At 41.2% G+C, this 72,089-nt stretch overlaps 3 protein-coding genes across 4 annotated transcripts in view; all 3 read right to left on the reverse strand.

The window, feature by feature from the left end:
* Window positions 1–7,752: 7,752 nt before the first annotated feature.
* dipk1c (divergent protein kinase domain 1C) lies at window positions 7,753–29,627 on the reverse strand. The gene is made up of 4 exons (XM_046355110.1): window positions 29,170–29,627; window positions 12,412–13,095; window positions 9,687–9,851; window positions 7,753–8,323 (listed from the first exon to the last, which is right to left on the reverse strand). Exons 1-4 carry the CDS (start codon window positions 29,383–29,385, stop codon window positions 8,063–8,065), a joined length of 1,326 nt encoding a protein of 441 aa, XP_046211066.1. The 5' UTR covers window positions 29,386–29,627; the 3' UTR covers window positions 7,753–8,062.
* Window positions 29,628–54,850: 25,223 nt separating this feature from the next.
* tubb6 (tubulin, beta 6 class V) lies at window positions 54,851–64,844 on the reverse strand. The gene is made up of 5 exons (XM_046356273.1): window positions 64,696–64,844; window positions 63,990–64,098; window positions 59,289–59,399; window positions 57,786–58,845; window positions 54,851–55,298 (listed from the first exon to the last, which is right to left on the reverse strand). Exons 1-5 carry the CDS (start codon window positions 64,750–64,752, stop codon window positions 55,274–55,276), a joined length of 1,362 nt encoding a protein of 453 aa, XP_046212229.1. The 5' UTR covers window positions 64,753–64,844; the 3' UTR covers window positions 54,851–55,273.
* A 2,975-nt stretch (window positions 64,845–67,819) lies between these two features.
* Window positions 67,820–72,089, reverse strand: part of cidea (cell death inducing DFFA like effector a) — a 16,346-nt gene continuing 12,076 nt past the window's right edge. For both annotated transcript variants that reach the window (XM_046356275.1, XM_046356274.1), the window contains exons 4-5: window positions 70,102–70,274; window positions 67,820–68,850 (exon numbers count right to left, since the gene is read on the reverse strand). In XM_046356275.1, coding sequence (XP_046212231.1) covers window positions 68,748–68,850; window positions 70,102–70,274 — 276 coding nt within the window. In that variant the 3' untranslated portion in view covers window positions 67,820–68,747. The remainder of the gene's footprint in view (window positions 68,851–70,101; window positions 70,275–72,089) is intronic.

A 72,089-nucleotide genomic window follows, 5' to 3' on the forward strand; every position in this document is an offset into this window, starting at 1 on the left:
CCTCGAGTGCGCAAGGAGGCGCTCGGTGAGTGGGGGGGTACTGTCATGTTTTGTCTTATATTGTCTTGTCATTATGCTTTCCCTTCTGTTCGTTTCCCCCTGCTTGTCTTATTAGGTTCGTTCCCTTTTTCTATCCCTCTCTCTCCCCCTCCCTCTCTCTCCTCTCTCTATCGTTCCGTTCCTGCTCCCAGCTGTTCCTCATTCTCCTACTCACTCATTTAGTCTTTTCACACCTGTTCCCTATCTTGTCCTCTGATTAGAGTCCCTATTTCTCCCCTTGTTTTCCGTTTCTGTCCTGTCGGATCCTTGTATGATGTTCGCTGTGCTGTGTCTTTGTCTCGCCCTGTCGTGTCTTGTCTCCTTCAGATGCTGTGTGTGAGCAGGTGTCTGAGTCTGCTACGGTCGGTGCCTTCCCGAGGCAACCTACAGTTAATGGTCGAGTCTCCAGTCTGTCCTCGTCACTACGAGTGGATTTAAGTTTTTTTAATGTTTTGTTTTCTGCTCTGATTGTCCAGGAGTATTGCTTTTATCCTTTACTGGAATAAAGACTCTGTTTTCGCCAAGTCGCTTTTGGGTCCTCATTCACCTGCATAACAATATGATAGCAGTTGATCAAGTCCTTGCTACAAATTTCCTCTATGACTTCCAGATGGATGGTGCCATTCAAGATTCTCAACAAAACAGGATATGAGAACATGCCAGTTACTTATCTATGCAGATGTATCTAGTTAGTGGGACATTACACTCCAAAATCAAAGTTTCTCAAATATTTTCAAACCTCAAAAGCCCCCCCCCCCCACCGCTGCAAACCCATCTGAGTTGAAAAGATAAGCACCATATTATTTCCAGGTTTTTAATGCTTATCTTTTCCATTTATTTTGGGTTGTGCTATATAACTGGATGTACAAAACAAATGGCCTAGCACATGGATTTATTTAAACAGGAGATCATTAGTGAGGTCTGAAAATATAGGAAAAACTTGTATTGTCCCTTTCAATTGCAGTGAGGCAATTGCAATAGTGATAAGATTAATAACTGCACTGAGCTAGCTTTTCTGTGTTGCATTTCCGATCACTACTTTGTGACTACTGCTGTTTGGAAAACTGCTGTTGTTGCCACCCTCCCACATGAAATACTACAGTTTACAATAGAATACTACAGTACTTACGATATAATTCTATTGTAGACTGTAGTATACTATAGAATATTATACTACACACTGTAATATCCCTCGATCATGTGTAGTACTTACTATATAATGTTTTAGTATACTGTAAAATACTATAGTAAATACCACAGTGTTTTTTTGCGGATAATACTGTAGTAAAAACTATAATAATGTCTGCAAAAACACGACAGTCTGCATAAACACTACACTTTTTAAACTATAGTCAATGCTACCATATTTAATGTACATATACCATTCCCCTCCCCATACCGTAATTTGTGCCACCCATCAATGAGAAACCTTCATGCCAAATATACTTAATATATTGTGTTCTCTAAATGTTATATAAAACAGCAGAAGTGCTGATCTATCTGGTCAGGCCCCAGTTCTACCTACAGGTTATGGAAAATGTACTCTTTTATTATTTCTTCTGTACGTGAAACCTTCTATGTCAAAGATAATCAAACAAAGACAATGTAAATACAGTAGTCCGCAAAAAACACTATAGTATTTTCTTCATGTGGGTTGTAGCATAGCAGTCCAAAGTTTATTTTCCTCAGGTCTCCACAATCTATTATAACAGTTGACCTTTCTCAGCTTTTTTGCGAAATAGATAACGCCCAAAATATGTGACCAATTTCCGCACATCTGTGTGCAATTCGCCAGGCTTGTATCTCCAGTCTCGAAATCACAGGGGTGAAGAAACTTCAAAGTGTCACACGTGATAATATACATTGCAACAAAGCCTGGCCTAGCCATTCCACACCACAGAACCATGACAACAGCGGTTCTAAGCCCACCAATGACAAGGTGTGGAAGCTTGAAACTGCAAAGAGGAACCTAGTAGTAACTGGGTTTTTGTCTCAGTATGTTTGATTTCTTTCCATGGGTGTATATCTTACTGGAAAATACTGAGCTATGTGCATTTTGGATTTGGTGCGTATTTCATGATTCACATTTTCCCTATTTGTGCTGCTGTCTAAACAAAAGATTGGCTAACTTTGGCAAAGCAGCTTGTTAGTTTGGAACTCTGTGCGTTTTTGCTAAGAGTAATTTGTCACAGCTCACTGGTTTTATTGCGCTTCCACAGCAATTTACACTGTGTTAAAATTTTTCCAAATGACAGACTAGCCATACATTTTCCCATTCACACTTCTGTCTCTTCCCAATCCAATAGCATTAGGGTGGTTTGGGGTTAAACGTCCCCACGCCACCCCATGTAATTCTCCCAGAAACCACTTTATGTCTGCAACATTTTTTTCAACACTTTCTCAACACGATATCTGCCTCACCTCAACTTTTTAAATTACTCCAACAAAACGATATACACAAAATGTAATGCAACATGTGAAATGTTGGTCCCATGTTTCATGAGCTGAAAAAAAATATTTAACATACAGTGTATTTCTCTTGAATTTTGTGCACAAAGGTATTTAAATCACTGTTAGTGAGCATGTCTCCTTTGCCAAAATACTCCATTCACCTGAAATGTGTGGAATATCAATAACATTACACAGGTGCACCTTCTTCTGGGGATAACAAAAGGCCACTCTGAAATGTGCAGTTTTGTCACACAACACAATGGATGTCTCAAGTTTTGAGGGAGCGTGTAATTGGCATGCTGACTGCAGGAATGTCCACCAGAGCTGTTGCCAGAGAATTGAATGTTCATTTCTCTACCGTAAGCCGCCTTGCCTTCATTGTCGTTTTAGAGAATAATGCTCACCTTCGATGAACACTGGCATGCTGGAGAAGTGTGCTCTTCACGGACGAATCCAGTTTCAACTGTACCGAGCAGATGGCGAACGGTGTACATGGCGTTGTGTGGGTGAGTGGTTTGTTGATGGCAACGTTGTGAACAGAGTGCCCCATAGTGGCGGTGGGGTTATGGTATGGCCAGGCATAAGCTCCATGGCCTGCATACTCACCAGACATGTCACCCATTGAGCATGTTTGGACAGCATGTTCCAGTTCCCTCCAAAATCCAGCAACTTCGCACAGCCATTGAAGAGGAGTGGGACAACATTCCACAGGCCACGATCAACAGCCTGATTAACTCTATGCGAAGGTGATGTGTTGCGCTGCATGAGGCAAATGGTGGTCACACCAGATACTGACTGGTTTTCTGATCCACACCCCTACCTTTTTTGGGGGGGATATCTGTGACCAACAGATCTGTATTCCCAGTCATGTCAAATCTATAGATTAGGGCCTAATGAATTTATTTCAATTGACTGATTTCCTTATATGAACTGTAATTGTAAAATATTTGAAATTGTTGCATATTACGTTTAGATTTTTGTTCAGTCTATAATATGATATTCTGTTTTCTGTCAATTATAAAGCAGGTAGTTTGGCTCCTGGATGCTGATTGGCTGAAAGCCATGGTATAGCAGACCGTATACCACAGGTATGACAAAAAAACACGTTTCACTGTTTTAATTGCATTGGTAACCAGTTTATACTAGCAATAAGGCACCTCAGGGGTTTGTGGTATATGCCCAATATACCACCTCTTAAGGGCTGCATTGCGTAGTACCTAAGAACAGCCCTTAGCCATGGTATATTGACCATATATCACCCCCCCCTTATGCCTTATTGCTTACATAATGAAATAATAAGAGAGAATTTGGATTTTTTATATAGTAGTATAATTTGGGGCAAAATCCAGTGGGGGCAAAATGCCCCTAGGGCAATCGATGCAAGTCAATGGTACCTACAGTGCATTCAGGAAGTATTAAGATATACATGGCAGAGGCTCGATTAAGCTAGTTTTCTTGACTATTTTCTGTCATTCTTGTTGATAATGGACAGAATGTGTTCGGACCATCAAATATACGCTATTTACAGTGCATTCGGAAAGTATTCAGACCGCTTGACTTTTTCCACATTGCGTTACGTTACAGCCTTATTCTAAAATGTATTAAATATATTTTTGCCTTATCAATCTACACACAATAACTCACAATGATAAAGTGAAAACAGATTTGTTCAAATTTGTACAAATATATTAAACATAAAAAAATGGAAGTACTTTTGCTATGCGACTCGAAATTGAGCTCAGGTGCATCCTGTTTCCATCGGTCATCCCTGAGATGTTTCTATAACTTGAGTTATAGAGTTATAGTCCACTTGTGGTAAAATCAATTGATTGGACATGATTTGGAAAGGCACACACCTGCCTATATAAGGTGCAAAAACCAAGCCATGAGGTCAAAGGAATTGTCCGTAGAGGCACAGATCTGGGAAGGGTACAAAAACATTTCTGCAGCATTGAAGATCCCCAAGAACACAGTGGCCTCAATCATTCTTAAATGGAAGAAGTTTGGAACCGCCAAGACTCTTCCAATAGTTGGCAGCCTGGCCAAACTGAGCAATCGGGGGAAAAGGGCCTTGGTCAGGGAGGTGACCAAGAACCCGATGGTCACTCTAACAGAGCTCTAGAGTTCCTCTGCGGAGATGGGAGAACCTTCCGGAAGGACAACCATCTCTGCAGCACTCCACCAATCAGGCCTTTTTGGTGAAGTGGCCAGATGGAAGTCACGACTCAGTAAAAGGCACATGATAGCCCACTTGGAGTTTGCCAAAAGACACATAAAGGACTCTCAGACCATTAAAAACAAGATTCTCTGGTCTGATGAACCCAAGAATGAACTCTTTGGCCTGAAAACCAAGCATAACATCTGGAGGAAACCTAGCATCATCCCTACGGTAAAGCTTGGTGGTGGCAGCATCACGCAGTGGGGATGTTTTTCAGCGGCAGGGACTGGGAGACTAGTCAGGATCGAGGCAAAGATGAACGGAGCAATATACCGAGAAAAAACCCTGCTCCAGAGCACTCAGGGCCTCAGACTGGGGTGAAGGTTCACCTTCCAACAGGACAATGACCCTAAGCACACAGCCAAGACAACACAGGAGTGGCTTCGGGACAAGTCTCTGAATGTCCTTGAGTGGCCCAGCCAGAGCCCGGACTTGAACACCATCGAACATCTCTGGAGAGACCTGAAAATAGCTGTGCAGCGACGCTCCACATTCAACCTGACAGAGCTTGAAAGGATCTGCAGAGAAGAATGAGAGAAACCCAGATACATGTGCCCAGCTTGTAGCGTCATACTCAAGAAGACTCGAGGCTGTAATCGCTGCCTAATGTGCTTCAAAGTAATGAGTAAAGTGTCTGAATACTTAAGAATGTAATTTGATATTTGCGGTTTTTATGCACTGTATATTATCATTTTTCAAATCATCTATAAGTAACTTCTTTGAGTTTCACAGTCAATTTTGAGAAACTTTAGGATGATTGGACAGGAAGGGAACAAATATAAATTTGATAAAAAAATGTACCATTGACTTACATCAAAGCCTCAATATAGTGAAGATATTAATAGTGATATTATTTCATTAAAATAAGATACCTAGACTATAGCTTTTAGGAGTCAATTACAAAGAAAATACTAAATAAAATGGATTTAACACACTAATCTTCAGGGGGAATTTTGCCCAGATATTGGGGCAAAACACCCCTATCTAAAGTTTTTGTTTCTATTGAATAACAACAAAAATCTGCCCACTTATTCCCCTTAAAAATGTGTTTGCCTAAGGATAGACATTATGCACATATCTAAATCTTACCAAACCTTGCTTTTTAAAATAGAAACTTCACTTGGGGGGCATTATCTCTCAAGTCCCAAGTGTTTCTGATCATTAAATGTAGGTAATTATTCCAAGCTATAGTATCTCGTCAACTCATGAAATCTGCCTTGTCCAATATGAAACAGACAGTTATTGGGACATTGTGATCATCACATTACTGATAGGTTGATATTAAACATGATTTCAGGGAGAGACAACACAAAACTTCAGAACATCATTGGTCAGGCATATCAAGTGACACTTTCCCTTATGTTTGTATGAAGAGCTAGAGTATGAACAGGAAGCAACCGCTGATGACGCCGGTTTTATGATCCAATCTTATAAAACTCAATGTTTTACGAGGCCTGTGTCTGCACACACAAAAACAGAGGCCAGCAGATTTCCACTGCACACTTGAACCTAGGAATAAAAGCCCATGGCTTTTTCTTTCCCATGAAGATGAGGTAGTGGAATGTTGACAGTAGGGACTGGAAAGAGTCTCTTGCGCTCTCATTCCCTTTTTCCATCTCTCCCTTTTACAGTAACTCTATCTAAACTAATCTGTTTATCTCCGAACGTGACAGTGATCCAGCTGAAGACCTTCCTAGAACCTAGAGTCCACTCATCTCTCACTCTCCTTCATACTACAGTATATCCACCATCCCCTGGCTTAGTCCCTAGGAGTAGATCCAAACCAGACCCTCAGTATCACCTTGGAGACCCTGGGAGCTGCAGAGGTCTGTGTTTTGAGAGAAAGCTGAGACACTTAAACATAAATCAGTGGCTCTCACCGGTAGGTCCCCATAGGGCCGGAGTTCACTTGCAGGTAAGATGTTACCAGATTACCAGGTCCGTGTCACACTCTCGATGCCCCCTGTGGATGTGATGGGTTTTGCCCCTCATCCCACTCGCCCTTCCCGTCCAAAGCCTGGGTTTCGTCTCCTTCCTCCCCCTATCCTGTGGTGAACCAGCTGGAGAGCGCAGGGAACCTGATCTTCTTGGAAGCTAAAGTCCACTGTAGAGAGAAGGGGAGTACTTGCCCGACAGCATCGCCATTTCCCATTGGAACAAGCGACCGGGCCAGACGGTGGGAACCAACCGCTGTTTCTGATCTATACTTCTCCCCGTCCATTAGCCTGGAAGGTGTTGACATGTTACTTGAAACAAAAGGCAGATCTGACAACAGGCAGCTGTGAGTTTGGCTAGTTGATCACAAGCGGGTATCAAATAGATATTGGGAAACATTGCATGACTGTTACTGAAGTAACTTTTAATGAACTTCTTCGGGATCAGTGTCCATTCCACGGGATGTTTGAGCTTGAGCTAACGCTAATGCGTGGGTTGTAAGTAACAAGAACATTTCCCAGGACATAGACATATTTGATATAAAGCTTGAAGTCTTGTTAATCTCACTGCACTGTCCAATTAACAGTAGCTATTACAGTGAAATAATACCATGCTATTGTTTGAGGAGAGTGCACCATTTTGAACATGAAAAGTTATTAATAAACAAATGAGGCACATTTGGGCAGTCTTGATACAACATTTTAACCAGAAATGCAATGGTTCATTGGATCAGTCTAAAACATTGCACATACACTGCTGCCAGCTAGTGGCCAAAATCTAAATTGCACCTGGGCTGGAATAATACATTATGGCCTTTCTCTTGCATTTCAAAGATGATGGTACAAAAAAAATACAAAAGAACTGTAGATTTTTTCTTTGTATTATCTTTTACCAGATCTATTGTGTTATATTCTCCTACATTCATTTCACATTTCCACAAACTTCAAAGTGTTTACTTTCAAATGGCACCAAGAATATGCATATCCTTGCTTCAGGGCCTGAGCTACAGGCAGATTTGAGTATGTCATTTTTGGCGGAAATTAAAGAAAAGGGGCATATCCTTAGTGATCAACATGAGATCATAGTAATAGATCGACTGTACAAAAGGGTTCAAAGAAAGTATCTGCATTTATTTAATGTAATGATGACTCAAATAAGAACCACTTGCTTGATAGATCACCAATTATTGGCAGATGCTTCAGTTATACCTCAGAAACTGACATTGTCTGCTTACTGTAGGTACTAAAGACACATAGTCAGTACTACCACCATCAGTGCATCTTTTGTTATATCAACAACCAGTATCAGTCCGCAGGAATCACATCACAAAACATCTAGACACTTTAAATAACTCTCATGAAGCCAATATGATTGTTTTCTTCAGTGTATAGTTTTTGTGAGAGTGAACAGTGCAATGTCTCAGAAGTTAAGAGCTGTGTGGGAGTGAATGCCCTCTCCATCTGCGCCCCCACGCTGAGAGGAGGTCCCTTGGTGGAGAAGGCGCGTAAGGAGGTGCAGCAAGCGCTTCTGGACGGCTTGGGGATGCTCCTCGTCCTCTCCCCAGGGCGTCTCGGCGCACTCCTGCACCGCCCGCTGGAGGTCCACCTGGAGGGGGAGGCCCGCCTTGGCGCCCAGCAGTGTGGGTGAGAACCAGGGCCTGAAGATCTTCTGACAGATCACCTGTCCAGAGCAGAAGAGAGGGGGAGAGAAGAGGGGATGACAGTCCAGAGAGGAGCGAAAAAAGGAGGAGAGAAGAGGGGGTGAGTCAGACCCAAGAGGAACGGAGGAAGGGGGGTAACAGAGAGGGGAGAGAAGAGGAGGGGACAGTCAGAAACACAAGGAAAGTGGGGGAGGGGGGATGACAGAAGTGGACAGTCAGAGAGGAGAAGAAAGAGGGGTGGACAAGAGAAAAGGGAGGGGGTTGGTCATTGTGAGAGTAACCTACTGTTCCTTAGTTCTTATTTCATTATCACCGGGGCCATCATCAGTCATATTCTTATTACACGCCTGTTTGAAGGGGACGAGAGCCCCCGAGACACAAATCGTCTCCTTGACCCCCGCAATCGTTTAAAGACAAAGCCACCATTGTCTCCTAGATGGCAGGCAGTACAATGGAGAGGTAGGGGTCAGCGAGGGTCGCGATAAGTGATCAGGAGCGGAGGAAAGGTATCATTCGCAGCAGCCACCTGTGGCCTTGAGGTGGACCTGGTGTCATCACATATGTGACATTGTCTGGGAGCTCTCTGCTTCTCCAGGGCATCCGGCAGTATGAGTGACGACAGTATTTCAACTTATCAATTGGACGCATATTATGTCAAAGACTAGGTATTGACAAGGGTGACAACATGTCCCGGATTGTGTGGGACCGTGCCGCATTTTGGCCTTTTGTCCAGCATCCCTCAACCAAACAATCATGTCCCGCATTTTAACAACAAATTCAAACACCACTAATTTACCAAAAAGTTTCATTTGTCCACTATTTTCTCAGACATTCCAACCTGTCTCTTTTGCAGTCATGTTGCGCTTTTGTACTGCATTGCGTCTTAGGCCGGGTTTCAAACCGATCGCGGATTTGAACAATGTGCCATTGAAAGGTCAACATTGAAAGGTCAACTGTGGCTATAGTCTCCGCAAACGCGGAAACATAGCAATTAAAATGCTGACAAAAACCATGATCGTATTGAATCCCGGGCCGTAAAGGTTATTTCTGCTTAAGCTGACAACTGCTGTGTTTACAGCGGAAATGATTTATTCTGTGTTTACAGCGAAAGTGGGAAATAGTCTCTTGAGGTCTTATCTATCTTGGGTTGGTTCTTGTGTTATAATCATGCACTGAAATTCCATAGTGTTATCATAAGCAATTAACATTCCTTGAAGCGCTCAACTACACATTCATAATTAAAAATAATTAAAGGTTGAGTGCTCCTTTTTAGCTCTTCAAAGGAACCAACCCAAGAATTGAATAACTTACTTAATGGTGAGATGTAGAGTGAGTTGAAAATAATATGCAATCACGTTCATATTTCGATGCAATCACACTTACCTGCAGGTTGCTATTCCTCCGCTTTGAGCTGCACTTGTTCGTCTTCATGTTGCATTTCGAGATGCAGTCAAAGAAGTTGCAGTCGTCGTCATTAGTGCAGTTCTGCTCGAGGATGTCTCGCATTTTGGGCTCGAAGAAAGCCATGTCCACATCTATAGCCACCACCTGCACAACAGCACAGAGAGAGGTGGATAAAGTGCCCGAGTTTCATTGCTGCCAACTCCGGAGCTCACATTGACCCCAGAGCCAAGGGTTTAATAGCTGTACCAATCAATCAAATGCATTTTTATTTAGCCTCGTTTATTTTCAGTATCTTCACTTACTTTCACTACTTTCATCTACCTCCCTTTTCCTTCACCACTTGTGATTTTTTGAAGCAAAAGGAATACATCAAGAATAACCACATTGCAACTATTCCTGTGGGAGATATTTTGAATCTCATTGACATGGAATTATACAGTAAAAAAACAACAAAGTTTTCACACATGCTGTTGTTTAAGGGCGTTGGGATTCTGTTTCATCTGTATGGCTTGTTATAATCGTCCTCTTTGCTTAAGTGACGGCCCGTGAGGAATGACGCCACTGCAGCACTTCATGTCGGCTTCAGCTGATTTGTAGCAAACATGTCAGAACACCAACAAACAAACAAAAAAAAAAAAGTCACTGTCGAATTCTGAAAGGTGGAAAGAATCTTAAGGGCTCTATTCAATCCGTATCGCGGAAGGTGAAGCTTCATAGCGTGATTGACAACTAAAGGCAATGTTCTCGTGGTCAAGGAGACTGCATTCACGGTATGTCGCCTCAATCGGAAATGACCTTCACTTTTCTTGCGCGCACTCTGTGATGCTTCAGCGATACAGACTGAATAGAGCCCTTAGTGATCAGTGGACATAAGAGATGGTATTCTCGACATTGCTCTTCACTCATCCATCACGTCCAGCCAAATCAGCATAGCGCTTTAAGGAGCTGTAGATCTGAAAGATATTATAATAATTGGAGTCCTATGTATCACTTACCACTGCTAATGCAACAACGTAAGCCAACCAAATATATACTCCTAATATATTTTCAATATACAATATAGCCCCTATACTGTATACCCCCCCCCCCAACATTTAATATACTGTACACAATACACCCTTTCAATATACCCCCCAGTATATAACAGAGAATTCCTTTCCTCTGTTTATTATCTCGTGAGAAAACGAAATAAGGGATCACCTGGAGCTATATACATGTACTTTTGAGATAAAAAGAAAGGAGGGATTGAAAGGATAGTGTTTTTTGACGACGCAGCAGCCGAAACATAGACAATAACATGTGTCCTTTGGACTCCTCTCCTTTCTCCTGGTCTTTGTCCACACGATCAAATGAGCTCACGGTTGATGTAAACCATCATAGGGACGAGAATATTATATTTCATTTCAAACAGCGTCATCTCTTTACTTTCTACGCTGTCGATAAAGTGTAAAAGCTGCCATCTTTCTTTTTTTCTTGCATGTTTCATTTTTTCTTTTTTTCTTCTTTTTTTTTCACTTCGAAAGATAATTTGGGTTTTTGGCATGCTAACAGTTATGCAAACTAAATGATGTCCTTATAACAATAGTTATCTCATCGAGGGCCTCGTCAAACTAATGTTCTCCAGTTTCGGGTACCGCCGCCAACATGAGCAATTGGTGTACAGCAACTTAAGCCAAGTTGAATGAAAATATAAATAAATCTACTCACTCTAAAGATAATACATGTGTTTTTCAGACAGCTTATTCTTCACGGCCCTGGCAAATTTATCACATTTTTATGTTAATAAAATGAAAATGGTGCCTACCAGAGAGGACTGTTAATAAATTGTAATACCCTCTATGGTAACACTATGCTTTTGTGTTGATGATTTTCGCTTTTTATTCCTCTTGTCTCATCTAGGCTACTCAGAAAGAGTTCATTTCGATATCTGTCTATGCTTTGAATCCCCCATCAGCAGACATAAAACATGTTTTGTACTGATTATTGACACACCGATGGCACAATTGGGGTACAAAAATGCAACGTGAGGTGTATATGCACCTTGCTCTCAGTCCTTCAAAGGTCAGAGTCAGCCAAAGGTGTATAGGTTTCACACAGAGAAACTCAGGTGAAACTCAGACAAACTTATATCGTGGAATGCATAGGGGGTGTCCTCAACAAGCATATTTAAATACATTTTTAATCCTATTCCTCGGTGTGTTGCCTGGATCATGGGCTTCCTCCACGTTAAAAAGCAACGTAATATAATTGTGAAAAATGGCACAACCGGCTGTTTTTTTAACCTTGTGGGAAACAATTAAACAACTTGGAGCCTCATCATTCTTCAGATGTCGCGTTATTCTCATCAAACGGTTTGCACTCTGCGGATGAATGTGCTGCAGTATTATTGTGTGGATTAATTACTGTTTTACTATGAAAAAAGGGAGCTAAATCTGACCTTTTCTTGTTTACACAGAAAGAATCTGAACTCCCCCACTAAAAAGAAGCCGATCTCAGATCTGTGAGGGGGACCCAGCAGCCGCTCTGGGACAGTTTTAATGACAGGTTTATCTCCAAACGACACTTCCATGCTGTTTTAGTGTTCCTGTGTGAAAGAGTCAGCAACTTATTTCTTCGAAGCATGTGCGTGTGTGTCTATGAGTGTACTCTGTGTGTGAGTGTGTTCATATGTGTGTGTGTATGTGTGCGAATGTGGTCAGCTCACCGTAAGGTCCTTCCGGATGGCAAAGTTCTCTGGCTTGATGTCGCACAGGTGGAGGCGGTGCGAGAAGTCATTGTCGAAGCGCCACGCCATGTCCAGGAAGCTGAGGGCGATGCGGTGCACCATGTCCCTCGCCGTCCATGGGCCCGCCGATAACTCCTCCAGAGAGAATATGTTCTGGTCCCAGGCGTGGCCCGCCGACAAGTACTCAACAGCATAGAAGTGTCCGCAGGAACCCAGCACCTTGGCCACGTGGCGGCTGAGGTCCTGCAGCACCCTCAGGAAGACGTACTCCTCCTGCTGGAGCAGGGACCAAAGCGATGCCAGCTCTGCCCGCGAGTAGGGCCGCCCACGCTCCCTCAGCCTCTGGCCCCACAGCGGTGGCAGCGAGGCGTTGCCACCCATGTCCAGCCCCAGGGAGTTCCTGATCTCCAGGGTGGCATAGAAGACCACGTCCAGGGGAGCGAGCTCCTCGGCCGGGTCCTGGTACTCCAGGAGGCCCAGGCTTTCGTAGGAGGAGAAGTTCTCCAGCTTGGACTTGAGCACCACATGAGTGCCACGCCACCGAGCCTCGATCACCTTCTTGCCATTCTCGTAGTAGAGGCAGCGCTTGTACTCCACCTGGCCGCTCACGCACAGGTCCTCGCAGAGGTCACCAGTCAGGGCGCCCTCGCGGTACTCCTCACACTGGGACAGACAGAGAGACACACAGACAAAATCTAATTATTTTTGGTGTACATAGTAAGGTTGTCATGGCAGAGTCACAAAACATTGTTATTGTTTTTTTTGCAAATCTTTTTTTTCTTCTAAAATGATGAGGCACCAACAAATTTGGCAGGAAACAACGTTTATTTTTGAACAGCAGATTTGAAAAATGTGATTTGTAGTCTACGTCACATCCTAATAAGGGAATGGCACTGTATTACTGTGCTACTGAAATGAAAATGGACAATCCTGTACAAGGCAGTACATTTTCTGAAAATGTTCCAGTTCATGGTGAATTAAATTACATCCCACTACACTACAGCTTCGCCCTCTATTTAACCTGCTTTTTATGTCTCTGATTCGCGAGCTAATGTGATTGGTGTACATCTCAGTGCATAGATGTACATCCAGAGGTTGAAAATTATTAGTGTTCCTAGCGGGATTACATAGAAACTCCCTCTCTGCCTACATTCCAAAGTAAACAGCTGTCATCTTGATTCTCTCAAGATTTCAGTGAGATGCCTAATAGCCTTGACTGGGTGGCATGGCGTTAACACGTTAGCCATAGTTTTGTTTCTCTTATCACCAACCCTCACAGATGTTTATTGGTCCTTCCACGCCCTTTCCTCTCTAGGCTTGTAGGCTTGCATTGAAATTGCAAGCTTACAAGCATAGGTCATACTTCACATAGTGACACATTGAAGTTAATTAATTGGTAAAATAACATGAAATTGAACATTAACTTCACTGATAATAATTGAAAACTGTGGTTGTGGACTATTTATATTCATTACAATTTAGTGATTGTTTTATGTTCATTGCAGATGTGCTACAAAATCATTAACATAATAACAACTTGGTCCATGTGGCATAATCATATGTACACTACCAGTCAACTGTTTTAGAACACCTACTCATTCAATAGTTTTTCTTTATTTTTTAAACTATTTTCTACATTGTAGAAGAGGAACATACTATGCAGTAACACATATGGAATCATGTAGTAACCAAAAAAGTGTTAAACAAATCGAAATATATTTTATGTTTGAGATTCTTCAAATAGCAACCCTTTGCCTTGATGACAGCTTTGCACACTCTTGGCATTCTCTCAACCAGCTTCATGAGGAAGTCACCTGGTTAAAAGACCATGTTCATATTATGGCAACAACAGCTCAAATAAGCAAATAGAAACGACAGTCTATCATCACTTTAAGACATGAAGGTCAGTCAATACGGAACATTTCAAGAACTTTGAAAGTTTCTTCAAGTGCAGTCGCAAAAACCATCAATCGCTATGATGAAACTGGCTCTCATGAGGACCGCCACAGGAATGGAAGACCCAGAGTTGCCTCTGCTGCAGAGGATAAGTTCATTCGAGTTACCAGCCTCAGAAATTGCAGCCCAAACAAATGCTTCACAGAGTTCAAGTAACAGACACATCTCAACACCAACTGTTCTGAGGTGACTGCGTGAATCAGGCCTTCATGGTTGATTTTGCTGCAAAGAATTCAATACTAGAGGACACCATTAAGAAGAAGAGACTTGCTTGGGCCAAGAAACACAAGCAATGGACATTAGACTGGTGGAAATTTGTCCTTTGGTCTGGAGTCCAAATTGGATTTTTTGGTTCCAACCGCTGTGTCTTTGTGAGACGCGGTGTGGGTGAACAGATGATCTCCGCATGTGTATATTCCACCGTAAAGCATGGAGGAGGTGTGATGGTGTGGGGGTGTTTTGCTGGTGACACTGCTGACTTATTTATAATTCAAGGCACACTTAACCAGCATGGCTACCATATGATTCTGCAGCGATACGCCATCCCATCTGTTTGCGCTTAGTGGCGCTTAGTGGGACTATCATTTGTTTTTCAAAAAGACAATGACCCAACACACCTCCAGGCTGTGTAAGGGCTATTTTACCAAGAAGGAGAGTGATGGAGTGCTGCATCAGATGACCTGGCCTCCACAATCGCCCGACCTCAACCAGATTGAAATGGTTTGGGATGAGTCGGACCACAGAGTGAAGGAAAAGCAGCCAACAAGTGCTCAGCATGTGGGATCTCTTTCAAGACTGTTGGAAAAGTATTCCAGGTGAAGCTGGTTGAGAGACTGCCAAGCGTGTGCAAAGCTGTCATCAAGGCAAAGGGTGGCTATTTGAAGAATCTAAAATGTAAAATATATTTAGATTTGTTTAACACTTTTTTTGGTACCTACATGATTCCATATGTGTTATTTCATAGTTTAGATGTCTTCACTATTACAATGAGGAAATTGTAGAAATCAAGAAAAACCTTAGAATGAGTGTTCTAAAACTTTTGACCGGTAGTGTATATTTCACAAATTAAATGAAAAAGAGTTAGCAGTATTCTCATCCTTCTCGGCTTGGCTTGTGCCTGATATTGAGTCTCATACTATGGTTGCATTGGCAGACTTTCCTGCTCTCCAACTTTGCTATCTGTTAGGCTGGGTGACAACACAAATGAAAGTGGCCTGTCTTGAGCTGCATCACATAGTTTTGACGGTCATTGCAGCCATCTGAAAGGCCTAAGTGTCCTCCCCTTATCTCCAGAGGGCTGAACTCAGAGACCCCTGCAATTATTTTGAGGCCCCTAATGCACCCCTGCTATCTCTCGGCCTTGTGTAGGCTAACCGGTGCCGTGGCCATAATATCCCAGCCTAGGCATCTATTTTCTTTTCTTTTTCCCCTTCTCAGCAAGGCATCCAAGTTCCACACATCCATTTTTAATTCCCTGGATTTCCTGGGACTTGCATAATGTCAGACTGCAGCTGTTTTTAGCTTCTGTTTGTATGTACACTTTCCCACTGTGGTGTTTGGACTCTGTCATGATGTTTTGCTGGCATTTTGTATAAGCATTGGCGTTTACAATGTACATATAATTGCTTTGTGGAGAAACAGTGGCTTCAGCTACACATGTCACACTGTCAGATGTGGATATGTACAGAGAATCCAAAATACGGCAACAAGATTTAAAGTCGATAAATAGTCCTGCTGGCGCCCACAGCGTGTTTGTTTGGCATTTCAAACTCTAGCTAATGACGTGAATACGTGGGCTCAGGGAAACAACACACTCCAGACTTTGAAGTAGTCCAAGTCATTAATGAACCTTCGGTTGACCAGCCAAGTCACATCATCATGATTACAGGGTCGAAACAGCAGCAACAACAACAAAAGTCAGCAGGTGTTTTCTTTCTGTTCTTTTCCTCCTTTGACATTGTATGTCTCGAAATCCCCAAAAAGGCAATGACAACAAAGCAAACATTTATTGGCCATCAATCAGAATCAGGGAAATCGCTGCTGGCTGGGCAAAGCCCAAACTCCATCTCTGGGGCACGTTCCGTATACTAAAGTCAAAATACATAACCATTTTTTATTTTATTTTAGCTCATTGGCAAGGTTTACTAAAGCGTATGCACCACTGCAAAGATTGGTCCACTTTTCTATTATAAAATATTTACCTTTTAATTGTACCATTTATGTTTTATTCCTATTCTATGACTGGGATTCAATCAAACAGACAAAGTTCACAAACTGCTGCCTGTTTTACGCACACTTCTTATTCTGAAAACTGAAGCCATCTACCTATGAAGAGAATCAACCTGGAAGTGGCAGTATAGGTTTTACAGTGCTCACCATTCTGTAATCTTATTCGCTAATGGGTAAGGGAGCTAAATAACGCAATGTCCCTTCGCATTTATGTAATAACAAACGAATCCCTCAGAATTACATTAGGTCAATGCATGTGTCATAAATATGGTTAGTTTCCTGTTATTAAAAGCATACTTATTTTGTACAATTATTGTAAATGGCTGAACTGTAGTGGCTTCAGTTCACATGACAGTTCACAAGTTTCACACAAGAAAAGTGCAGTGGACCAGTGTGCTGCGGTCCGTTGAGCGGCCCAAGCACTGGTCAGAGTCGGCATGTCTGGAATGTCCTACAACAGTGGCCTTAGCTCTACTAAGATTTCTCTCACTGGAAAAATGTGTCCGGAAACAAAGATATGCTCAAATACGTCCAGAGAAGACCTTTTGTTCCCCATGACTCGACAGACAATCGTTTTAAATATATACATTGTAGCCTAGATTATATACATTTGGCTGGATTTGCTAAGCGGGAACAATGTGATAAGTATTTGGACTCACTCATCACAGCCAATGTAAGCCAGGACTGTAAATCATCAAGCCATAATTGCTCTTATTGTGTGGAGTGTGAATGTGGGGTGGATTTTATTGTGTTTATTCATTTTAAACGAAGAAGAACAATAAATACATTCATTTTGAGGGTGCTGAGAGGGTGGCCTGGTTTTTGTCGAGAAGTCCAGTTCACTGGAAGTACTAGTATCCCATAATTATGTATGCAGGCACTATGTACAACTTCATTGCTTCTTATATGGTGAACTAAACCCCTTTATTCAGTAGCCTAGTGTTGCATGATCTGATCGTTTAGCTGTGGGATTCAAGCCCTTGTCATATTGTTTTTAGTCTCAAACAGCTGGTTTACTAGCACATAATAAAAAACACATAAGTTACCACATACATTATATTATATTATCATGACCTGTTTCATCTCCATAGGAGAAAGTATTAATACCCCTTGACTTATTCCACATTTTGTTGTGGTACAGCCTAAATTCAAAATGGATTAAAATATTTTTTTTTTCTCTCACCCATCTACACAGAATAACCCATAATGACAAAGTAACATGATTTTTAAATATTGTTTTGCAAATGTATTGAAAATTTAATATAGAAATATCTCATTTACATAAGTATTCACACCCCTGAGTCAATACTTAGCAGAATCATATTTGGCAGCGATTAGCTGTGAGTCTTTCTGGGTAAGTCTCTAAGAGCTTTACACACCTGGATTGTGCAACATTTGCCCATTATTCTTTTAAGAATACTTAAAGTTCTGTCAAATTGGTTGTTGATCATTGCTAGACAACCATGTTCAGGTCTTGCCATAGTTTTAGAAGTAGATTTAATGTAATTCAGCCACTCAGGAACATTCACTGTCTTCTTGGTAAGCAACTCCAGTGTAGATTTGGTCTTACGTTTTAGGTTGTCTTGCTGAGAATTGAATTCAACACCCAGTGTGTAATGATGGGGCGGTGAGTCGGAAGCAGGTGCAGGTGAACCGTTCTAATAAAACAACAAAACCAAGAACATGATACTAACATAAGGCAGTACGCCGATACACAAGAACAATACCAACTGGTGAGTGAACCTGGGAGAGTGACATATGAAGGGGAGGAAATGATGAAGGTAATGGAGTACATGTGTGAATCATAATGATTATCATAATGATTCACAGGTGCGCGTAATGATGAGAGCCAGGTGTGTGTAATGATGAATCCCAGGACCGGTGGTTAGTACTCTGGCGACTTCATATGCCGGAGGGGAGAAACAGGAGCAGGCGTGACAGAGTGTCTGGTGTAAAGCAGACTGAACCAGGTTTTCCTCTAGGATTTTGCCTGTGCTTAGCTCAATTACATTTATTTTTAATCCTGAAAAACTCCCCAGTCCTTTACGATTACAAGCATACCCATGACATGATGCAACCACCACTATACTTGAAAATATTGAGTGGTACTCAGTAATGTGTTGTAGTGGATTTGCCTCAAACATAACACTTTGTATTCAGAACAAAAAGTTAATGACACATTTTTTGGCACACTTTTTGCAGTATTACTTTAGTGCCTTATTGCAAACATGATGCATGTTTTACAATATTTTATATCTGTACATGCTTTTTTCTTTTCACTCTGTCAATTAGGTTAGTACTGTGGAGTAACTGCAATGCTGTTGATCCATCCACAGTTTTGTCCTATAATAGCCATAACTCTCTGTAACTGTTTTAAAGTCACCAGTTTCCTTCCTCTCCGGCAACTGAGTTAGGAAGAACGCCTGTATAGTGACTGTATGTATTGATACACCATCCAAAGTGTAATGAATAACTTCACCATGCTCAAAGGGATGTTCAATGTCTGTTTGTTTTTTTACCCATCTACCAATAAGTACCCTTCTTTGAGAGGCATTGGAAAACCTCCCTGGACTTTGTGGTTGAATCTGTGTTTGAAATTCACTTACAGATAATTGTGCGGTACAGAGATGAAGTAGTCATTAAAAAATCATGTTAAACACTGTTATTGCACACAGAGTGAGTCCATGCAACTTATTATGTGACTTTTTCAGCACATTTTTACTCCTGAACTTATTTAGGCTTGCCATAACAAAGAGGTTGAATACTTATTGACATAAGACATTTCAGGTTTTAATTAGTAACATTTTCAATTGTGTGTAGGCCAGTGACAGAAAAATCACAAGATAATCCATTTTAAAATCAGACTGTAACACAACAAAATGTTGAATTGTCACAATATTATTAAGCAATGACCGGTTTGGTGGCTGTGTTGTCCCATGGTGTTTATACTTGCGTACTATTTTGACATTATGGGGTATTGTGTGTAGGCCAGTGACAGAAAAATCACAAGATAATCCATTTTAAAATCAGACTGTAACACAACAAAATGTGGAATTGTCACAATATTATAAAGCAATCATATTATTCACAATGGCATGGTATAAAAGGAACACAATATCATATTTACAGTTACTTTACAGATATAAAGTATAATATATATATTATGTATACTTTCTAAAACAGTAGCCTACTGTAATTATCCTATGAAACACAAGCATCATTAGAATTCACATTGAAATGGCCTTGGTACAACTCCCTATCTCCAGGCATTGCCATCTGTGCCTGGTTAAATGCATAAATAAAGAATAAAATAGCCAAGCTGTAGTGTAAGCCCTAGAGCAGAAAGCTATTAAGGTGTGCAGTAAAAATCTTAAGGGGTTTGTTCAACTGGCAAAGGCTGCCAAAAGACCTTCGAAAAGATGGCTCCACTGTTTAAAAAGAGGACTCACAACATATCATTTTGAATGGGATCCTTTAAGATTTAGTTTGAGTTCATTTTATATTTATTTAATTTTAGTTAATTTAGCATTCAGATAGATGTAGGATCTTCATTTGTGCCAGTTTGCTAGAGCAGTAAAATAACCCTGTAGCAACAGGAAATGTGAATTATTAGGTGGATTATAATGAATGGACATTTTTGTAGGGGTTGATACATTTTTCTAAAGGGAAAATCAAGTCAAAGTGGGAATTACAAGCTGCAGATGCCTTTTAAAACCTCAACTACACTACAAGTTCAAAATGTCCTACATTGCAGGAAAGTTGTCTTGAAACCTGGTGATCAAATTAAGATCCAACACCAGAACCTGTAAACTTTAATATTTCTAGTGCTATCTATTACATACAGTAGCACAACAAGAGGTGGGGTGGTGTTGTAGGTATTTGTGTGGTTATGTGGTTAGGTAAGGAAGTAAGCACGCATTCCAAAGTGTTTTTTTAGGTTATATTCAAATTGAAGTTCAACTCTGTCTACATTTTCTGTTGTTGTTTTGTTTCCCTTCGTTTGCTTTTGTCTGTTATCATTATGGATGAGAAAATAGATTTAATGGATATTGCAACTTGACAAACAAATATGACTCTACCTGAGGAAATCCTCAGAGGATGTTACCGTTCTTTGATGATTCTGACTGAACGCCTCACAGATAGACAATAGTCCTGAACACATACAGACACTTTCATGTCTGCTCCGGGCTTAGAGGCATTAGCTACATGATGCTATCTAAAGCACAAAGTCCCTATTGCCAGCTGAGAAGTGATGAAATTAGTGTATATGCCCCCTTACCAAAGTGAGAAGTTGTTCCAAGCTGTAGATATGCTTAACTTCCCATCAGGAAACCGTAGCAAACCATAGCAACACTGGGACAATGTATATACAGTCGAAGTTGGAAGTTTACATACACCTTAGCCAAATACATTTAAACTCAGTTTTTCACAATTCCTAACATTTAATCCTAGTAAAAATTGCCTGTCTTAGGTCAGTTAGGATCACCACTTTATTTTAAGAATGTGAAATGTCAGAATAATAGTAGAGAGAATGATTTATTTCGGCGTTTATTTCTTTCATCACATTTCCAGTGGGTCACAAGTTTACATACACTCAATTAGTATTTGGTAGCATTGCCTTTAAATTATTTAATGTGGGTCAAACGTTTAAGGTACTCTTCCACATGCTTCCCATAATAAGTTGGGTGAATTTCGGCCCATTCCTCTCCTCCTGACAAAGCTGGTGTAACTGAGACAGGTGAGTAAAGGCCTCCTTGCTCACACACGCTTTTTCAGTTCTGCCCACAAATTTTTTATAGCATTGAGGTCAGGGCTTTGTGATGGCCACTCCAATACCTTGACTTTGTTGTCCTTAAGCCATTTTGCCACAACTTCGGAAGTATGCTTGGGGTCATTGTCCATTTGGAAGACCAATTTGCGACCAAGCTTTAACTTCATGACTGATGTCTTGAGATGTTGCTTCAATATAGCCACAATTTCCCCTCATGATGCCATCTATTTGAGAAGTGCACCAGTCCCTCCTGCAGTAAAGCACCCCCACAACATGATGCTGCCACCCCCGTGCTTCACGGTTGGGATGGTGTTCTTCGGCTTGCAAGCCTCCCCCTTTTTCCTCCAAACATAACGGTGGACATTATGGCCAAACGGTTCTATTTTTGTTTCATCAGACCAGGAGACATTTCTCCAAAAAGTATGATCTTTGTCCCCATGTGCAGTTGCAAACCATAGTCTGGCTTTTTTATGGCGGTTCCTTGCTGATGGCGGTTCCTTGCTGAGCGGCCTTTCAGGTTATGTTGATATAGGACTCATTTTACTGTGGATATAGACACTTTTGTACTTGTTTCCTCCATCATCTTCACAAAGTCCTTTGCTGTTGTTCTGGGATTGATTTGCACTTTCCGCACAAAAGTAAGTTCATCTCTAGGAGACAGAACGTGTCTCCTTTCTGAGCGGTATGACGGCTGTGTGGTCCCATGGTGTTCATACTTGCGTACTATTGTTTGTACAGATGAACGTGGTACCTTCAGGCGTTTGGAAATTGCTCCCAAGGGTGAACCAGACTTGTGGAGGTCTACAACTTTTTTTCTGAGGTCTTGGCTGATTTCTTTTGATTTTCCCATGTCAAGAAAAGAGGCACTGAGTATGAAAGTAGGCTTTGAAATACATCCACAGGTACACCTGCAATTGACTCAAATGATGTCAATTAGCCTTATCAGAAGCTTCTAAAGCCATGACATCATTTTCTGGAATTTTCCAAGCTGTTTAAAGGCACAGTCAACTTAGTGTATGTAAACTTCTGACCCACTGGAATTGTGATACAGTGAATTATAAGTGAAATAATCTGTCTGTAAACAATTGTTGGAAAAATTACTTGTGTCATACACAAAGTAGATGTCCTAAGTGACTTGCCAGAACTATAGTTTGGTAACAAGAAATTTGTGGAGTGGTTGAAAAACAAGTTTTAATGACTTCAACCTAAGTGTATGTAAACTCCCGACTTCAACTGTATCATCAGGATATTGGTCATTTCCATCAAGGTCCGCTCTCAAAGATACCTGCTGCCTTCATTGTGTGTGGTTTTAGTAATAGGTTCACAAGGTATCAGTGTGATAGTTTTCATCTAGTAGCTTAGTTAAAAATACCCCTGTTACATTATATACAATTTAGCTACAATCCTCATATATAGCCTCCTCTGCAATGGAATGTAGATTGAAAGCTAAATAATCTATAGGCCATGATGTCCCTTAAAAATGTGAAAATCTACACACCTAGCCTTAACATGTTTTTATCTGTACATTTTACCAAAATGTACTCAGAGTAAATACTGAGTACTGTATGTGTGTACATATTATGAATAGTATGATAATAGTATGATTGTGTTGCACCTATTGCAAACAAATAATGATGAATATAAATCAGACAGAACAGGAACTTTGTCTGAATAGGAATATAGACTCAGACAGCAAATACAGAGTTGGGGTGTTTTTACTTGCGATCTACCTTGGCTGACATTGCTGACCAGTAAATCATTGGTCAGTTTGACTCTAAAGAGTGGAATACATTTTAAGGTTGGCCAACATAAGGCCATGCAACAAAGCCAAAACCGGAAACGACTGACTGATGACTTGTTGCAAAAGCAACCAATATTTGCCTATTTTGTGCTCATTTCTTGTCTCGCTACATGATCTATTAGAATGGCTGCATAATTTCAAAGCATGTTTGGTGTTATTTATGAAGTTGGCAGAGTAAATGTTGAAGGGAAACAATGGATTGCCTGCATTTAATCATAATACGAAATCTAGCTATTATTACCTTGTGTATTCTGTTTGTTCAGGCTTGCCTACCAAAATGATTTGCCCAATGTTCATTGGGATTTAAATATGTAGCAATGCAATAAGCAATTGGTACTTAAGTGTTTGCCCTTACCACATATTGTATTTTTTTGTAATTAAAGCAAATGTTTTTAAAAGAGAGCAGAAATATCTCATTTACATAAGTATTTCCACCCCGGAGCCAATAAATGTTAGAATCACCTATGGCAGCGATTACAGCTGAGAGTCATTCTGGGTAAATCTCTAAGAGATTTTCAAAAATATTTGCAATTTTTTTTTTACATTTAAATTCTTTAACCTCTGTCAATATGTTTGCTGATCATTGCTAGACAACCATTATCAAGTCTTGCCATATAATTTCAAGCCGCTTTAAGTCAAAACTATAACTAGGCCACTCAGGAACATTCAATGTCATCTCCGTAAACAACTCCAGTGTATATTTGGCCTTGTGTTTTAAGTTATTGTCCTGCTGAAAGGTGAATTCTTCTCCCAGTGTCTGTTGGAAAGCAGACTGAAGCAGGTTTTCCTCTAGGATTTTGCCTGTGCTTAACTCATTCCATTTATTTTTATCCTAAAAAACTCCCCAGTCCTTGCTGTTGACAAGCATACCCATAACATGATGCAGTCACCGCCATGCTTGAAAATATGAAGAGTGGTAATCAGTTATGTGTTGGATTTGTCCCAAAAAAAGGCTTTGTATTCGGGCAACACAATCTCACACTCAATCGTGCACATATGTACAAAAAAAGTATTTCAGCAGATTCCAAGCTTTTCTGTAGGGAAAAACACATTTTATGCGACTTCATTCATATGAATATCATATGAAAGTTATTGGAGCAATGCATTTTGGGCAATAGTGTTCGACACTGCATTTTTTTGTGTCCCACATTTTTTTATATATATAAAAGAATTGTTAACAACTCAGTATTGTTAATCAACCAGGTTGTCAACAAAATACTTATAATAAAATAGTAGCCTTATGTTTTTTGAATGTTTTATTCATGTCAATGCTCTTTTCGCATAATACTTTGGGATACTAGTGTGATGTCGGATTTGATGAGGGTTGCATTTATTGGGGAATTGGGATTCATTTTCATGATGGGAAATGAATTAATCAATTAATGTGGGGACACAGAAGACTTGCAAAAAAAACCAGTTTGGTTTCAATTCCCTTGGTGCAACTGCATGGTTTTTGCAACAATAACGAGTCTGGACTATGATCAACTAAGCCATATCAATGTAGCTAAACAGATTAATGTAAAATAATGAATTATGTTGGCTTACACTTATGCCACTTCCAAGGCTGTTTCATGATGATTATTGCGGTCATGTCGATTATGTTATATACTTAGGCTATTGTAACAAGGCATATGCCAGCATTGTAGGCATACTGCCTCTGCCCAGAGGCCTGCTAGGCTTTCATGTCAACGGCCGTTAGAGCTCACTTTGCGACGTATGAGCCCTGGTTAGAGTCCCTGTTGCAGCTTTCACTTTCTTCCTCTACACTGGTGGCAGCGTAGGGATCACGTCCAGCTCACGTCTAGTTATGTGGTATAAAAACATTGTGTTTTTCAACATTGCGTCGGGTGTAATTACATTGCTGCATCTAGTGAACAATGGAGAAGCATCAATGGGTGTGACAGATAGATGTCGTCACTACAGGTGTGATCCAGCCTTATACAAAAGTTGCCTGAAGCTGAATGGAAAGTGCAAAACCCTGACCAGTTATTCAGAAGAAAATCCTTTCTAACTGTCTAATTTACATAAGTAAACTTACCAGTGTGGACCCAAAACAGACACATTCTACACATTTACAAGCAGCCTGTTTCAAGTGTTATTGCAAGCACGATGTTCTAATAACCTGACAATGATCCACATCATCTGGGTAGACACATAATGTGTGTTACGCGGCAAAACACAACTATGCTTTTTAAGGATGGAAACCAGTGATATCAATCTCTGTTGATCCCTCTTGTTCTGATCTGGGACGGCAAAGTAGCCTAGTGGTTAGAGAGTTGGGCCAGTAACTGAAAGGTTGCTGCATCAAATCCCCGAGCTGACAAGGTAAAAATCTGTCGTTCTGCCCCTGAATGAGGCAGTTAACCCACTGTTCCCTGGTAGGCCATCATTGTAAATAAGAATGTGTTCTTAACTGACTTGCCTAGTTAAATAAAGGTTATACATCTAATGAGATGGATGTAGGATTTTCTACGGCCTAGAATTTAGGCCTTTCCCAGTCGTGAAGGATGAAGTTAGGCCGCTCCTGGTTCTCATTGGGGTAGACTGAACTCAAGTTAGGGGTTATATGTCAGACTCTCCTATACCACTTTGCCCAACATGTTTTACCCCAGACTTTGTAAATGAACCCTTTTCAAGCTGATATAACTTGTATCATTATTAGAAGGTTGTGAAACCCATAGCTGAATGGCTGTTTTATAACAGCTAGTGTCCTTTTATTTCCAGTAGTGTGTGTTGATTAATTATTGCATTCTTCAGTGGAAATACAGAATATGTCTAGAAATGCCAAATATATCAAAAGCTGAATCAAGCTGAGATGTATGACTATTTAACCATGTTAATCATTACTGACAGATGCAAACTACAAACATTTAAAGATAATGAATACATGACAACTAGATAAAAAAATGTTTTATTACAAATAATTCAGACAAGAATCAAGAGTTGGCTATAACATGAGTACAAACAAAGTGAGTGTGTTGTATATGTGTTTGTGTTTGTGTGTGTGTATCATAGTGGGTATTATAATTAACCATCATAATAATGTATCCTCATTCCCCAATCGAATACCCCCCCCAAAAAGCCATTGTGTAATGAACACGAATAAGTGGAGCCTTGTATTAAATGCATTATGAAGAAATGTGTGTAATGCAGGCTCCACAAAATATGAAATGTGTTATGAAGAAAATCATCTAGGCCACTGTTGCCTACACAAAAAAAACAGTCTTTCTGACTACAAGTGCACCAGAATCTCAAGCATAGAAAACCGTATTGGCATTAATAAAAAAGGTAAGGATACTATTATATTATAATTATTTCAGTGACAACCAGGCTGATTAACAATAGTGAGTTGTTAACACGTTTGTTTTTCTATAAATAAATGTGGGACACGAAATAAGGAAGTGTAGAACACCATTGCCCATCATGCATTGCTCTAATAACTTCAAAAGATTGCCCCCCAAAAATGTATTTTCACACGAATTAAGCCACACAAAAACGCACAAAATCTGCTGAAATACTTTTTGTACATATTTGCACAAATTTGGTGTGAGATTGTGTTGATTCAGGACATAGAGTTGATTTCTTCTACAGTTTTAGCAATTTTACTTTAGTGGCTCATTGCAAACAGGATGCATGTTTTGGAATATTTGTATTCTGTACAGGCTTCCTTCATTTCATTTAGGTTAGTATTGTAGAGTAACTACAATGTTGTTGATCCATCCTCATTTTAAAGACACCATTGGCCTCATGGTGAAATCCCTGAGTAGTTTCCTTCCTCTCCAGCAACTGAGTTTGGAAGGACACCTGTATCTTTGTAGTTACTGGGTGTATTGATAGGGGATAAGGGATATTCACTGTCTTTTTCATCAATCAATAGGTGCCCTTCTTTGCGAGGCATTGAAAAAACCTCCCTGGTCTTTGTGGTTGAATCTGTGTTTGAAATTCACTGCTCGAATGAGGGACATTACATATAATTGTATTTGTGGGACAGAGATGAGGTAGTCATTACAAAATCATGTTAAACGCTATTATTGCACACAGAGTGAGTCCATGCAACTTATTGTGACATGTTAAGTACATTTTTACTCCTGAACTTATTTAGGTTTTTCATAATAAAGGGCTTGAATACTTACTGACTCAAGACATTTCAGCTTTTCATTTTTAATTCATTTGTAAAAATGTCAAAAAACATAATTCCACTTTGACATTATGGGGTATTGTGTGTAGGCCAGTGACCCACAATCTCAATTGAATCCATTTTAAATGTAGGCTGTAACATAACAAATGTGGAAAAAGTCAAGCGATGTGAATACTTTCTGAAGGCACTGTATATATGATTGGGCAGATTGTACACAAATAGGCATAGATAATCAAATATTTATCCTATATCCTTATACTTGTTCTTGTCACGCTTGTTTGTCACTTTTGTTTAATCCTTTAATTCTACCCTGTAAGTGGAATTCCCTTCAGGAAAAAATGCTGCGAACTTTGCACCTTTCCACCATTTCATCGCACTCACAACATTGTGTGTAATCCACTGATTCAAAGGGAGATTTATGTGAAAACTTTAGAACCAAGAAGTAATCCCTGACAGAATTGCAGTCCATGAAATGCATAGTCCGTGAAATGCCTCTAGGGCTACATAAAGATGCTGGGGTTGAAACATTAGTCGGTGTAATTGGTAGAGAGCATGGCAGCGCAGAGATAATTATGTCTCCTAAGTAAACATTGGGATTGTTTGTGGACTCTGGGCGCATAGAGCAATTGTATTAAAAGGAATAAATGTCATAGGCTACATACACACAGCAAATTTTGCAGTGTTTTTTATTTAAATAACACAGCATGTTAAATCAACACAAAGTGTTTTGTCTATATATATATATATATACATACACACATACACACATACATACATACACACACACACACATACGCACGCACGCACGCACGCACGCACGCACGCACGCACGCACGCACGCACGCACGCACGCACGCACGCACGCACGCACGCACGCACGCACGCACACACACACACACACACACACACACACACACACACACACACACACACACACACACACACACACACACACATACATACATATATACATACACACCAGACCAGCGTTAAATCGTGTTCATAAAAAAAAACATTATGATAAAATGTTCACTTAGGATATCACTTGCTGAAGTCCAAATGCAACAACCATGTCTCTCTCACTAACAAATACAGTCATGGGTGGTATAAATCTACAATTTACTCAGAAGGCAAGGAACTCAGCTTTTAAAAAAACTATTTGAATAAGGCTTTACACAGAGCCGTGTGTTAATTTAACACTGTTATGGTGTCTATGTAGGTCCTCAGTCTTGACACTTTCAGTGTTGATTTAACACTCTGTGTTAAAAAAATGTTTTATAACACTGGCCAATTTGCTGTGCTGTAGCCCAGAGGAGGTTAAGAATAAGGGAGGTGTATTGTCTACAACTGCTTAGGAATGCTCTTCAATTGAGTTGTGATTCAGTTGAGTCAATTCAGCTTCATTGCGTGAGTGTTGGTTGGTGGAATTAAAAAGGTATTGGTCCAAGACAGATTGGTTAAATACCTTTACCCTGAGAAAATATTTTGTTTCCAAGTCAGTTTGTTTGGATCAGTCAATATTTGAATCTGTGTACTCTACAGTATCTTAACCTGTCATATTATTTTGCTTAGAATGTGGTTTGTGGCATGTTTGTAGTATGTGGTTTGTGGCATGTTTGTCACACACACACACACACACACACACACACACACACACACACACACACACACACACACACACACACACACACACACACACACACACACACACACACACACACACACACACACACACACACACACACACACACACACACACACACACACACTAAACTCAAGTTCAATGTCAACATCAAAACAGAAGCGTAAGCGTGAGCCCTCCAGCCCCCGTAGGCTACTCACCACTCTCTGCAGTATCCTCTTGCTCTTGTCATCCGTGCAGTAGTCGGAGAGGATGGTCCGGTGCACAAACACCAAGCCATTGAGGAACACCCAAGTGCCGAACCAGAGCAGGGCGAACACCAGCGTGCTCCTGCGGCATATTTTCAACCCCAGCCACCTGAGCAAACAGCCACCCCGTAATGGACCCGGCCCCATGGTCCTCCGCAAAGACCACATTTGTGGACTGCAACCCCCCTCCCACCCCTGGTTAAACTGCTCAGGAGCAAGAGCTAGCTATCCGGCCCCCTCTCATCCCGCTTGTCATCTCTGGGATAAGTGGCCGTCTGGTGTTGGGAAGCTGCAGGGCTGCTGGTGAGGGTCTGTGTCCTGCTGGGTACACGTTCCTCTGCTTTACCCTCTCTCTCTCTCTCCCGCCTCTCTGCTTCCCATGGCTGGCTGGCTGGCTGGCTGGCGCTTGTCTGGAGCCCCCCTCCCCACCCCTATGGAATACCCCCGCTCCCCCTTGCGACTTCTGTTGGTTCTCAAACTCACGCGTTTTACCCCATTCGGTTTTTCTCGTCCTGAGTTGCCTTCCCGGCTCCCAGCTCCTTCCCCTGTGTGTGTGTGTCTGTTTTTTCTATGCGTGTGTTTTTCTTGAATGAGCGCAGTCAAGTGCTCTGGTCGAGAGGCTATGCTTAGTGCATGCACCACCAGTCCGCTCTTCTATTCTACACTCTTCCTATCAAATTGGAGAGACTCCCGTTTCTCTCTCCCGTCCGATCTCTACCCCTCTATCCCGTATTTCTTTCCCCGTCTCCCTTTCAATCTGTCCCTCTTATCTTGCTCACCCCACATTTCCCCCTTTCCTCTGCCTCCCGCCCCCTTCTTGTGGACGCGCCTACTTTTTGGGTCGTCTGAACAACACTCCTTCTTTTAACATTACCACGGCAGCTGGGACAAGACTTACTGTAGTCCCTGTGCTGCTGTGTCTGTCGAGTGTGCTGCCAATTCTAATTATTATCGTTGTGCTTTCTCCTGTGCCACACGTAACAGGCATAACCGTAGAAACAGACCAGGTCCCCGTAAATGTTTATGAAATACGGCAAGTGAAATACAGTCGCCATGAACTGATTTCATTTGATTTGGTCTGGAGGTTTTATTTTTACTCTCAGTCTTAGAAAATACAAATAGTTCAGTGGAAGGATCATGTTTGAGACGCTAATTGAACTTTCTAATTTTGGAAATTACATTTCGCACTTGCTCCATTCTCTCTCCCTCTCCCGGTTCATTCTCTCTTTACTCTCACTTTATCTCAGGGAATCTTTTACTCTCACTTTATCTCAGGGAATCTTTAACGCGATCTTCGGAGCAAGAGTAACAAGTATGCAGTACAGAATGAAGTCTGTCGATGGCTGTAGAGTCATCTGTAGCATGGAAACAACTTTTAGTCCAGTGGCTAAGAACCAAACATACCAGAGCTCGTTCCACTTTGTGATACAAGTGTCAAACTTGGTACACTAATACTATATAGATACAATATATACATAACAAAGTATACAGACACCCCTTCAAATAAGTGACACCTGTTGCTGATAGGTGTATAAAATCGAGCACGCAGCCATGCAATTTCCATAGACAAACATTGGCAATAGAATGGCCTTACTGAAGAGCTCAGTGACTTTCAACGTGGCACCATCATAGGATGCCACCTTTCCAAAAGGTAAATTTGTCAGCTAGAGCTGCCCTGGTCAACTGTACATGCCGTTGTGTGAAGGGATGTCTAGGAGCAACAATGGGTCATCTGCGAAAATCATCTGTCCTCGGATGCAACGCTCACTACTGAGTTTCAAACTGCCTCTGGAAGCAACTTCAGCAGAATAACTGTTCTTCAGGAGCTTCGTGAAATGCAGTGGAAACACATTCTCTGCAGTGATGAGTCACACTTTACCAACTTTCAGTCCGACGGACGAATCTGGGTTTGGCGGATGCCAGGACAACGCTACCTGCCCCAATGCATAGTGCCAACAACGTCTAGTGGAAAGCCTTCCCAGAAGAGTGGATGCTATTATAGCAGCAAAGGGGGGGGGCCAACTCCATATTAATGCCCATGATTTTGGAATGAGATGCTCAACGAGCAGTTTTCCCACATACTTTTGGTCATGTAGTGTACCTTAAGGAACGTTGTAAAGATGGAGGCAGTCTGGGAAGTGTGTCAGATAACCAGAATGGGCTTTTTTATAAAATGGCTACCACATTCAGATTTCCTGTTTGAAGAAAATAGGATATAATCCTTCCAAACAATATCAAAATGACTTTGTAACATTTAGGGTTGGGTGGTATCCAGATTTTCATATCGTCATACCGTCCTTATCTCTTCCTGGGATATACTCTAGTACATACATAGTACACAAGGGGGCCCCAAAAAATGCAAAAAAAGACAATTGGACAATGCTAACAAAAGTAGTGCAAGTAATATGGAATTTCCATGGAGGCTGCTAGCTAAATAATAGAAATAAACTAATTGCAGATAGGTAATCCAGCTCATAAAGTTATACATATATAGGTAGGAGCTACCGAATGTCATTTTTGGTGAGTTTGGACATTTACAAGCAAATGTGAACAAGAGGTATTATGTAAATTAACAACATTTTGTGAAAATGAACAACATTTTGATGCATGCCTTTCTGAAGGAAGAACAGTACTGGCTCTGGAGCAGAATGTGTGCATTCTGTGTCTGTGTGGAGTGTGGAGTCTGGAGTCGCTAGGGCAACAGGGCTGTCTGCTCTGCTCAGGAGTTTTGTAAACTTCGTATTAGAATTTCTGCTCGGCATCAGACAAATGTTCTGCTTCAGTTGCACTTTTCCACTTGGATGCACTAACGGGAATTCTATCAGTAGACAGCGCTCTGACTGATGTGTTAGCTACTTTTCTCCTGTACTTTTCTCGTTGTAGCCAGCCTACTTTTTTCCCCTGGTAAAATGCAAGATTAACTTCAAGGAAAACATTAGGAAATGTAGCCGGCTACATTCTTTCAATGATCAACATTAGAAATATGATGGCCATGCGATGGCCCAGCTGCACAGGGCCATATTGGACTTGATTCACATGGCCATGTCTCCATAAATAATTGTTGCATACACCCCAACGATGGCTTAAAATATTTGGGCTCTGGAGAACGCAATAATGCCATATATACGTATCATTTAAACGTTTAGTAGAAGAGTGGTGAAAACGATTAGTTCCAACAGTTTACATGTACACACTCTAAAAGTAAAATGTGTGTTCCCTGAAGTCTACCCTCTGCAATGATATGTAATATGGTATTCTGTTTTGTGTACATTTTATGAAAAATGACAGGAAACCTGCCCTGTGCACACCACATTTTAGCCTTAACACAAAGTTTGTAAAAAAGTGTTTTTCTAATTGTGTTCTCCAGACAAATATTTGAAGCCATCATTGGGTTATATGTACAAATTATTTATGGACATATTGACAAATGAATCTAGTCCAATATGTCCCAATGCAGCTGGTTGCTGGCCATATTGGAAATGGCCACCAGGGAGGTAATGGACAAAATCTGTGATGGCACTATTTACAAAAATACTTGAAATTTGGTGGCTCTACCACAAAGTCCACCATTTTTAATGCACTGGACTATGGTCAAAATGACCTCAACATGACTCCTATTAAGGCCTTAAGAGTACATTATGATCCGAATGATTGTCTATATTATCTGTGGAGTTTATTTGGTGGGTAGATTAAATTAAAGTCATTTTTATATTGTTTGGAATGATTTGACCCTATTTTCTTCTAACAGAAAATCTGGATGTTTAACCTGGTTGATTTACACTCTTCCCAGATTGCCTCCAATCTTTAAAATGTTGATTAAGGCATTTAGTATTAGTGAACCATATTTGATATTTGTATCATAAAATGAAACAATTATTTATCCTACCCGCTGGACTGTGTGTATTAGCAGGGGCTAATGTGATCGTTGCAGCTCAAGCATGCTAGCTAACTATCACACATACAGCAATCATACATACAAAAGCACAGAAAGCCCCCAACATCTAACAGGCACTGTGTACACACACACATCAGGAAATGTACATAGTGAATTCGTAAACATTCAAATGAAAATAGAATACAGTCGTTTAGAAAGTGACCTCACACATGCATAGACTCATCATCCTGGGGAGAATTGACGTTCGCGATCTCCCAATATCTGCAAGGGTAGCCTTGACTTTTACACTGCAGATTTATATTCAATGTTTATGTATTCCAAACCAACCAATCGTAGCTCCTCAGTGTTGGCACATGAAATAACACTCTTATTCTCCAAACGCATTAGTGCTAGCCACTCATCAGATATGCCCGGTTGATTTTAATGGGCAAACACCATTCCCAAATTACTGGATGAGCATATACAGTGGGGCAAAAAAGTATTTAGTCAGCCAACAATTGTGCAAGTTCTCCCACTTAAAAAGATGAGAGAGGCCTGTAATTTTCATCATAGGTCCATTTCAACTATGACAGACAAAATGAGAAAAAAAAATCCAGAAAATGACATTGTAGGATTTTTAATGAATTTATTTGCAAATTATGGTGGAAAATAAGTATTTGGTCAATAACAAAAGTTTATCTCAATACTTTGTTATATACCCTTTGTTGGCAATGACAGAGGTCAAACTTTTCTGTAAGTCCTCACAAGGTTTTCACACACGGTTGCTGGTATTTTGGCCCATTCCTCCATGCAGATCTCCTCTAGAGCAGTGATGTTTTGGCGCTGTTGTTGGGGAACACGGACCTTCAACTCCCTCCAAAGATTTTCTATGGGGTTGAGATCTGGAGACTGGCTAGGCCACTCCAGGACCTTGAAATGCTTCTTACGAAGCCACTCCTTCTTTGCCGGGCGGTGTGTTTGGCATAATTGTCATGCTGAAAGACCCAGCCACATTTCATCTTCAATGCCCTTGCTGATGGTAGGCTTTGTTACTTTGGTCCCAGCTCTCTGCAGGTCATTCACTACATCCCCCCCCGTGTGGTTCTGGTATTTTTGCTCACCGTTCTTGTGATAATTTTGACCCCACAAGGTGAGCCCCAGATCGAGGGAGATTATCAGTGGTCTTGTATGTCTTCCATTTACTAATAATTGCTCCCAAAGTTGATTTCTTCAAACCAAGCTGCTTACCTATTGCAGATTCAGTCTTCCCAGCCTGGTGCAGGTCTACAATTTTGTTTCTGGTGTCCTTTGACAGCTCTTTGGTCTTGGCCATAGTGGAGTTTGGAGTGTGACTGTTTGAGGTTGTGGACAGGTCTTTTATACTGATAACAAGTTCAAACAGGTGCCATTAATACAGGTAATGAGTGGAGGACAGAGGAGCCTCTTAAAGAAGAAGTTACAGGTCTGTGAGAGCCAGAAATCTTGCTTGTTTGTAGGTGACCAAATACTTATTTTCCACCATAATTTGCAAATAAATTCATAAAAAATCCTACAATGTGATTTTCTGGATTTTTTTCCCTCATTTTGTCTGTTATAGTTGAAGTGTACCTGTGCTTCTACACCTGCATTGCTTGCTGTTTGGGGTTTTAGGCTGGGTTTCTGTACAGCACTTTGAGATATCAGCTGATGTACGAAGGGCTATATAAATACATTTGATTTGATTTTGATTTGATTTGATGAATATTACAGGCCTCTCTAATCTTTTTAAGTGGGAGAACTTGCATAATTGGTGGCTGACTAAATACTTTTTTGCCCCACTGTACTTTAAATGTGGTTATACCCTATTACATCTAACCTTGAAACATACAAATCTCATAAAATCAAAGAAAGAAAGAGTCAAAACTACAATACATATCTAATTACACTCAAGTGTAACAATGGGAGAGATTTCACATTATCTTGAGTTATGCAAAGGAATGTATGTATTGACAGGGCAATTCATTGTTCGTATGGAATATGCTTGATCATAGTGACACACCTAATATGCATTTGTATTTTCACACCATTCAGTCTCTTTGTTGGGAACTTGTACCCACTTGCCATCGTGGTGAATACGTTGATCACTTGATTATAACTTTCCCAAGGCTATAAGTCTACATAGGCTTTTCCAGAATTCTAATAGCACAGTGTATCACCTTCTCAAAGCTGTATAACGTCGCCATCTACTGATCGTAGGTACATGTAACTATGATAGGTTAACATGATAAGGTCCTGTATTCATTCATACAGTACATCTTCATTCAGGGTCTTGATATCTTGCTCTTTCCAAAACATTGCATGGTAACATTCGCTAACACGTGCGTCTGACGAAAACCTGTCTATTTTGTGAAGCTTTAAAATTTAGATAAACATAAAACATTCAAATATCTTTCAAGCATAAATTCCTGATGTGGTGTACACACCAAAAGGTTCCTCAAGGGTTCTTTGTGAAAGGTGAGGGTTCCATGTGGAACCATACTGACCCAAAGAACCCTTTGAGCCCGTCAATGGTTCTTTGCAATTCAAGAAAGGGTTCTTTCAACTTTTAGTTATCATTAAAAATGTAGTGGCGTCAGCGCAATATTTAGAGAGAAAAAAATGCATTTAACCTTTATTTAACCAGAGGAGAATTTGGGGATGTGGTTTGTTTCCAGCTTTTTTGTGTGAAATCGTGAGTGAGAGTGTCAAATCCAGTTGATATAATCTGTTGTGTTATGCTATTACATGTTATATATGACTATGTCCAGTGATGCTATGTGTCATTCTATAGCTGTGTGCTTCATTCTATAGATAGAGGACTCCTGATATCCCCAGGAGTGATAAGTACAATTTTTGTCTTTATCTGTTGTGGTTCAGCACTTTCTTTTTGCTAGCTAGGGCCATCTACTTTAAGTGCTACCTGTCTTCCCAGTAGCCTACTTGGTGTGTGAACGGCTGACTACTCATAAATTGCAGATGATTTTTTCACACATCAACCAGGATTAAAGGGCAGGGCAATTTGTGACTTTTTCTGGTCATCAGTGGCTGTGTTGCAGGGGTAGTAGTGGTTTCTCCTCTCCTAGGCTATCGGCAATGTATACCTGGAGGTGTGCTTTTCACCTCTGCTAGGCAATTAGTGTATGGGATTATAGCGATGACAGAACTACGTTTGTATTGAGAATTTCGTGGCCACACGTTGAGATTCGTGGTTGCAAGTATTATTCGCAAGCGTGTCATTGAATTTTGCAAGCTTGTAATCATGATGTGTGAAAGACTTAAAACCTCTTAAGGATCGGACACTTAAAAAAAATAAAATCATGTTTGATCTTGAATGACATTGCCTTGAAGCAAGGATATGCATTGTCTTGGTACCGTTCGAAAGGAAACACTTGTGGAAATGTGAATGGAATGTAGGAGAAGATAACACATTTAGATCTGGTATAAGATAATAACAAAGAAAAAAATGAACATTTTATTTTATTGTAGTTTTTGTACCGTCATCTTTGAAATGCAAGAGAAAGGCCATCAGCTCTGATTGGGGGGGTAGACAGGCTCTGTTGCATCCTGCAGTGTGTGTGACGTTAGGTGTGGCGTGGTGTTTGGTGTGGCGTTCTTTGATGTTTTTAATTTGTACACTTAGTTTACAAACCATCTGCCAACCATGGATTCACAGTGGTGGGATGTTGGACTGATCTTGTTGATCGTGTACATACCCGCTACAAACTCACTGAATTATGAAACCGCTGCTGGCAGCGGATTCCAATACAGCAGGGAGTTCTTACTACAATGCAACTCAAACACAAACACGATGGATATCCCATTGGCCCATCTAATCCCTGATTGTCTGCGAGTGGGGTGGGGGGGCTCTTGCTTGTCAGGGACCAGTGGTGTAAATCGATCCTGGTAAGAGAGAGACTGTTCCCCCGACATTGAACTGCTTTCGGTGTCACTGCCACCCTACTCTCTGCCCTGTGAGTTCCCCCAATTGTTTATTACCGCTGTGTACATTCAACCCGAAAGCTAATATAACAAAGGCATCAGAGATTATTTATAATCAAACACAGAAACTGGAATCCATCTCACCCACATTTATTATAGGGGATTTTAACAACTGTACCTTGCACAAAGTCCTGCGCACATACCACCAGTATGTGAAATGTCACACTAGGAAAAATAGCAACAGCAGCAACACATGCCAGTATTGTGGAAAAACTCATTAATTATACCAATTCCTATAGCATCTAATCCCTCTGTGCTGAATCACTTCCGCTCTGTCACCTTGACATCCCTAGTAATGAAATGCCTTGAGAAACTTGTGAAAAGTCATATTCTCAGCGTCACCCAGAAGCTTCTCGACCCATTTCAGTTTGCCTGTCAGCCTAGTAGAGGAGTTGATGATGCCATTCTTACCCTCCTTAACATGGTCTATAGACATCTGCCAAATCCCATGTCAGGGTTCTGTTTGTTGATTTTTCTTCTGCCTTCAACACAATCCAGCCCTACATTCTGGCACAGAGATGCATTCAGGACTTCTCCTTAGATGGGGGGCTGGTTTTGTGGCTGTTGGACTTCCAGAGCCAACGCTCAAATCACAGTGAGTCAAAATAGGTCCTCACGTGTCAGACATACGCAATACCAACATAGGCTCTCCTCAGGGATGTGTTTTGTCCCCACTCCTGTACATCTTGTACACTAATAGTTGTACTAGTTCCCATCGTGACAGACACCTCTTAAGTTCGCTGATGACACTGCCTTGATCAGCCTGTTGCATGATGACGAGGAACATCATGGCCCGGTCCTAGATGACTTTGTAGATTGGTGTGAGGAATCACACTTGGTCCTCAATACCAACAAGAACAAAGAAATGTGCATAGACTTCAGGAAGTGTACAACACATACCTCTGAAACATCTATCAGAGGTCCGAATATAGAGATTGTAAAGGAATAAGAAAATACCAGGGTGTCCTCTTGGACAATAAGCTTCAGTGGAGTAAATGTACAGACCTGATCTACAAAAAGAGCCAACAGAGACTGTACTTTCTCAAAAAGCTGGGATCTTTTAATGTACTATACTGACTATGTTTTACAAATCTTTCATTGAGAGTATTTGAACTTTTTGTATTGTTTGTTGGTTTGGCAATGCCACTGTCAGCCAGAGAAATATGTTGAGAACGATTATCACCACAGCAAGCAAGGTACTTGGAGTCAAACAGACAGGTCTGGATGAGATCTTTAAGGTCAGGCCCCTCCGCAAGGCTCACAAAATCATTTTAGACCCAAGCCACCCCCTGTACCTGGACTTTGAACTCCTCCCCTCTGGGCGCAGGTATAGGGCACACCTCAGCAGGAAAAACAGAACTAGACAATCATCTGTGCCAGGTGTGATCCCTCCTAAATGGCTCGGGCCAATGTTCCTATCGACTCAGTAAGGCCAGCAGACTAGTCTTCAAAAAAAGTATGTTTTATTGGTATGTAACTGGTATGAAAAATGTATTGTCAATTTTGTTTTGCATTTAAATGCCACTTTAAACATGTACATGACACTGCAACAAAATTTCCCCATGGGGACAATAAAGTCAGTAAGTAAGTAAGTAAAATAATGCATTATTCCAGCCCAGGTACAATTTAGATATTGGCCGGTAGATGGAAACAGTGTGTGTGCAAAGTTTTAGTGTGATCCAATGAACCATTGCATTTCTGTACAAAATGTTCTATCAAGATTGCCCAAATGTGCCTAATTTGTTTATTAATAACTTTTCATGTTAAAAACTGTGCACTCTCCTCAAACAATGGCATGGTATTCTTTCACTGTAATAGCTACTGTTAATTGGACAGTGCAGTTAGATTAACAAGAATGTAGGCTTTCCACCAATATCAGATACAGTGGGGCAAAAAAGTATTTAGTCAGCCACCAATTGTGCAAGTTCTCCCACTTAAAAGGATGAGAGAGGCTTTAATTTTCATCATAGGTACACTTCAACTATGAGAGACAAAATTAGAAAAAAAATCCTGAAAATCACACGTAGGATTTTATTGAATTTATTTGCAAATGATGGTGGAAAATAAGGTCTCAAACTTGTTTTCTTGACATTTGAATACATTCAGTAACATCTGCAGGTATAATTTCAGAACTATTCCATTTATGAGTATGAAATATATATATACACTTTCTCTCCCCAATTTCGTGATATACAATTGGTAGTTACGGTCTTGTCCCATCGCTGCAACTCCCGTACAGACTTGGGAAGCCGCATGTTTTTATTTACCTCATCCTGTGGGTAGCGACATCCTGAGATTTGATTGATGAAACAATCCAGCCAATGGTTAGGCGGCTGTAGTTTTGGCAGAGGGAACTGATTGGTCAGGAGTAAAAGGTCCTGCCCCAGAGCACAAATGAAAATGTTACTTGCAAATCTCTTTCTACAAACGTACAAAACTTTTTTCCAAGCTAACAAATCTTTTGGTAACGTGACAGAACTCTGAGCATGTGCAGATTCTAAATCTGTCATCGTATGCGCTACTGGTGTTGAAGTCAGGTGAAGGAGAGCAGAGAGTTGTGATCAGGTGCACACTTTATTTGGCAGAAGCAAACAACAGCCAGCTGCAACAGTGTCCAACAAACCTCCAGCCAAAGGCAAAAGTTCAAAGCTCGACAAAGTCACAAATACGCAAAAATGTTTAACAATTAAACATACTCCGGGTTGAAACATAGTACCCGGGGAAAAACCAGCTAGACGCGTCAATACAAAACACGTAACAAAACAATCCCACACAAAGACATGGGGAATATATATATGCAGTTGATTAGGGAATGTAAACAGGTGTGCAGGGAACAAGACAAAACAAATGGAATGGTGATGGCTAGAAGGCCGGTGACGTCGACCGCCGAACACCGCCCGAACAAGGAGGGGAGCCGACTTTGGCGGAAGTCGTGACAATCTGCATGTGTATTTTTGATTCACAGCAGAATATTCATACTCGTCAATTGACTTTTAAAAAATGTATACTTGCACATTTTATTGAATGTATTCATACACTCTGATCATTGCTTTGTTTCCTTTTCTGTCTTCGTTTCCTCCAACCCTTAGCCACTCAGCCCATACCCAGATTGCCATGCGCCGTCGCAATGTTCACTCTCTCTCCTCTTCTATCCTATAATCTCTCCCTTCTGCTAAATCATTTTCCCTCTTGTCCCCTGATTCTGCCACTTCGACCCTACTCTCCTCCCTTTCCTCCCATAATTCTCACTGTCCCCTTTCCTCCCATAACTCTCACTGTCCCCTTTCCTCCCATAACTCTCACTGTCTCCTTTCCTCCCATAACTCTCACTGTCCCCTTTCCTCCCATAACTCTCACTGTCTCCTTTCCTCCCATAACTCTCACTGTCCCCTTTCCTCCCATAACTCTCACTGTCTCCTTTCCTCCCGCAGGCTCGGCCCTCTATTCCAGCCCGTGGATGAGTGACTCATTGCAAACTTACAAAACAGGGAAGCAGGCAGCTGAGCAAAAATGGAGGAAAACGAAACTTCCGGAGGACCTACCTTCTCCTCCTCTGTATCCGCTGCCATAGCCACCCACACGACAGACAGGGAATGCGTCCACCCCCCAAAATTATCAACCTGACTACCAACCACAACGCAATAGTTCCAACTCCCCACCTATCATGGTAGGCATAAAAATAACGACCGGTACGCACAAAATAGGTTGTATGACAGCCAAGCTAATAAAACACATGCTGCTAATCAGTCAGACAAAGGGTCAGACCAAAAAGGTAACAAAACATGGAATTGGAATGCAATGCTGAGCACGGCCTCTGCGGTAGAATTGCTCAAAGAGATGAAAAGACGTGAACAGCTAAACAGGGAAAACAAATCGCTATTACTAGGCGTGGAACGTCAGTATAACATTAATAGGTCTGCTCCCGCTTCCACTCAAAATCCAACCTTGTGACTTCCAGACCCTGAAATAAGCACGTCTGTTTTAACCATCAAAACAAAAACTAATGACGAGCCGTAACCCTCTGAAACACCCCCTCTCCACTTTGTTGGGGAGATGACAAGTAAAAACAACTCTAAGAGGCCTTACCTTTACGACAGTCCCTGAGGACTGTCTGCCCTGTGTAAGCTCTGATCAATTCTGGTTCTACCATTTCCCTAATTCTCTGACATTATTGGGTGACCTTAAAAGGATCGTCAACCCGGCTAAATGTGAGTTAATATTGGAACGATGTGCCACTAAACTTTGAGGGTTCACACAAACAACTTCACCTCTCACAATTCTCCTAAAACTAACCTTTCAGAAAGTGGCCCTTGTTCACCCTGTGTACGTTCCCAGCCTTGAAACCGAGCCACTGCTAATTGGGTCAGACTTAATAGATTGCTTGGTCCTTTTGATAGACTGGAGCAAGAACCAAGTGTGGACAAGTGACCACAGCTGCTCCCCTGGCCTTACCACCTTCCCAAGACACTTGGTGCAACACTGTACTCCACAGTGAAGAGCCGATTTCAGCTACTCAACCACCCCATGACACCGAGCCAGACACAAAGGATTTCCCTCTTGGCCACTCAGTCACTCCAGCATCCCTTATTGCGGACGAGAAATCATGGCACTACACCCAGCCCCTGAAGAAAAAGGAGGCTTTCTTGTGTGCTCTGGACCCATTGCCAGTTGACGAGTATCGCTCCTAGATGGTGGCCTCAATAAAACTACTATTCCCATGAACATGGGGCCCTGCTCACACACTTGTTCCACCCCAAAGTTGGGCATAACCTATTGGCTTGTGTCCCGGTCCACCAACAGCACTCACAGATGTGTGGTCCCAAAGACACAAAGGGGGGGTGATGATAGCCCATGCCCACGATGAGCCTTGCGGAAGGCCATAGGGGGTCAAGGCTACGTCTGAAGTCTTGCAACAAGTGGGCCACTGGCCACACATGGAACAGGATGTGACACAGCACGTACAGGGATGCTTAATCTGTTGCCAGTTCCAACCTTCCAAACCTTCACAAAGAACCCTTACAATGCAATGGTGTATCTTATCCCGGGAGGTCAATCCAGATTAGGATGGGATTGCTCTGGTTGATCCTGGCACTCTGTGCCATTGTTGAATCAAACCAACCAGATGTACTAACTAGCAGACCCCCAGCGGTTATCATCCTGCGCAACGATCCAGGACTATTAACAACCAACTGTAGAGTACACCGTTTTCCACTAATCTCTAGAGAGTGTATGTCTGCCTGGACTCCGTGAATGTATACCGTGAACGCATTCCCCACCCCCAGTGCACACCCGAGTTGGTACCGGGTCTGATTGGATCGGCCAGGCAGTTAAGCACGCCCAGCTAGACACTGCTCACATGTTGGCCCAACTCCAAAAATTCTCCAAGAATTACCAGAGCCCAGATGGCAGAAGCGATTCATTGGAGCCTTACTCTCAGTAGCAAGAGCTTCAGGGTCACTACTCTCTTTAGGTACCACTGCCGTCAACGCCCTCTGTTTGGCCACTGTCAAAAATGATGTTAGAGAACTAACAGATGAGATGCCCCTGATCCAACAGCAGATTAAAGCCCAGTCACTTAGGTTACATCATGTAGGAAAGACACTCCAAGGCACTATTCTGGGTAACATGCATGTTACTCTCATTAATAGAACTATCCATTCAATGGGACAATTGGTAGAGGTCCTGAATCATGATTATGCCCATGTACAGCTGGTAAGAATTTGGGATTGCTGCTCACACTCTTTGTCATTGAAGTAGAGAATACCTACAGGTTTAAAACCATACTCAACATAGGGTTCTGGCAAGACAACACACGTGTGAAAATCAACACATCCCTGCTTGTAGCTTTCCAGGAGGAAAGGCCAGACTTATATCTGACAAACAATCTATTAGTGTACTAGAACTAAAGACGTTCATTACTTTTGCCCTAGCGAACCATTTGTTAGGGACAACACCGAACATCTTTAAACCCCTTTCCAGCGATGAGCGCTGCCATGCAAGACTGACAACCAGGGATGATGTGTCCACCACTCAGGTGGAGTTAGTAGAAGACAAGTGGCTTGTTAACACACCATTCACATCCACTGCCATGACTTATGACTTTCATTACCTCAATCACTGAAATTAGCATTCCTAACCAGACTGTCTTTGTTAGTGTGCAAGAGGGAGCAATTGTCCACATAGGCGACCTAGCTATGGACCATCTCCACGGGGACAGACTGGACACTGAGATAAAAATCCCTGATTCATTTTCAAATCGCACTCTTGAATTGGCTGAACTGTACCATTCAAGACCACATTTTTTATGAGGGACCGATGGTCGTTGCTCATAGTCTACTTAATGATGGCCTGGTAATCAACCCTGCTGATAATAAGTCCAAAGACTGGTCCGTCACCCACTCGTAGACAATGCCTGACAGTATTTTGACCACTATCATGATCCTTGGTTGCCCTTGGCGTCTGTTCTTACTACATGCTTAGGCGCACACACCCAACAAGGATCTCTACTAGAATCACTAGTGCCAGGTTTGAGTCAATACCAGTCTTTGGTTAGCTGACAAGTGATCCCGAGAGTCCTATAAGCAGTACAGCCACTGCCTCCCCAGAGGTCTGCAGGCTCCCTAAGCTGATGCCCCTAAGTCCACATATACTAGTGCCTTAAGCAACACACCACTGAAGTAGGAACACCCTAAGTAAGACATCTTAGACAAGTGTCCTAATAGAGTAATTTGTCCAATATGTCAGCTTAGATAGTTAAGGTGTGGTAACCAGAATTAATGTGTTTATTTACCTATTTTTGCCTAAACTGCCATGAACAGTCTTCCATACAACCACAAATGAAGTGCCACAACGTCCACTCATAGGAAGGGAATGGTGTATTGGTTGAGTGTCATGTGCCATTAACTTTGTAGCTAAGTTACTGCCTAGGTCAACCAAGATGGCTGACTGGACGACGTGGTCAGGAGACTCAGCATCAAAATTACAGCTCGTGGACAGCCCTGCATTGTGGTTTACAGCTAGGGAAAACCTTCCAAGCTGAAACCACAAGAGGGGAATGTTGTAATGTTAGCCCACGAGTGGACAGAGTACCACACTCCAGGCCAAGATTTACAGTTCTGTAATTGACAGCGCCCCCATTCAACCCATCACAAGACCAATAAACTGCTCTTCTTTTCTCCCTTTACAACTCTGAATGTCCCTGAGCAGGTTAAGGATACATACATCAGACCCTTCTGCAAGTCAGCAGACCAGCTGGTGATCTGCAAGTGATTCTGAAAAGGAGTTGGGAATTGTTAAGCGATTTTCATCTGAATCTGAAGAGGAGTTGGGAATTGTTAAGCTTTGTAACAAATATAAAATAGCGCCAAGCGCGCAAAAGGACCTATAAACACGTTTTCTCCATTGTATTAAAACTGAAGGACTCATGACATGTTGAATATCAACTTGAATATCCATAGCTAAATTGAATATCCATAGCTAAACAGGCTAGCTAGTTAACGTGAGCCTACTACATCTAGGATACATACTGAACTTAAATCTTCTCAGGCCAGTGGTACAATGTATGAATTTATAGTTAGATCAGAATTGCCATTATAGTCATTGGCCTGTATGGAGATTTAAGTAAAAAAGAACAAGTCCAAATTCCCATCTCCATCCATGGCTTAGTAAAGGACCGATTTAGCTAGCTAGCTAGCTATTTTAGGACAACAAGCAGACCAGAAACAGATTATTTTTCTGACAATGACATTTTACTTTTGGTGTGAAGCCAAATCCAGACTGGCCTGCCTTGGGGGGTGTTTTGCTGCACCAGGACCACCCAGAGTTGAGCTCAACTCAATGCTGATTGGCTAAATATTTTAGAATTGGTTTATCAACTGAGGCCAAATGCTCACTGGCATCAATCACTCAAACGCTTTGGCGGCAACATGTCATACTCTTTTTGTCCAGACAGCATCAGATACATGTGGTACACATTCTGAGACAGAGGGGCACTTTCCCCGGTGAGATAGATACAGCCAATTGCAAACTGAAGGACAATTATGAAAACACAGAGGGAAGAAAGATACATTTTTAAAATCATTTGTGTTAATTTATTTGTAAATCATTTTTGGCACGCCTGGCTTCCCTTGGCATCCATCAATACACACCACATCAGATCCTGTGACTCATTGTTACTCATTGCTTGGAGTTGAAAAAAATGTAAACAAAAACAATAGGACAAACATATTTCATTCAATGTTTTGCTCTCAGTCCAGTGCTGAGTTTAAAATTGCAGTGTTGTCAGAGATTTCGGCTAAGTTACTAATGGGGGGAGTTCACATGCTGTCAGAGTTATTGGAACTTCAGTGCTTCGACCTGGGAAGTCGTGACTGTGGCCTTGTTCAGGTGGTGGAAGGCACAGGAGTAAGTGCCCCTCCCTTGAATGCATGCCTCACCTGGGACAACTTTAGAGATTGCTGGGGTTTTCCCCCCCAAAAGACTACAATTAGCCACAAGACTGCTATGACTACAGTTATTAACATAACAATCAACAAATTTCCTTTTGTGTCAAATTAATACAAATGGTGTTAATTTAATCATGTTTATTTCTAATTCAAATGGAGCACACTTTTCTAATACAAGGTATTAAATTATATACAATTCAAAGAAGTTGACTCACTCACATAAGTATACCTGGGTGTATCAAATTTGAAACATGGTTTTCTTTGTTCGGGCTAATGGCTATGGCTTATTGCTTTTACCTGAGCGCACGACACGTGGTAATTGACTGCAATTCACACCCCATCATGTAGACGGCGATAACAAGCGAAACACTCAGTGCTCTGCCCTTCTTTCCTGCCTAACATTTGTTTGTTAACTGGGCAGCATTGCTGCATGGCCCAGGCAGTGTAGAGCAACTAAGACCAAAATTGGCAAAAGAAAATTGTGATAAATAAAAAAGCACACCAGTTTCATTTAAGGACCAAAAAACTTGACAGCTGCACCATATAGTTGGGAGGAGATTTTCAACGTAGTTAATCCATGGCACATGGTTTACAAACTGATACACAAATGATATCGGATTCAAAACGTAAAGTTTTTCAATTAAAATACTTTATCAAAATTCTTACAACCAATAGAATGTTATATATACAGTGATTTCAGGAAGTATTCCGACCCCTTCACTTTTTCCACATTTTGGATTAACACAATTTAGAACAAGGCTGTAACGTAACAAAATGTGGAAAAGTGAATGTCGGAATACCTTCCGCATGCATCCCATCCCAGCACTGCATATTTTGCTGCGAAGAGACAGAATAATTAGATTACTTGTTTTGGTACTGCCCATATGTAGCTTGTTTTTGGTCACAGATTCAGGAATGGCTGACAAATTGCAACATTTACATAGAGCTAACTAAGCAAATAGCACTTGTGGGTGATTTGAAAAGTCATAGTCAATCAATCAATAATATAATAATGCTCTTAGCAAATGTGTTTATCTTTAATTTACAATCTGTAGAAACAATGGGAAAGGTTCATAACTTTTGTGAAACATCACAGCACAGTGGAAAAATGTATGGCATCTAGAAATCAAAACTGGATGGTCTTCAGGGATAGATGGGAGGGGTTAATGGTATTTTTTTTTTAATGTCACCTTTATTTAACCAGGTAAGCTAGTTGAGAACAAGTTCTCATTTACAACTGCAACCTGGCCAAGATAAAGCATAGCAGTTCGACACATACAACAACACAAAGTTACACATGGAATGAACAAAACATACAGTCAATAATACAGTAGAAAAAAAGAAAACAAAGTCTATATACAGTTAGTGCAAACTAGGTCAAATAAGGGAGTTAAGGCAGTAAATAGGCCATGGTGGCGAAGTAAATACAATATGGCAATTAAACACTGGAATGGTAGATGTGCAAAAGATGGATGTACAAGTAGAGATACTGAAGGCTTGGACTAAAAACAAACTAAAGTTAACTAATGTAAAATATACTGCCAGTCAAATTTATGTAGTATGCATAAGCTGGAAGTGTCCGTTAGCCTACTTCAATTAGGGGAGGGATGGTAGAGTTAGAGGAAAATAATAAAGAAGGAAAATATATTCAATTAGTTTACTCCAATTAGGGGAGGGGTGGTAGAGTTAGAGGAAAATAATAAAGAAGGAAAATATATTCAATTAGTTTACTCCAATTAGGGGAGGGGTGGTAGAGTTAGGGGAAAATAATAAAGAAGGAAAATATATTCAATTAGTTTACTCCAATTAGGGGAGGGGTGGTAGAGTTAGGGGAAAATAATAAAGAAGGAAAATATATTCAATTAGTCTACTCCAATTAGGGGTGGGATGGTAGAGTTAGAGGAAGATAATAAAGAAGGAAAATATATTCAATTAGTCTACTCCAATTAGGGGTGGGATGGTAGAGTTAGAGGAAAATAATAAAGAAGGAAAATATATTCAATTAGTTTACTCCAATTAGGGGAGGGGTGGTAGAGTTAGGGGAAAATAATAATGAAGGAAAATATATAAAAATATAGATATAATTTTACTGGCCCAACACGTTAGCTACGATCTATCTGCAATATTAAAGCTGATCTACCCCCTAAAAAAAAACTAAATAATATACCGCGCTGCTGACATTTCGCTGACGTAGGAAGTTACTCCACTTTCGTCGGCGGCATACTTTTTTGGGACTGCTGGGATACTTTTTTACGGCTATGAAACCAGCTTGAACCGACAGGAATTTGTCCATTGGTTGATGCAATCCACCGTCGGTCTAAGCTAAGGTAAGGTGATGCAAAACCACCAATGGCCGAACTGTGAGGGAAAAATCCTGTATAACCTCTTTAAGTTTGTATAGCAGAGACAATGTAATGAAGAATTACTTTAATAGTTCTTAATGCTAAACTTTGTTATGCGCATGCACTGTATGAACCTTAAACCTGTACATTTCCACTGTCTGTTTGATGGTCTTGTAAGAAGGAGCTGGTATTTTTCCACTCTGCCTTTGTTCAACTTAGTCACACGGTCAAGACAAAGAGCCTCTTGAGAGTGACCACAGTTTTTCAGTCCATCATGTTTTTTACTTTCTTCCAAGGGCACAGCTGTGTGGAGATATGAAAAGAATAGAGGCTGGCTTGAACAGAGAGGAGTAACGGAACTAACATAATCACTTGTTTGTGCGCTATGACCCGATACACAAAGCCACAAGAAGAAAACAAGGTAGCTTCTGTTTCCCTGATCTGCCGGGGAAAGGTGGAACCAGCCATGACTAAGCATTTTTAGGTCCAATATATAAGAGCTCTGCATTTCCTGTATTGTGGGGCTCTCAACGAATCACATATGGCTGGTTCGTTGACCAGCTCCATTATTGTACTAATTAAACGATATTAAAGTATGATTGCTTGAAGAATTATCCATGTCTCTCCTGATTCTTTAGAATTTCCATGACAGAACTCTGCCGGTACACACTGGGTTCATAGCCCCCCCAAAAGTGTCCCAGCGGTTAAGAACATTTTTGCCACCAACGGAAGTAGAGTCATCGCCTACGTCGGCAAAATGGCAATGAATTGCAGCGCTGAAGTTGGTTTCCACCTACTGGCTTGATCAGCAAAGCTGCTCAATGAACAAAGTAATTTTGGGTGGGAAAGAGGAGCACTGACAGTTATGCTAATTATCGCTATCTACATGGGAGGTGTGAATTGCAGGCTACTACCAAGTGCCATGCTAGGTGCTAGAAGCAACATTAGCCTAGCCATTAGCCAAAAACAAAGAATATTACAAAGTTGATACCTGTGCATCCAGGTATACTTATGCGGGTGATTCAACTTATTTTAATAACATTATTTCATATGATTTAATACATATTATTAACCAAGTGTGCTCCATTTGAAGTAGAAATCTATAACTTTAATAATTTTGAGTCTACAGGAAATAGGTTGACTGCTAAACAACTACTGTAATGGAGTCTTTTTACTGTAGAAAAACAGAGATCGCTAAAGTTGTCCCAGGTGAGGCTGACAGCATGCCAGGGAGGGCCAACTGCACAGGCATTTTACCTAGTTGGTCTGGAACTCAAATCTTTCATTGCGTTCATCTCCATCTCTTCAGGCGTTGGATTGCATCAACCAATGAGCCAGTTCCTGCCGGTTCACGTAGGGTTCAGCTGCCTCGGTGGAATGGATGTGCGCTACAGAGCGCTGTAGTAGCTCTTCAATGCATTGCTGACCAACCTATTCTCAATCCGAGACACTCTATTTAGTATAAAAGCAACTGAAATCAAATGTATTTATAAAGCCCTTTTTACATCATCAGATGTCACAAAGTGCTTATACAGAAACACAGCCTAAAACAGCAAGCAATGCAGATGTAGAAGCACGATAGCTAGGAAAAACTCCCTAGAAAGTTAGGAACCTAGGAAGAAACCTAGAGAGGAACCAGGCTCTGATGGGTAGCCAGTCCTCTTCTGGCTGTGCTGGGTGGAGATTATAAATGTGCATGGACATTAAGGCCAGATCGTTCTTCAAGATGTTCAAACGTACATACAGTACCAGTCAAAAGTTTGGACACCTACTCATTCAAGGGTTTTTCTTTATTTGATTATTTTCTACATTGTAGAATAATAGTGAAGACATCAAAACTATGACATAACACATATGGTATCATGTAGTAACCAATTTCTTTTTAACAAATCAAAATATATTTTAGATTCTTCAAAGTAGCCACCCTTTTCCTTGATGACAGATTTGCAAACTCTTGGCATTCTCTCAACCAGCTTCAGCTGGAATGCTTTTCCAACAGTATCGAAGGATTTCCCACATACGCTGAGCACTTGTTGGCTGTTTGTACTTCACGCTGCGGTCCAACTCCTTCCAAACCATTTCAATTGGTTTGAGGTTGGGTGATTGTGGAGGCCAGGTCACTTGATGCAGCACTCCATCACTCTCCTTCTTGGCCAAATAGCCCTTACACAGCTTGGAGGAGTGTTGGGTCATTGTCCTGTTGAAAAAACAAATGATAGTCCCACTAAGCGCAAACCAGATGGGATGGCGTATCGCTGCAGAATGCTGCAGTAGCAAAGCTGGTCAAGTGTGCCTTGAATTCTATATAAATCACAGACAATGTCACCAGCAAAGCACCCCCACATCATCACACCACCTCCTCCATGCTTCACGGTGGGAACCATACATGCAGAGATCATCCGTTCACCTACTGTGTGTCTCACAAAGACCCAGCAGTTGGAACCAAAAATCTCAAATTTGGACTCATCAAACCAAAGGACAGTTTTATTTTTGTCCATTGCTTGTATTTCTTGGCCCAAGCAAGCCTCTTCTTCTTATTGGTGTCCTTTAGTATTAGATTCTTTGCAGCAATTCTACTGTGAAGGCCTGATTCACGCAGTCTTCTCTGAACAGTTGATGTTGACATGTGTCTGTTACTTGAACTCTGTGAAGCATTTATTTGGGATGCAATTTCTGAGGCTGGTAACTCTCATGAAAAATACTGTCAAAATAAAACAAAAAGTAAGTTTGAATGACACTGAGGGACAGTGTTTTTACAGCTAATGCCGGTTTGCCTGAGGCTGATGCCATGCAGGTGTTTGTGCACATGCATATACACACACTCATTCAAATGCACACAGATGCACATACACGTGTAAATAGTGCCATACATGCACTACATGCCTTGCTGATATGATTTTTGTTGTCCTTGATGTGTTTTGTTATTTGCATTGTTGTCTTCTGTTTTCCTTTGTCTTTGTCTTTTTTCTCTTTTGTTCATTTTCTTGGTTATAGTGGGGAATGGAATATTATTTTATTGTCTTATTTTCTCGGGGGGCTGTGGGTGGGGGGGTCTCCGATGGTTGAGGGGCAGCTCTTGGGGAACTGTGTGGGAGATCATGGAGGGCTGATGATGGCCTGTCGGTTGGGAGCTTGGACCGGTGGCTGATGGATCGCTGGTTCAGGTCCCCGTTTTTGACCTTATGTGAGATCTGTCAACGTGCCCTTGAGCAGAGTGTTGACGCTGGTTGCTTCAGTGTGTTGCTCTGGATGGGAGTCTGTTAGATGACTAATGTGATGTAGTTGTTGAGCGGCTTCACTGCAAGTATATTGTATGTTTTAAATATTAATAAAACATATATAAATAAATAAACTAATGAACTTTTCCTCTGCAGCAGAGGTATCTCTGGGTCTTCCTTTCCTGTGGCGGTCCTCATTAGAGCCATGAGAGCGTGTTTAGCACTAACTGAAGTTTATTTAGTGGTTCAGAAAAGCATGCATTAGCTTTGCTGCATCATTTTTGGACAAAACATTTCAGACTTTTGCAATGTTACGAAGATGCTCGTCAGAAAAGATTAACGCAGGCCTCCTTCACTGTTTTATTTGAGATGACTGTACAGCCATCAAGATTAGTTGTCAGATCAAACAGCAGATGTCTTTGTTTCTTGGGACCTAGAACTATTATCTTTGTTTAGTCCGAGTTTAAAATAAAACAAATTGCTGCCATCTACTTCCTTATATCTGAAACACAGGCTTCCAGGTTAGGCAATTTTAGGGCTTCACCATGTTTCATCGAAATGTACAGCTGTGTGGCGTCCGCATAGCAGTGAAAGTTTAGATTGTGTTTCCGAATGACATTGCCAAGAGGTAAAATATATAGTGACAACAACAGTGGTCCTAAAACGGAACCTTGAGGAACACCAAAACATACAACTGATGTGTAAGTGGACAAACTATCCACAGAGAAGAACTGATATCTTTCAGACAGATAAGATCTAAACCAGGCAAGAACCTGTCCGTGTAGACCAATTAGGCTTTCCAATCTCTCCAAAAGAATGTGTTGATCGATGGTGTTAAAGCGGCACGAAGGTTTGGGAGCACGAGGACAGTCTGGTCTGATGCCATTAAAAGGTCCCTTACCACATTCACAAATGCAGTCTCAGTACTATGATGGGATCTAAAACCAGACTGGAACATTTTGTATACATTATTTGTCTTCAGGAAGCCAGTGAGTTGTTGCACAACAGCTTTTCAATTTTTTTTTTCTGGAATGGGAGATTCGATATAGGCCAATAGTTTTTTAAACAAATTTTCCGGGTCACGGTTTGGCTTTTTCAGGCTTTATAACTACCCCTTTTAGTGAGTTTGGTACGTATCCGGAGGACAGGGAGCCATTTATTATGTTCAACATAAGAGGGCCAAGCACAGGAAATAGCTCTTTCAGTTGCTTCCTTAGAATAGGGCAGTTCTGTGCCAACTCAGGACAAAACTCAGATGCAGATTCAAAGAGGAGTCCGTAATTTGCTTTCTAATGGTCATGATCTTTTCATTTAAGAAGTTAATGAATTCATCACTGCTGAAGTGAAGAGGAATGCTGCTTTTTGAGTTATTTTTGTGAATGTATCAAAAGCACATTTTGGATAGTTTTTAATTCTCCTCAATTAGGTTAGAAAAGAAGGTTGATTGAGCAGCAGTGAGGGCTCTTTGATATTGCACGGTACTGTCTTTCCAAGCTAAGACTTCCAGTTTGGTGGCGAGCCAATTGCATAAAACCCTGCCCTTAACCCCCATCGAACACCTTTGGGTTGAATTGGAACGTCGACTGTGAGCCAGGCCTAATTGCCCAACATCAGTGCCCGACCTCACTTATGCTCCTGTGGCTGAATGGAAGCAAGTCACCGCAGAAGTTCCAACATCTAGTGGAAAGCCATCCCAGAAGAGTGGAGGCTGTTATAGCAGCAAAAGGGGGGAACATGTTCCATCGGGTGATGGACATCCACAAATTAATACATACCAGTAAGAAACGTAACCTATCTGCTCAGAACCCAACCCAATGATTATAAAAAGCTGTGCTATAAATTCCCTTCCAGACTCCCTCCATCTACCCAGTTATCCACCTAACCAAGGATCTATATGTAACCTTGCTTAATACCCTAGAAGCAGTCACACCTCTAAAAACAAAAAACATGAATGAAAAAAAATAAACAAAAAGAATGTCATTGTATGCTGTAGCATTAAGATTTCCCATTATTGGAACTAAGGGGCCTAGCTCGAACCATGAAAAACAGCCCCAGCCATTATTCCTCCTCCACCAAACTGGGGGCAAGTAGCGTTCTCCTGGCATCCGCCAAACCCAGATTCGTCTGTCGGACTGCCAGACAGTGAAGCGTGATTCATCACTCTAGAGATCGCGTTTCCACTGCTCCAGAATCCAATGCCAGCCAACGCTTGGCATTGCGCATGGTGATCTTAGGCTCATGAAGCTCTCGACGAAACGTTATTATGCTGACATTGCTTCCAGAGGCAGTTTGGAACTCAGTAGTGAGTGTTACAACCCGAAGACAGACACTTTTTATGCACTACGTGCTTCAGTACTCGGCGGTCCCGTTCTGTGAGCTTGTGTAGTCTACCACTTTGTGGCTGAGCCGTTTTTGCTCCTAGACGTTTCCACTTCACAATAACAGAATTTACAGTTGACCGGGGCAGCTCTAGCAGGGCATACATTTGACAAACTGACTTGTTGGATAGGTGGTATCCCATGATGGTGCCATGTTGAAAGTTTCTGAGCTCTTCAGTAAGGCGATTCTACTGCCAATGTTTGTCTATGGAGATCGCATGGTTGTGTGCTCGATTTTATACACCTATCAGCAACAGTGATAAAGTGATGTCCACATACTTTTTATATATATATAGTGTATGTTACAAATTACAATTCATATTATATGTTATGAATTTGCTTAATGTACAATATGTTACGAATTTGCTAAACTTATATGTTACGGGTTAGCTAAAAGGTTTAGGGGAAGGGTTAGCTAACATGCTAAGTATTTGCAAAGTAGATAAAAAGTATTAAGTAGTTGAAAAGTTGCCAATTAGCTAAAATGATAAAGTTGTCCGTAATGTGACTCAAACTCACAACCTTTGGGTTGCTAGAAGTTCAGGTTATAAGTAACCATCTGTCTTATGTAACCATACTAAAAGCAATAGAATACTTCTAAATAGAGTAATCATATTTACTTTTACTATGTTACACCTCGTCTATGAGACCAGGCTAGACTGACAAGGAGCAATGCTGCACTACGAACAAAAGCATTTTAGGCGGGAAAGAGGTGCTGCTTGTGCCAACGTTAGAGCGCTTAGTCTATCTTTAAATAACTACTTTGTCACTTGGTTAAAATGACTAGCATTTTTAACAGCAGCATACCTCATCTTGAGGGAAGAAACGCCATCCCTTTATTGGTTATAAGAACATGTCTTATACAAGATTACCAAACTTTAATAGCCTATAGGCTAAGGCTGCCATAGGCTGTATAGGATCTAATTGTGGGTGTATGTGGGTGTATGTCATAACCTTTGTTAAAGGGCAAAAAGCATACCCCTTGTTGGCTCAAGCATCCAGAAAAGCAACAGCATCATTATCCTACTTTAGTTATTCGTTCACTATCTACCCACCAGAGGGTGCTATTCATGCACATACTCTATCTCCCTATGCAGTACCAATGTGCACCTTCCATTCATCTCCATTAAATACATATACTAAGTCACTCTTCCCCTTATTTGGCAATATTTTCATAACCCAGTCTGAGAGCCAGCACAGTCCTCCCTTAATAGACAGTGGGTTTCTGCTAGAGTGGGGCTACAGAGACACATGGGAGGGTTACACTGGGTCTTTAACAGCTGCAAGTACTGTCTCTTTAAGACAGTGTCCGACAATTTCACCAACTGTAGTTATTTTCAATCTTCAAACTCACAACAAATTGACAATTTCAAGGAAACATTTATTGAGTTTTGATTCACATACTATTCAGACCCGAAATGCTCGAAGACAATTGCAACATCTTACTTACTAAAGCAAACTACTTGGTTGGTTGTTGGTTGTGACATACTGCAATCTAGCATTACTGTGGTTCTGGCTGTAATACAAGAACAGCTTTCTATAGAGAGTTCAATTGGCTTTCTTTTGCTCACATATTTGTTCTGCTGTCAACGATTCATTTGATAATTTCTGAGTCAGTGAATCCCTTACAGGGATAAAATTTACAGTGTCTGATAATACTTAAACAATCACTATTAAAGTAAAAACACTGTCAGCTTCATTGCGGGATATATCTGTTTCCAGTGCTAACGCCTTAGCTTTAGCTCAGTGAGATAACATTGTCTTCAAAGATGGGGGCTTCAAGCTATTGGGCTTCAAGGTTCCATTCCCTGTTGGATACAGGATACAGTTAACATGTATCAAGATCAAAGTGTAATAAACAGCCTGCTCATGCTAATGTAATACATAAAGTAATTCACACACACACACACACACACACACACACACACACACACACACACACACACACACACACACACACACACACACACACACACACACACACACACACACACACACACACACACACACACACACACACACACACACACACGAGTTGTTCTCAGGGTCAGTGCCAATGTAATTTGAGTGGCATGAAGCACTTCTGCAGCTGACTTCCCAGCTAACTGGCCGGGCCTAGATCGTTTGTGACGCCAGCTGTGCATACCACGCCAAGCCCTTCCAACCACTACATCAGGTCAACGTACAGCCAATACCAATTCACTTCCTACCCATTCCCCATGGCCCTAACACTAAGATGTTAACAGATCTGAAGGATCTGTATACAGTAGGTGTAAGCAGTGTGGGGGAGCTTCCACCTTACAGACCTGTGAATGGTGTTAGGGCCAAGTACCCACTATTGGGCTGATATACTGAGAAAGCTTTTAAAATCAGATGGTGATCATGCTTCATCTTGTTCATATCACTGGGAAAGATTCACTTCCTGTTTGCTTTATTTCCCTAAAGCAGACAGCATGCACGGTGCTTTTAATGTGACATTTAGTCAAGTTGTCTTTAAAGGTATAAACCTTTTCACACATGGTATCTGTTTCTCACTTCAATGCTTCCAAAATGTATCACTAAGCTGACTCAGTTAGCCAGTAAGTGTATGGCAGAAGACTCATTGAGGCCATGAATAGCTCTAAATAGTTTGGTGCAGACTGGAGGTCCCCTATTGTTAGCTCCACAGTTCTAAATGGAGAAAGCCTTGCTCAGCAGCTGCTGTGAGTAACTAGGGGTAGGAGGGGGGGGGATTTGCCCCCACCATAGGAACGTTGAAGCCTGTCTGCTGTGGGACATGACTGAGGCGGATATGAACAAAGCACTTGGGGTTTACAATGACTGGTTCCCTTTATTTGTTCCCTAAATAGAACTGCTAGGAAATCAAGTTCTAACCACAATAGAGGGAGAACGATTCGCAAGCTATTGGAAGTGTACTTCTCTGTATTGTCCATTATCACAGTCATACCGTAGAGTGTCTGGAGCTATATCTACTAAGCATTTACACCAGTGTTGTTCTTTATTCATCCAGGAAGTCCCTTAAGGCTTGACACTTCCAATGGAACAAGTTATATTCTAAAAGGTATTCTAAAGGGTATAAAACACAAAAAGTTGAAGGTAAAATAAAGATGGGGGGGCAAAAAAGTATTTAGTCAGCCACCAATTGTGCAAGTGTTCCCACTTAAAAATATGTGAGAGGCCTGTAATTTTCATCATAGGTACACTTCAACTATGACAGACAAAATTAGAAGAAAAATAAATATCCAGAAAATCACATTGTAGGATTTTCTATGAATTTATTTGCAAATTATGGTGGAAAATAAGTATTTCATCAATACCAAAAGTTTCTCAATATTTTTCCCTAATTTTGTCTGTCATAGTTGAAGTGTACCTATGATGAAAATTACAGGCCTCTCTCATATTTTTAAGTGGGAAGACTTGCACAATTGGTGGCTGACTAAATATTTTTTTTTGCCCCACTGTATCCCTTCAGACCACTGCAATTTAGCTGGTACATAATTTAAATTGAATCGAAATATTAACTTCAAAAGATAGATTAACTACAAAGGTGACCGCCGGTTAACCCACCGTTGAATGTCAACTTAAATGGGAATGTATATTCTAGTAACTGTATTTCTATGATTTCAATAGGGTTCCTATGGAAGATTGACACTGTCGATTAAAACAACATTTTCTGATGTGGTGACCTCCAATAATCTTTGTGCTACCATGACACCCAACATGAAAACCCTCTGATGATGTAAAATAGGGTCTAAGCTACAACATAAGTGCATTTTGTTTGGTTGATAATTTAGGTTCAAATAAATTATTAAGTTGTTAGCAAACCTTTCTCGTAAGCTTTTAAATGATACGAGACTCAACCTTTAATCTATTTCAGAAATGAAGGAATGGATGTCTCTTGGTAGGGTGAGGTATGGAAAACTATCGAGCACCTCTATCCCCTAAATGTTTTGGCATTCCAGTCCAAAAAGTTACTTTCTGACCACTTCCACCAGTGTCAAATACGTATAGAATGTTTTGTTCAAATCAAAAGGGGTGCAGTCAAAAAGTGATCGAAATCAAATGGAACGACCCCATAGACAACATATCACACAATGGAAAACTGCACTAGACGAAAACTTAACATACAACACATTCAAAGCCTTTAAAAAGGCTTTATTTCCACTACTGCTTCCGAGACCTCTGGGCATAAAACAGTACAGATCAAACAAAACACATGTTAAAAACAATATATAATAATAATAAATAATAATAATAATATATATTTTTTTACAAACAGGCAACGTTATCCTTACTCATTGAGTTCTTCTTCCTCGTCGTCGAATGTCTCTTCCCCGTCATTAGCCGTGGCCTCCTGGTACTGCTGGTACTCAGACACCAGGTCGTTCATGTTGCTCTCGGCCTCTGTGAACTCCATCTCGTCCATGCCCTCCCCGGTGAACCAGTGCAAGAAGGCCTTGCGGCGGAACATGGCTGAGAACTGCTCCGAGAAGCGCTTGAACAGCTCTTGGATGGCTGTGCTGTTGCCGATGAATGTGGAGGCCATCTTAAGGCCGCGGGGCGCAATGTCACACACGGCCACCTTGACGTTGTTGGGGATCCACTCCACGAAGTAGCTGCTGTTCTTGTTCTGGATGGCCAGCATCTGCTCGTCCACCTCCTTCATGGACATGGGCCCTCGGAAAACAGTGGCCACCGTGAGGTAGCGGCCATGGCGCGGGTCGCAAGCTGCCATCATGTTGCGGGCGTCAAACATTTGCTGAGTGAGTTCGGGCACTGTCAGGGCGCGATACTGTTGGCTCCCCCGGGCGGTTAGTGGTGCAAAGCCAGGCATGAAGAAATGTAGGCGGGGAAAGGGCACCATGTTGACGGCCAGTTTGCGAAGGTCGGCGTTGAGCTGGCCAGGGAAGCGCAGTGAGGTGGTCACACCGCTCATGGTGGCCGACACCAGGTGGTTGAGGTCCCCGTAAGTGGGTGTGGTCAGTTTTAGGGTACGGAAGCAGATGTCGTAGAGCGCCTCGTTGTCAATGCAGTATGTCTCATCCGTGTTCTCCACCAGCTGGTGCACAGAGAGCGTGGCGTTGTACGGTTCGACCACCGTATCAGACACCTTGGGTGAGGGCATGACGCTGAACGTGTTCATGATGCGGTCGGGGTACTCCTCACGGATCTTGCTGATGAGCAGGGTGCCCATGCCTGAGCCCGTGCCCCCGCCCAGGGAGTGGGTGAGCTGGAAGCCCTGGAGACAGTCACAGTGCTCACACTCCTTCCTCACCACATCCAGCACAGAGTCTACCAGCTCTGCTCCCTCAGTGTAGTGGCCCTTGGCCCAGTTGTTCCCCGCACCCGTCTGCCCTGCAAGGACAGCAAAAAGGGATGAAAATGTTCAGTTAAATCCTACACCCCATTCCTTAGGCAAGAATGTAGGTTGAGTCTGGCATTTGTACAAGCTTCATATTCTGTCAAATAGTTTTCCATTGTCTCCCCGTAGCTGCTAATGATCATTCAGATCCAGATTAAAAGTTTTTCAAAAACTGGGCCCAGTAGACCTCACGTGACCGCCGCAAAACCTCATGCTGTGTCTCCTTGATATTGAAGAAACAATGAAAATACTTAATGGTACACATACCTAAAAACAGCGATTTTGAATCAGTAGGGGGAAAAAATGTGTTTGCTACATAGAGACAAAATAAGCCATATAATAGGATATTATAAATGCTCTAAGAGGCATATAATACCTAATAACAATGGATTATTTAGCTGTTGACTTTAAGTAAAGTGTTACAGTGTCCACTTACCGAAGATAAAGTTGTCAGGTCTGAATAGCTGTCCAAAAGACCCCGACCGGACACTGTCCATGGTCCCCGGTTCCAGGTCCACAAGGATTGCTCTGGGGACATACTTGTGTGCTAGAAAAAAGACAACCAAACACCTATACAGATTGGAATACATTTCAAATGTATCTGAATGCATGGTATTCTACTGTAGTCTGTTTCACAAGCAAGACTTCATCAGGTATGCCTATAACTTATTACCTAAAACACATTCCTTATTTTAGGCCTCAAGGAATTGCCAACAACCTGATAACATTTCCCTTTTCAATGCGGCCTGCCATCTTTCCCTCACAACTGAATATTTCAGTCCTAACTAACACTAACTTTAAAGGCTGAATGAATACAAAATATGTACATAGATGCGTCAGAAATAATGTATTCACATCATGCTATATAAAACAGCCTGTAAGCAACATTTAAAAAAGCATTGGATGCATCTCAATCCACCGCATCCGCATCTGCGGTGAAAGGAAGTAGTGCTAGAGAGGTGTTTGTCAGGCTATCGGACGTCCCAAAAATCGGACTTCTCACGAAAACGTCTGTAGCGTCCGAACGGTTTTGCTCCATGACCCCCACAGGCGTCAGTTGACTCGTCTGACGTCGGTACCGTCGATGTGCCAACTTCTGTTTGTAACGTCCGAAAAGTTTGGGCTACACACTAATCTCCCCTAATGTCAAAGGGAGATTCTCACAAACACGATGGTGTTCCCAGTTTCGCTTTACGACCCCCATAAGTGTCACGTGAGTTGTCGAAAGGTCCAAAAAAAATTATGGAAGAATGAAAGTCGTTTTGTGCCTACCCAAAAAATGGGTTAAATAAATATCCCAGCAAAAAAAGAAACTCACTTTCATACTGTGTTAATTTTCAGCAAACTTAACATGTGTAAATATTTGTATGAACATAAGATTCAACAACTGAGATGTAAACTGGACAAGTTCCACTGACATGTGACTAACATAAATTGAATAATGTGTCCATGAACAAAGGGGAGGGTTCAAAATAACAGTTTGTATCTGGTGTGGTCACCCGCTGATTAAGTACTGCAGTGCATCTCCTCCTCATGGACTGTACCAGATTTGCCAGTTCTTGCTGTGAGATGTTACCCCACTCTTCCACCAAGTCACCTGCAAGTTCCCGGACATTTTGGGGGAGGTAATGTCCCTAGCCCTCACCCTCCGATCAAACAGGTCTCAGACGTGTTCAATGGGGTTGAGATCCGGGCTCTTCGCTGGCCATGCAGAACACAGACATTCCTGTCTTGCAGGAAATCACACACAGAACGAGCAGTATGGCTGGTGGCATTGTCATGCTGGAGGGTAATGTCAGGATGAGCCTGGAGGACGGGTACCACATGAGGGAGGAGGATGTCTTCGATGTAACGCAAAGGGTTGAGATTGCCTGCAATGACAACAAGCTCAGTTCGATGATGCTGTGACACACAGCCCCAGACCATGACGGACCCTCCACCTCCAAATCGATCCCACTCCAGAGTACAGGCCTCGGTGTAACGCTCATTCCTTCGATGATAAATGCGAATCCGATCATCACCCCTGGTGAGACAAAACTGCGACTCGTCAGTGAAGAGCACTTTTTTGCCAGTCCTGTCTGGTCCAGCGACGGTGGGTTTGTGCCCATAGGCGACGTTGTTGCAGGTGATGTCTGGTGAAGATCTGCCTTACAACAGGCCTACAAGCTCCCAGTCCAGCCTCTCTCTGCCTATTGTGGACAGCGTGGGTACTGATTAAGGGATTGTGCGTTCCTGGTGTAACTCGGGCAGTTGTTGTTGCCATCCTGTACCTGTGCCGCAGGTGTGATATTCGGATGTACCGATCCTGTGCAGGTGTTGTTACACGTGGTCTGCCACTGCGAGGATGATCAGCTGTCCGTCCTGTCTCCCTATAGCGCTGTCTTAGGCATCTCACAATACGGACATTACAATTTATTTCCCTGGCCATATCTGCAGTCTTCATGCCTCCTTGCAGCATGCCTAAGGCACGTTCACACAGATGAGCAGGGACCCTGGGCATCTTTCTTTTGGTGTTTTTCAGAGTCAGTAGAAAGGCCTCTTTTAGTGTCCTAAGTTTTCATAACCGTGACCTTAATAGCCTACTGTCTGTAAGCTGTTAGTGTCTTAACGACTGCTCCACAGCTGCATGTTCATTAATTGTTTATGGTTCAGCATGGGAAACCGTGTTTAAACCATTTACAATGAAGATCTGTGAAGTAATTTGGATTTTCACGAATTATCTTTGAAAGACAGGATCCTGAAAAATGGACGTTTCTTTTTTTGCTGAGTTTATATATAAAGACATACATACATACACAGTTGAAGTCGGAAGTTTACATACAACCACTCCATAAATGTCTTGTTAACAAACTATAGTTTTGGAAAGTAGGTTAGGACATCTACTTTGTGCATGACACAAGTAATTTTTCCAACAATTGTTTACAGACAGGTTATTTCACTTATAACTCACTGTATCACAATTCCAGTGGGTCAGAAGTTTACATACACTAAGTTGACTGTGCCTTTAAATAGCTTGAAAAATTCCAGAAAATTATGTCATGGCTTTAGAAGCTTCCGATGACTCAATTTAGTCAATTGGAGGTGTACCTGTGGCTGTATTTCAAGGCCTACCTTCAAACCCAGTGCCTCTTTGCTTGACATCATGGGAAAATCAAAAGAAATCAGCCAAGACCTTAGGAAAAAAATTGTAGACCTCCACAAGTCTGGATCATCCTTGGGAGCAATTTCCACACACCTGAAGGTACCAAGTTCATCTGTACAACCAATAGCACCCAAGTATAAACACCATGGGATCACACAGCTGTCATACCACTCAGGAAGGAGACGCGTTCTGTCTCCTAGAGATGAACATACTTTGGTGCGAAAAGTGCAAATCAATCTCAGAACAAGAGTAAAGGACCTTGTAAAGATGGAGGAAACAGGTACAAAAGTATCTATATCCACAGTAAAATGAGTCCTATATCGACATAACCTGAAAGGCCGCTCAGCAATTAAGAAGCATCTGCTCCAAAACCACCATAAAAAACGCCAGACTACCATTTGCAACTGCACATGGGGACAAATATTGTACTTTTTGGAGAAATATCCTCTGGTCCGATTAAATAAAATAGAACTGTTTGACCATAATGACCATCGTTATGTTTGGAGGAATAAGGGGGAGGCTTGGAAGCTGAAGAACACTATCCCAACCATGAAGCACATGGGTGGCAGCATCATGTTGTGGGGGTGCTTTGCTGCAGGAGGGACTGGTGCACTTCACAAAATAGATGTCACCATGAGGCAGGAAAAATATGTGGATATATTTAAGCAACATCTCAAGACATCAGTCAGGAAGTTAAAGCTTGGTCGCAAATGGGTCTTCCAAATGGACAATGACCCCAAGCATACTTCCAAAGTTGTGGCAAAATGGCTTAAGGTCAACAAAGTCAAGGTATTGGAGTGGCCATCAAAGTCCTGACATCAATCCTATAGAAAAAAATGTGTGTGAGCAAGAAGGCCTACAAACCTGACTCAGTTACACCAGCCCTGTCTGGAGGAATGGGACAAAATCCACCCAACTTACTGTGGGAAGCTTGTGGAAGGCTAACCGAAATGTTTGACCCAGGGGAAACATTTATTTAATCAATTATAGAATAAGAGTGTAATGTAAGAAAATATGGAAAAGTCAAGGGTTCTGAACACTTTTGAATGCACAGTATATTTCCGAGCTTTCGTATATCTCCTAGATATCGGACAGACACTTCAAGAGCTTGTTTCTTATGATTTTTGTTTTTGCCATTCATGAATAGGTTATTCAATGCATTTCTCTGAGCTATAGTAGTAAAAGGCTAAATTCAATATTATATCAAATCATTTGTTCATATATATTTTTTGGTACCTAAAGGAGTCCTTAATTCAATAGCTAAATGATCCATAGTATGACCATCTTAAAATAATTCCATTGTTAGAATCCCCCCCATTGTCGTGCTATTCCTCCGCGTCATCCTTAAGTTTCAGCGTGATAATGCACGGCCCCATGTTTCAAGGATCTGTACACAATTCCTGGAAGCTGAAAATGTCCCAGTTCTTCCATGGCCTGCATTCTCACCCATTGAGCATGTTTGAGATGCTCTGGATCGACGTGTACGACAGAGTGTTCCAGTTCCCGCCAATATCCAGAAACTTCGCACTGCCATTGAAGAGGAGTGGGACAACGTTCCACAGGCCACAATCAACAGCCTAATCAACTCTATGCGAAAGAGATTATGTGGACTGGTTTTCCTATCCACAGCCCTACCTTTTTGGTTAAAGGTATCTTTGACCAGATGCATATCTGTATTCCCAGTCATGTGAAATACATAGATTTACTAATTTCATTATATGAACTGTAACTCATAGCATTTTTGAAATTGTTCCATGTTGCGTTTATTTTAGTTTAGTTTAATTGGAGTGTTCCGGATTTACATTTACTGTTACGTCTACCACTGAGTTCAGGTTGCAGCAAAAGGTGGCAAAAGGGTTATGGCAATTTATCAAAGCACCAGAAGTAAGGACCCTGTAGCAGGCCATGAGTGCGCTTATGTTAAATGCTCTATGCCTTTAACAATTGGGAACAACTTGGAAGCATGATGACTCATTCTACCACAGAAACACTTACCGGACGCCTCGTTGTAGTACACATTAATCCTGTCGATTTGAAGCGATGAGTCACCCACATAGTTTCCTGCCGGATCGATGCCGTGTTCATCGCTGATAACTTCCCAAAACTGTCGAGTTATCAACGTGAGGGAAAAAAGGTTACAGTTAAATATACTTAAGTTATCAAGGCATCATGAAAAAAAGATTGGACATTGTGCATCCTTCGGTCTTATTTGATGACTGAAGCACACTCAGCTGCTGAAATGGATAAGACTCACACAGCGCGAATTTCATGGCACTCCATGGCTGAACGCTAGGGACCGTTATGAAGTTTATTATAGGCTACATAGATTTGTAATTAAGCGATGGCAATTTACATTTTCAAAGGGCAAAGTCGCAGCGTATGACCCAAAGCATGGGGTCATATGCTATACAACACTGGCCTACAATTAGCCTATAATTTGTCACATCAGCTTCTAAAAATTTGGGCTAATGCCACACGGTATTTTCGGAGTTAAAAGACATTCCGATCATTCGTCATCCGTTGTCATTCATCTGCTAACGGATGATTCCCATTGAAAAAAACTTTGGCGGCAGTAACAAAAATTATTGGACAAAATCCGTGTGCGATGGCATAATAAAGTTAAGAAATTGTTTTTCTTCACAAAACATGCAAGGTGTTAATTCAAATGAAAAAGTAATTCAGTTCAATGGTCTCTACTTGCCTTGGTGCCAATCTGATTCCCACATTGTCCGGCTTGTATGTGAACTATTTCTCTCATTCTGTCTGTGTGCAAGGGTGTCTTGGCGGCTGGAGTGTGTATGCAGCCTGGTAAACTCAAATGATTAGCAGGCGCTCTAAATTCCTGTTCACCTCTGCCGAACTTCCACGCCCAGTAGGGCTGGACAAGTGAATGACACCCTAGCTGTGCAATAAAATAGTGAACCGTTATTTCCATCACATCTCCGTTCTCACAAGAGAAGTATATTATCAGGCTTAGTTTGTTGAAATAATGTATCAATTCAATTGTGACTTACGATGAAAATGTAGGCTACTAAATCATTGTGGAATAATTAGAGTAGCCGAGGCTGTATTTGCTTTAGGTCTTGCACCATTTCAAGTGTTAAAGTTAGAAGTTGAGCTCACTACACTCATTCATTATGAGTGTAGTTCACTTGGGTACAAAAATATCAAAATACACATAATATACCTTCAGGAGGTATACATATGATCTAACATGGTACTGTTTGGTACATTGTAGGGTACATTTTTGTACCCAATATTTTGAATATAAAAAAAGGTATAATTATTGGGGGCATGGTTTTGTTATTTTTGGCCACCCGTGAGTTGAAGTGTTGTACCAGTTTAAGTGGTATACTGTTATATTGAGAGTTTGAGCATGTCTGCTGACAGTTTAAATCTTTATATAGACTTATGTAATTTTGTAGCAAGCTTAACCCAACACTGAGCAACTTAGTCAAGTACAGACCTCTTGGTGTAATGGTTAAGGTGTTGACTTGACCCAGGTTTGAATCCCGGTTGGGGCTACCCTCTGAATCTGCTACATTGATGTCAGAAGTGGGATGGTGAAGTGTAAGGGTCTTAAGTTAATATTTGCCACTTAAAAAGGTACAATGGACGTACCTTACATGGTGTGACAAGAAACCCATCACACAAAGGCAGTACATGTTGCACATGTGAAGCGTTTCAGGATACTAGATGTGTCGCAAGTCACATCTCTGGAACTTTCCTGTTTCCTTAATAACAAACTTGGATGCCATATGTAAATACGAATAAAATTGTTAAATTACGAGCCTTGTTGGTTAAGCCACAGAAGAAGGTAGCTACTGTCCCACTAGCCATGATTGGCTGAGATGAGTGGGCTGGAAATGTCGAGAGAGGAGTTCAGATTGGTCTGCCAAATAGAAGGCTTCTGTCTATTTGAGCTGGTCAGTCTGCGTTGGTAATCCTGTCGAACGCAGCTTTTTTTGATGTATCGTGTAGTGGAGCTGCATAAGTGTTGCTCTCCACTTTCTGGATAATCAAGTTCTGAAATCAGTGGAATTAGAGTATGATAGCTAAAGAGAAGAAAAAGAAAATGGTTATCCGGACTATTTGCATTGTGTGCCACCTCAATAAGCCTGATTAACAGGTGTCTGTCCATATAGCCTTGCTACTCTTTATCAAATGTCTTTACGGTTTTATTTCCTTACTTACCTACACACACTTTTTCCCCTGCACCATTGGTTTGAGCCTGTAAGTAAGCATTTCACTCAACTGTTGTATACGGCGCACGTGACAAACTGATTTGAAAACACCAGTCTATGGATTACATCTTCAAACTAAGGGCATCTGTGACAGGGAAACGCATCCATCATGCATGTTGTTGTATACAGGTAAGATAGTAGAGCTAGCTACATTTTCAGATAATACACATTCTAATTGACAGAAAGTGGTTTCATTTCAAGCTAAAGTATACTGTTAGCTGGCTGGCTCCCTAGCTAACGTCACGTGTATGACATTATTCGTATCCCAGAGCCATTTGCTTTGCTAGTTAGAGCCTAGCAAGCTAACATTGAACCTGGTTGGTATGCTCCCAGCAGATTCATGCAGGGTAGTAGTGCCAAATCAGGTCGTTATGTTCATTGTTGTTCAACTTTAGCTGGCCAGCCCGTTAGCTAACAATACGTGTGTGATCTTACACATTGTTTACCTAGCTAGCTACTGGTCTTAAGCTAAAGTGTAAAACACCCGTTGAATATGGCCTGTGTCAGTAAACGTCAACAAAAAAAATCATAATGAAATTGCCAGCAGAGATGGTAGGCTATTTGTTATCCAGAGTTAAACAAATCACACCAAGTGTGCGCTCTGAACGCGCAGAGAGCGGAATTAGATGGGGCTAAAGCTTAAGAGGGTGTGAACAATGCCATAATGGGTGTAGATATAGCTCTTCTCTAGATACCAAAAGGCCAATGTCTCAATGAGTTTACAAGTTTATCAACTTTCAAAGCAGAGTTACATTCCCACTGTTCCTCAAATGCAGTCAATGATACACATTTTTATAGCCCTGAATAAAACTTTTATCCAAATGTTATATAAAACAAAAACACATTTTCAAATTTTGCAACATACTGTAACACTCAATCCAGGTGGGGAGTCACACACACACACCAGACTGAAACAGGGGGACTAGTTGGATTGTATTCATAGGACTCAACAAGCTTTTCTTTGACAGGTATTTGTAGTCTGTCCATTTTATGCCATTTGGTACGGTGTCCCCTTATGAACACAACCCAGAATGTAGCCTACTACCCTTAATTCCCCTGACTGCTGACCATGAATAGATGACATTACTGCAAGTGTCAAGACTAAAATGATCAAATTACCCAATTGAGGATATCAGAAGTGTGGCTTTCACACTGCTAACTTTTGACTGCCCATTTAGGAACTAAGGCCCTTGGTTCAGGAGGGTGCAACAATATACAGATAGAATTGTACCATGTAGAAAAAACAGGATTGATCAGTCGTTTATTGGGAAGTGTCCACGAGTAGTCTGATTGCACTCAGATTCTAAATGCCTGTTCACAGAAATGTGTCTATTGCTCTGGTGAAGGATATGTAAAAGTCACTGTGGTTACCCAGCAGAATTAGTGATAATGTACTGTACCATTTCTGACCCCCCATTACTAGCACACAGCTCAAATTGGATTTAAATAGCTTATGGCCGACAAAGGAAATCATGGCAGTCTGCAAAATGACTGCAGCTAGGCTCTGACTGAAGCGTAGGGGCCCCGATGTCCATGTATTTGACATCACCCACAGAAAATATACAATCATTGACAAACTAATAGCTTGCATCAAGTCAGATGAGACTTTTTACAAAAACCTTTATTTATAGATTTGACAGACAGGGCAAATATTCAGTGACATTTTAGTTTGAGTGCTTCCAAATTTAATGTTTTTGTACTTAGACAATGCACAGTCCCAGACAGTTGGGCTTTCAATTAGTCCTGGAGTAAACCCTATTTTAGTCATTTAGCAGATGCTCTTATCCAGAGTGACTTACAGGCACAATTAGGGCCTTGCTCAAGGGCACAATAACAGATTTAGCTATTCAATTAACAGAGTCAGCTATTCAAACCTAGGCTACCTAGCGTTGGGCCAGAAATTCTTTGCCTGATTCCTCACAACTTCAAAACTCATTGGAGGACAAGATCTGAGGTGATCTCCAATGCAATTTGAGAAGATGCATGGAGAAGAAATACTTAAGATTCACGCTAGTAGATTGCTATTCTGATAGGGAATGGAATCACAAAACAGTCACCACGTCAATTCAAGCGACTTCTCAGGCATGCATTTCTCTTTAAAAACATACGACACAAATGGGGCCATCCAGATTAAGGGATAGTTTAAGAACATTGATATTTTGCTACAGTGGCAAACCAGATTTTTTTAAATGACTTTAAAAATCAACAAAATCACATCATCCCAACTTGAGATACATGCAATTTGGTATGTTGCCCATAGTAAAAATGTGCATGTTGTATTTATGTCCTCCTCCAGCAGGGCAGTGCTTTTATTTGATGTGTATCAACATTGTTTTACATACATTTGCAATGGCTCAACGAAATCAGCTGGTAACAAGGCCTACACGCATCTGACAAAGGAATTTTCCCAGTTACTTAGTGAGACAAATGGCATTCAGGAGGCCCTGGACACGTTTCACCTGGTTCATTTTAAAGAGCTCAAACGGGGATTTGGAACTTTGGTCACGTCCTAGTAGTCATCGTCACCAATGTACTGCAGTATGTACGAGGAACCACACAGAAGCAGCTGCCCCGCCACTCTCGCCAGAGACGTCAGACAACGCAGAATAGCTCTAAAGAGAATACGAAAAGGCAGAGCTGAAAACTTCTAAAAACAGTCAAAGCACATATTCTCTTCTCAGAACTTGTTCAGTGAAGACCCATTTTTAAGCCCCAACTTGTTCATATTAAAAAAACTGGAATCTTCAGATATCCTTGCAGCCAACCCACTGGACACAAACTGGTAGAATAAACATTGTTTCTATGTAATTTAAACACCAACAATTGTCCCATCTGATGACGTTGAATCAACATGGAAAACTGGCAAAGGAATTTAAATATTTTTAACTTTAGTCCAATGACATGGATCAATTTCTTGTTGGTTTCACATTAGTTGCCAACGCCATTAAATGTAAATCAGAACTAGATGTTTAACTGACGTCTGTGTCCAGTGGGAAGGAATGAACAAACAATGACCTGCCGACTGAATATTTCTCTGCTAAAATATTTTACATTTTGACTAGTGCCTATAAAATTATACAGTACCAATCAAAATATTTGAAACCTCACTCAATGTTTTTATTTTTGCCATTTTCTACATTGTAGAACAATAGTGATGACATCAAAACTATGAAACACATATGGAATCATGTAGTAACTAAAAGTGTTAAAACAATGTAATATTTCAGATTCTTCAAAGTAGCCATTCTTTGCCTTGACGACAGCTTTGCACCCTGGCATTTTCTCAACCAGCTTGATGAGATAGTCACCTGGAATGCATTTCAATAAACAGGTGTGCGTGTCAATTCCAGAAAGTTAATTTGTTTAATTTCTTCTTCTTCATGCATTTGATTCAATCAGTTGTGTTGTGACAAGGTAGTGGTGGTGTACAGAATATAGTCCTATTTGGTAAAAGACAAAGTCCATATTATGGCAAGAACAGCTCAAATAAGCAGAGAAATGACAGATGATCTGGCCTCCGCAATCACCCAACCTCAACCCAATTGAGATGGTTTGGGATGAGTTGGACCGCAGAGTGAAGGAAAAGGAGCTAACAAGTGGTCAGCATGTGGAATCTCCTTCAAGACTGTTGGAAAAGCATTCCAGGTGCAGCTGGTTGAGAGTGCCATTTGTTTAACACTTTTGGCAACTACATGATTCCATGTGGTATTTCATTTTTTTTTTTAAGAATAATCCTTGAGTAGATGTCCAAACTTTTGACTGGTACTGTAAATCAGTCTACTTCACCTGACATTTTAAAACCCCACCCCCCACAGCCCCCAATAATGTCCCCTTGAGAGATGGTGTGGTAGTAGTGTACTCACTTCAAGATACCCTTGGCCCTGGTGCATTGAACGTCGTACGACAGTGTGTAGATTTCATAAAGAGTCGCTTTGATGGTTAGACACCCGATGAAGTCCTTGGGGTTCAACTTGTACAGGTTAAAACTCAATTTACCGATTCCATTTCTATTGGGCTGGCTGGAACTTGGGAGGACCTGTACAAGAATGGACAAAGGTCAGGCTAAGACAGGACTATTAAAACCTGGCAAGCTAGCTGAGTCTACACTTCTGGTTCATGCTTCCCTCTAATCAAGGCATGATTTAGACAGTGAATTCAGAAAGTATTCACACAGACTTTTTCCAAAATTGGTTATTTTACAAAGTGGGATTAAGAAGGTGTAATTGTGTCAATCACTCAAAATACACTGAAAGATCCAAAAATACAAATTTGATGAATTACTCAACCCCCAGAGTTAAGAGATTACAGCTGTGAGTCTCAAAGCTTTGCACACCTGGATTGTACAATATTTGCCAATTATTCTTTTAGAAATTTATCAAGCTCGGTCAAGTTGGTTGTTGGTCATTTCTAGACAGCCATTTTTCAATTATTGCCATAGATTTCAGACAATTTAAGTCAAAACTGTAACTCCGCCCATACCATAACCCCACCATGGGTTACAACGTGTTCACAACGTTGACATCAGTAAACCACTCATCCACACACGTTCTGCGGTTGCGAGGCTGGTTGAAGATACAGAAGTTCTAAAACATTGGAGTCAGCTTAGGGTAGAGAATTTTACATTTCCAGAATATTTCTTTTCATGAAACTTGTGACCAACACTTCACATGTTGCGTTTATATTTTTTGTTCAGTGTATATTCAGCCTTGCGTTTTAGGTAATTGTCTTGCTGAACAGTGAATTTGTCTCCCAGTGTCTGTTGGAAAGCAGACCAAACCAAGTTTCTCTGTACTTAGCTCCATTTCAGACCTAGTCTTGTCAATGACAAGCATACCCATAACATGATGCAGCCATCACCATGCTAGAAAAAAATGGAGTGGAACTCTGATTGTATTTGCCCCAAACAAAACACCTTTGTATTCAGGAGAAAAAGTTAATTTGTTTGCAGTATTATTTTAGTGCCTTATTGCAAAAACATGCATGTTTTGGAATATTTCATTCTGTACAGGCTCTGTACAGGCTCTGTACTCTCAATTAGGTTAGTATTGTGGATTAACTACAATGTTGATCCATCCTCAGTTCTCCTATTACAGCCATTAAACTTTGCAACTGTTTTAAAGTCACCATTGGCCTCATGGTGAAATCCAGCAACTGCATTTGGAAGAATGCCTGTATCTTTGTAGTGACGGTGTATTGAGGCACCATCCAAAGTGTAATTAACAGCACCATGCTCAAACAGATATTCAATATCTCATTTAAAAAAATATATATTTCCCCCCTCTCTTCATCCACCAATAGCTGCACTTTTGTGAACAATTGGAAAACCTTCCTGGTCTTTGTGGTTGCATCTGTGCTTGAGATTGACTGCTCAACTGCGGGACCTTACAGATAATTGTGTGGGGAGTACATGTTAAACACCGTTATTACACACTGAGTCCATGCAACTTATTAAGCACACATTCATTCACTCCTGAACTTATTTAGGCCATAACAAAAAAAGGTTTGAAAACTTATTAAATCGAGACATTTCAGCTTTTCATTTGTAAACATTTCTAAAAACAAGAGGGACACACTTTCACATCAAACCAGGGAACTCTGGTTCCAGACAGCTACTTGGTTTGATGTGAAAGTGTGGCCCTCTTGTGGTGTGTGATAATACAGCAAGTTTCCACAATTGGGAAATGTGACATCCAAAAATGGTTAAAGTCAGTCCTACAACAGAAGTACGACACGGCCAGCCCTCATTTGATATGAACTTGCAGCAGATAGTGATCTTCAAATGCTTTCCCAAGGCAACAGTATGCCTAGCACAAAAGTTAACTTCTGTGTGCATGTACAGTCAGGTCGATAA

The sequence above is a fragment of the Oncorhynchus gorbuscha genome, linkage group LG07 (genome assembly GCF_021184085.1).
Source record: "Oncorhynchus gorbuscha isolate QuinsamMale2020 ecotype Even-year linkage group LG07, OgorEven_v1.0, whole genome shotgun sequence".
NCBI classification, from domain to species: Eukaryota; Metazoa; Chordata; class Actinopteri; order Salmoniformes; family Salmonidae; genus Oncorhynchus; species Oncorhynchus gorbuscha.

What these genes read in the sequence shown, in the direction of transcription:
- tubb6 (XM_046356273.1), bottom strand. Translation starts at nt 64,752, where the DNA reads ATGAGAGAAATAGTTCACATACAAGCCGGACAATGTGGGAATCAGATT. An exon ending in GTACTACAACGAGGCGTCCG is followed by an intron (nt 59,400 to 63,989) that starts GTAAGTGTTTCT and finishes TCTTTTTTCTAG; the next exon opens with CACACAAGTATGTCCCCAGA. An exon ending in ACCTGACAACTTTATCTTCG is followed by an intron (nt 58,846 to 59,288) that starts GTAAGTGGACAC and finishes CTGTCCTTGCAG; the next exon opens with GGCAGACGGGTGCGGGGAAC.
- dipk1c (XM_046355110.1), bottom strand. Translation starts at nt 29,385, where the DNA reads ATGTGGTCTTTGCGGAGGACCATGGGGCCGGGTCCATTACGGGGTGGC. An exon ending in AGAGGATACTGCAGAGAGTG is followed by an intron (nt 13,096 to 29,169) that starts GTGAGTAGCCTA and finishes TGTCTGTCCCAG; the next exon opens with TGTGAGGAGTACCGCGAGGG. An exon ending in CCATCCGGAAGGACCTTACG is followed by an intron (nt 9,852 to 12,411) that starts GTGAGCTGACCA and finishes GCTGTTGTGCAG; the next exon opens with GTGGTGGCTATAGATGTGGA.